Here is a 71,824-nt window from a genome sequence, read left to right as displayed (position 1 = left end):
CCCCTTCTCTCCTTCCTCCCTCCACCCCTTCTCTCCTTCCTCCCTCCACCCTCTTTTCCCCCACTCCCATCACCCTCTTTTCCCACACCCCTCTACCAACCCACACACACACACCCCTTTCCCCCACACATTCCCTCTCCGTCGTCCTCCCCAGTTCGTGCCCTCCCCACCCCTCGGCCTGTACTCACCTCGAAGCCTCGGACTCTCCGCTCTCCGGACCCCGGCGCCGCGGTCTCCGAGCTCCGCTGAAAGCCTGAGGCCTCCAGCCCCTTCCCCTTCCTGCAGCGGTGCTGAGTGCGGCCGGGCGGAGGGAGACAGACTGGCACGGGACCGGCCGGGCTCGCGGCACAGAACCTCCCCGCACGAGCCCCTGGAGCCACAGCAACTGCCTCCTGGCTCCCTGAGAGATAGAGGAAGAGAGTGAGATAGAGGGGGAGAGAGAAAGGGATTGGGGTGTGGAAGGGAGGACTGAGACAGAGAAAAAGACTCAGACTCAGCGAGAGAGAGATTGAGGAAGGGATAGGACTGAAAGCAATAAAGGGATGGAGAGACTAATAGAGATGGGAATAGAAAGAAGGAGTGAGAAAATAACAATAAGAGAGAAAATGACAGGTGAGGAAAGTGAGAAATACCAGAATGGTAAGCAGGAGAGATTGAGATGGAAAGGTATAAAGAGAGAGAGAGAGAGTGAGTGAGAAAGGGTGGGGGGTAAGAATGGGACAAGAGGGTGAGCAATTGAAGTGGTGGGAAGAAAGGGTTAATGAAAGAAGGCGAATGTGAGGACTCCAGATCAGAGTCAAAAAGTGTGGCACTGGAAAAGCACAGCAGGTCAGGCAGCATCCGAGGAGCGGGAGAGTCAACGTTTCAGGCATAAGCTTCTTCATCAGGAATGAAGGAAGGACTCCAGGTGGTGTTCAAAGAGGGGCACCGGATTCTCCCGAGATACAGAAAAATTGGGGCAAGGATGTGGGTTAGAAGAAAGCGGTGGAAAGAAGTAGAGCAGCGATTGAGAAAGGGATTTGGAGAGGAAGATAGAGACAGATCAACAGAGATAAATGGAAGTTGGAAAGACCAGGATAAGGGGATAGATTTAGCAAAGAATTAGCCAGAGATGTAGCAGGATGGCATGAAGGAAGACAGACAGAGAGATAATAATTGAGGTAGCAAGGGCTTGAATGAGAGAGTATTGAAAATGTGTGGAGATAGACATTAATGAGAAGCACGGGGAAAAAAGAACTGGCTATAGAAGGCAAATGGATTAACAAAGAGCAGAAAGTGATGCAGAACGTGCTGTGATTGAGGTATGAGTAGAGAGAAAAGGAGAATGGAGGAGTAGTGGTCATATTCCCTAGCTATTGCAGTGTGCCCAGGTCAAACGATGAGGGCCGTTCTCTCTCAAGGTAGAAAGTATCCAAGTACAACAGTTCCCAAGTACTGCACTGTCTGTGGCTCAAAGGGCGACGGCCTTACACCAAGTCCCAGATCAGAGAGTAATTACCATGCTCCCCATACCTAGTATTACAGAAGGGTGAGGCCATGATGTTTATAGTCATATATCGTTTTCATCTGAGGAGTAGGTAGGTTCTCATGAATGCATGGTTCTCAGCTCTGAATCAGATGGTGCATAATACGTCTCCATTCTTGACTGCGATCAGGAATTGAAAATCGTACAAGAACGGCACGGTGACACAGTAGTTAGCACTGCTGCCTCACAGCGCCAAAGACCCGGGTTCAATTCCCGCCTCTGGCAACTCTCTGTGTGGAGTTTGCACATTCTCCCCATGTCTGCATGGGTTTCCTCTGGGTGCTCCGGTTTCCTCCCACAATCCAAAAATGTGCAAATTAGCTGAACTGGCCATGCTAAATTGCCCGTAGTGTTAGGTGAAGGGGTAAATGTAGGGGAATGGGTCTGGGTGGGTTGCACTTCGGTGGGTCGGTGTGGACTTGTTGGGCCGAAGGGCCTGTTTCCACACTAAGTAATCTAAAACAAAGCCTTGGATTTTTACTCCCTTTCTTCTCTGTCTCAAATTGAGATTAAGGACTCAATAACCTGACCACAGTCACATGAGGCAGAGCCCATGTTGTAAGACTGTTTATAAACATTCTTTACATCACAGGGTGCTAAATGACACGATATGACATGGGAGGTTGAAACAATTCAGTCCTACAACAAAATATTATAGCAAATTGCACTGCATTGCATCAACTCAACGTCAGTAAACACCCTCCCATTTCCAGTACTTCCTTAGTCGTACAACACCCTTCTTGTTTTTATGTTTCTCAACAATAGAATGTGTTCACCTAAACTCTCCCACCCTGCATCTCCATTATTCCATCATCAAGAAATATGAAATTGCACACCATTGCAGAAATGCATGACTTGAGAACTGTTCAAACTGTGATACAAAAATTCCTGATATCCCACGAGTCAAGGAATGCCAACTCTACAATAGCTGACTGCAGATAATTGGTCTTGACGTTTTATTCTCGGAACTTTCTCCACATTTCATTCAAAACAGATTTCTTAAAAGAGAACTGAATAGGAGGGGGCAGAAGGGTCTTAAAACTACAAAATGGAGAGTTTGGTCACAATGCAAGAAGAGGCTGCATTATTTCTCAGAATTAACGATATATGCAGAAGCTTGCTTGAAAGGTCAATTTTTACCATGTACCCTTCCTACTAAATGGACAGTTGTATTTGTTATATCATACTGAAGAGAGATCCAGTCTGATTTTATATTCGAAGTTCCTTGGCTTGCATTCTCCATTTTCAAAATATTGTTAGAAATCTCCTGGGAGGAGGTTCTTTTGGAGTTCCTTAGGAACTTTTAATATTTTTGCCCATATAAAATCTATGAAATAGGAGAAGGAATAGGCCATTCAGTCTCATAAACCTGCTCTGCCATTGAATTAGATCATGATCAATTTTCTATCTAATGCCATTTTCCCACTGTTTCCCCATATCCATTGATTTCTTTAACATCTAAAAACCAATTGACCTCTGTCTTGATTACACTCAATGGCTGAACTTCCACAACCCTCTGGGCTATAAGTAAGATTGTGTTCCCTGGTTCTAGACCCCATAGCCAATGGAAATATTCTTCCTGCATTTACTTTGTCTATCTCTTTAAAAATTGTGCTAGTTTCAAAGAAATCCCCTCTCGTTATTTTAAATTACAGAGAATACAGGGCCAGTCTCCTCAATATCTCATCATAAGACACTCCCAACATCCCAGGGGACAATCTGTGACAATTTGCTACACCCCCTCCATAGCAAGTATCTCCTTCAATCAAGAGGGCCAAAATTGTTCACAATATTCCCAATGCCATCCCACCTACCAGTGTCTTATACAATTGCAGCAAAACCTCACAAAATGTCTAATGATTAAGATTACTGCTTATCTTCCGAATTGCTTGCTGCACCTGCTTGTCACCTTTCAGCTCTTTTGAGCAAGGACACCCAGGTCCCTTTCGACATCAACACTTCCCAATCACTCACCATTCCGGAAATATTCTACATCTTCATTCCTCTTTTCAAAGTGTTTATCCTCACATTTATGCATGTTATTCCTTCTGCCATTGTCCATCATTTAGCCTGTCTAAGTTCTCTGGAACCCCCTTCAGCCCCTGTAAGAATTTTGTCAGCTTCAGTACAACCATCTCTCATTCTCCTAAACTCCAGAGAATGTGAATTTGTTAAAAGCAGAGGCCCCCATTCCCTTTGCCCTTAAAAATTGAGTGTCACATCATGTGCTACTTAGCGCAACACATTTATGGTGATTTCACTCAAATTTCTTTAATCTGTTCCTGGGTGTGCTGGTGATGTAGTCAGTGCTGAAAAGACTTTTGAGTTCAGTGCCCAGCTACCCTCCCATAGGCCTGGCCCTTAAAAGTTTCATCCAATTTTTCCAGTAGAAATTGAGTGGTCCCACCTCATCTATCAGACAAAGCATTCCACGCTCTAGTGCTTAAAATGACAACTGTTGGGTGGAAGAGGAGGAGCCCAGCTCAACCTAGGCTGGAGAGAGGAGCTTGGAGGAGCAGTACAGCCCAGAGTGAGGAGGGAGACGAGATCTCGCGATGGCTGTTTTTGCTCTCTGCTCTCTGGAAACAAGGTTGGTGTATTACCGCCTGGGCCAGCCTTGTACCAAACTATTTTTCTTCTGCAGGCATGAACTGGAGTGTCTGCTGCTGTTGCCTGGGCCTACCTGTTCATTGGGCCTTGGATTGAACTGTTGCTGTGTTGCTGGCTGGGCCCTACTGCCTTGTTTTGTTTTCTTGATCAAGAGGGCACAGCGGCAGTATGAATGGCAGCCCAGACACCATGGGTCAGCCGCGGGGGTCAAGCCATTCCTGTATTGCAGTGGCTGCTACTGCTGCTTTGGCGCCCCACTGTGGCCCCATCACCATTCACGCGCACGACCAAGGGCTATGGCTAGTGCCATCAGTCCAATGACCATTGTTACAGCCTCCACGATGTACTGGAAGGCAGTGCTTTTCCTTTGGTCCAAGCGGGCCATTTAGCCCCGGAGAAGGGGCTCATTGAGGGCGGGACCTGTTTACCAGTCAACCCTCTGGAGGTCACGGCACAGGAGGTTGTGATCTCCAATATCCCGCCTTTTATTACCAGTGAGCTTCTCGTCCCCCATTTAGAACATTAGAATCCCTACAGTATGGAAATAGGCCATTTGGCCCAACAAGTCCACACCAACCCTCTGAAGAGTATCTCACCCAAACCCATTCCCCTACCCTATTACTCTACACTTCCCCTGACTAACGCACCTAACCTACACATCCCTGAACACTATGGACAATTTAGCATGGCCAATTCACCTAAGCTGCACATCTTTGGATTGTGGGAGGAAACCAGAGTCCTTGGATTAAACCAAGGCAGACACAGGGAGAATGTGCACACTCCACACAGACGGTCGCCCGAGGCTGGAACCGTGAGGCAGCAGTGCTAACTACTAAGCTATCATGCCGACCTACAGCTGCTGTTAGCAAGGCGTGGTCAGGGATTGCGCCCATCCTGCTCAGATTGAAGGATCCGAGCCTAAAACACGTCCACTCCTTCCTGCACCAGGTTTTTGTTACCTTGGCCCTGGAGGAGGTGACTGGAGGAGTTTTACTGTGCTGCACGAGGGGGTGACATAGCGCGCCTTCACATTGGCAGACGATAAGCAGTGTTAACTCTGTCAACAGGTTGGGCACATATGAAGGAACTAGCTCATCCCAAAGGATGCAGGTGCTGCTGGCGCTTCCATTCTGGAATGTTTTGTCACAAAATTCCAATAAATGTTTGGTTCATTTCATCTTGGACAAAAAGATGCACTGGATCATTTTGGAGGAGGGTGGTCAGTGTGTCTCCATACCCAGCTGGCAATTTTCCACCTTCAGCCCCTTAAGCGAGGCCTTTAGGTCGAGCCTCCTCCCAAATGCGGCACCCTGGCAACATATATTTTTTCCAGCTGGGTACACGACTTCTGTTCAGACAGGCGGCTGTTGGTTATTGATCGTAACCATCCTCAAGATACTGCCGGTCTTTTACCAGGACCAGCGCAATGTCCGGAAATTGGTCACCTCACACCGGCCTTCCCACTGTCAGGAGTTACAGCAACGGTCAAAGCGCTGTCACTCAGGAATCTGCACTGCCACCTTGGCGGGTTCGAGTGGCTGACAGAGGGCAAGTCCACAGCCGCAAGTTTGACAAGAGTCAGGGATGTGTAGGGTGGCAGAGGCTGGTTTGCCACAGGAAGTGGCAGCAGGGCAGCAGTAAATGTCCAGCTCTTGGCTGATGCTATCTGATGCCTGAAAATGGCGGTGCTCAGACCCGACATGGTGCACAAGTTGGAGGGTGCTCAGGTGTGTGATGGAATCCAGTTTGCACGTACCCCTGCTCAGACCGAATTTCACAGTGGCCCCAAGATCCTGAATTTTAATAACAGCATTGTCCTTAACAAGTTCAATAGGCCATATGGGTGTTTTCCTGGTGGTCGAAAAAAAAAGATTAATAAAGTACATAGACAAAGGTGTATTTTCACTGTCTCACTATTAAAAAATGTATATTTTCACATGATTTTCACGTGATTTGGGAAATATGTAAGCCTTATTGCTGGGCCTTCTTTGGTACAATGGTGGTGTACAGGTTACAAAAAAAAATGAAGAAAGAGAAGTCAATGATTATTTGTGCTTGTTTATTACTGTGTTTTACCAAACCTCGTTTTTCATTAAAGTCATACAGCACAGAAACAGACCCTTTGTTCCAAACAGTTTATGTGGAATATAATCCCGAATTAAACCAGTCCCACCTGCATGCTCCTGGCCCATATCCCTCCAAACCTTTCCTATTCATGTACTTGTCTGAATGTCTTTTAAATATTGTAATTGTGACCATATCCACCATTTCCTCAGGAAGTTTACTCCACGTGTGAACCACCCTCGGTGTAAAACATTTGCCCCTCATGCCTTTTTTAAATCTCTCTTCTCACTTTTAAAATGTGTCCCCTTGTCCTGAAATCTTCCATCCTAGGGAAAAGGCATCTACATTAATCCTATTTATACCCCACATGATTTTATGCACTTCTATAAGGTCATCTCTCAACCTCCAGTGAAAAAAGTCCCAGTCTAGCCAGCCTTTATTTATAGTTTTTTATAATTCAAACCTTCCATACCCAGCAACATCCTGGTAGATTTCTTCTGAAGGAGAATGTGAGGTCTGCAGATGCTGGAGATCAAAGTTGAAACTTTATTGCTGGAACAGCACAGCAGGTCAGGCAGCATCCAGGGAACAGGAGATTCGACGTTTCGGGCACAGGCCCTTCTTCAGACTCTCTGCTCATTCCTGAAGAAGGGCCTGCAATAAGATTTCTTCTGAACCCTCTCCAGCTTAATAATATCCTTTTTGTAACTGGATGACCAGAAATGGACACAGTACTCCAGAAGAGACCTCACCAGTATCATGTACAACCTCAACATGACTTCCCAATTCCTATACTCAAACGAGTGAGCAATGAAGGCAAGCGTGCCAAATGTCTTTTTAACCACTCTGTCTATGGGTGATGCAACCGACCCAAGGCCCTACCAGTAATCAAAGAAGTTCTACTCTTGTTTGTTGCACAAAAATGCAATACCTCGAATTTTTCCAGACTGAACTCCATCTGCCATTTTTCAGCCTATTGACCCATATGATCATGATCCTTAAAAAAAGCTTTCTTAACTGTTTACTGTACCACCTTTAATAGATGCTCAATACTGGGATGGAGCAATGTAATTTGGGAGAATTTTCTCTAAAAGAACACTTTGATGAATTAGGTAACACAGACTGCAGCATGCACCAAAAAATGCTGAAGAAAATTTTCCAAAGGCCACTGAGATTTGGAAGTCTCCAATAACAAGATGGTCGATGATGTGAAATTGGAGGAAGCTGTTTACAAAGCCTTGGTGAGTTGATCTAATACATCCTGTGGGAATTGTAACTTTGGCACATGAACTTTGATGGGAGTAAATGCATGGGGGGTGTGAATGGATGGTCAAGCTCTTTGATGCTGTCGCAATGTCATCGCATATAGGCAAGTTTTAAGTATTGCATCTAGACATTCATGTATATGCCAAAGGCAAAACCAGATTCCTTATGAATGAAATAAGTGCAATTCTATATTGCAACATGTGATGTTGACTCATTGCTTCACAGTTATTCTTTTTAGGCCACAAGTGGTGTCTAGATTAAAGAAAGCTTTTTTTATGTGTGTTTGTTATCATTACATAACATTGAGTCTATAGCACAGAAATGGGCCATTCTTTCCCACTGGTCTTTGCGCTTCACATGACTCTCCTCCTTTCTTGCTATATGGTTGGAGAGAAATTTCCTGGATTTTTTTTATACCCACAATTTTACCTGTTTATATTTCTGTTTTGTTTTTGCAACTCTCTCAGGAGATCACCTCACTTTGGGTGGGCCATAAAGTGCATATATAATATATACAGTGTAAGAGAAGTTGTTGTCATGAGATAGCAGTAGCTATCCCTCAATTCAAAGATGACGTCTACTCATGGTCATAAGTTTCTACCATTGGTTCTTATAAGACTGAACTGGCAAACTCTTTGTAATATGGGGCAGGGGTCATTTCACAAGGTAGTAGGATCGAGCGTGTAAGATTTACTTTCTTTACTTTCTTGTTGTTGCTCCACCTCACCAGTTACAGATTGAGACGCAAGGAACAATGCAGCTGATGGACAGATTTTTGCTATTCTGAGCAATTAACGGAAAGCTCCTCCCAGTTATTAATGTCAGTGCTGTTGATTTCAAGAAAAGTTTAAGAGTATGTTTGAAATGTTCTTATTGCTAAGCCCTGGAACATTGGTCATTTGAGAGTCGAGGAAACAGAGCTTGACAGGGAAGATGGTTATCAACCATTCAGACATATTGTACAGTGCAAATAGATTTTCTGCATGAATGTTTGTGAAGCTTCCTTGTGAAGTTCACTGGTGTTCGTTCGATGGTTCTCACATTCACTACAGAGCTTGCAATGGAGCCATTGCTGACGAATTATTTCTGGCATTTTATGTCTAGCTGGTACCCTAATTCAGGTCTCACTACAGCACTGGAGTCTCGTGACAACAACTTCTCTTACACTGTTGACATGGAGAGGTCGTTGTCTCCAAACACTTGTTACAACAGTATGTAGAAGATTATGTTAGCACAGCTGATCTGGTTTTGGATGTTCTGATTAATGTGGCATTTTGAGCGAGGGGGCTTGCCAACGTATGTGTAGTGTTCAACATATTCTAGAGTCTCTCATTTGACATTTATGGGAGACTGATCAGGTGTGGTTTGATATATGAATTTTACTTTGGAAACATTCAAGGACATACCAAGTTTCTCAAAATGCAGAATTGAAGAGATTGAGGGAGGCTTGCAAATGTGGTGCAAAAGCACTTTGTCAGCCTCAAACTGAGATATTAATCAGATGGGCCAATGGGCCAAGGAGTAGCAGATGGAGTTTTATTTAGATAAATGTAAGGTGGTGCATTTTGGAAAGGCAAATCCGGGCAGGACATATACACTTAATGGTAAGGTCCTGGAGAGTGTTGCTGAACAAAGAGACTTTGGAGTGCAGGTTCATAGTTCCTTGAAAGTGGAGTTGCAGGTAGATAGGATAGTGAAGAAGACATTTAGAATGTTTTCCTTTATTGGTCAGAGCATTGAGTATAGGAGTTGGGAGGTCACGTTGTGGCTGTACAGGACATTGGTTAGGCTATTTTTGGAATATTGGGTGCAGTTCTGGTCTCCTTCCTATCGGAAGGATGTTGTGAAACTTGAAAGGGTTCAGAATAGATTTATAAGGAAGTTGCTATGGTTGGAGAGTTTGAGCTATAGGGAGAAGCTGAATAGGCTGGGGCTGTTTTCCCTGGAGCATCAGAGGCTGAGGGGTAACCTTAGACAGATTTATGAAGTCATGAGGGGCCTGGATAGGATAAATAGACAAGGTCGTTTCCCTGGGCTGGGAGAGTCCAGAGCTAGAGGCATAGGTTTAGGGTGAAAGGGGAAAGATTTAAAAGGGACCTAAGAGACATTTTCATGCAAAGGGTGGTGCATGACTGGAATGAGCTGCCATAGGAAGTGGTGAAGACTGGTACAAAAACAATATTTAAAAGGCATCTGGATGGGTCTGTGAATAGGAAGGGTTTAGAGGGACATGAGCCAAGTGCTAGCAAATGAGACTAGATTAATTTAGGATATCTGGTCGACATGGATGAGTTGGACCGAAGAGTCTGTTTCCGTGCTGTACATCTCTATGACTCTATCAATCTATGTAGATCATGCATATTTGTGATTGATAGTTTAATTGTGATTCATGGTAACCAGTGAAAGATGATATTTAAGGCTAACACCAGAGGGCATTTGATCTCTGATGTGGTGACTAGCCACTGTCCTGTAGCTTGATTGTAAGTAATGTGGGAATTATCACACAAGCTAACTTGACCCTGCTCTGGGTTTTTAAAGTATCTGTTTCAGACCTCACAGTCAAAATATATATTCAATAGAGTCTCACAATTTACTGAATCAAATTTGTGGGCGCACGGTGGCACAGTTGTTAGCACTGCTGCCTCACAGCGCCAGAGACCCAGGTTCAATTCCCGCCTCAGGCGACTGTCTGTGTGGAGTTTGCACGTTCTCCCCGTGTCTGCGTGGGTTTTCTCCGGGTGCTCCGGTTTCCTCCCACCATCCAAAAAGATGTGCAGGGTCAGGTGAATTGGCCATACTAAATTGCCCGTAGTGTTAGGTAAGGGGTAAATGTAGGGGTATGGGTGGGTTTCGCTTCGGCGGGTCGGTGTGGACTTGTTGGGCCGAAGGGCCTGTTTCCACACTGTAATCTAATCTAATCTAATCTAATCTAAATCCTTTGGTCACTTCAGTGATAGTAATGAAGAGTTCCTGGTGTGGATCTCAATAATATTTTTCAGACTTGTCTGGCAACAAAGAAGTACAATGATGACCGAGAAGGTATTACATTTTGTGAGACATGCTGGATAACTAGAGGGTATTTTAATTATGTTGTTAATCATCTGTTTGTAGTTCTTAATACTTTATCATTTTCTCTGTACTAATTCTTGATCTCTTTCTTAATTGTTCGATGCACATTTCCAATCCCCTTTCCAGTTTAGCTACACTAATTCCCAAAGTCTTTCCTTGTCTCCTTATGCCAGTTCCCAATCCTCTTTGCAGTCTTCCCAGTGTTAATTCCTAGTCCCTCTTTAATTAATACATTAATCAATCAATAATATCTAGCCCAGTTTATTTATCTCGGATTCCTGTCACACATGACGTGATTCTTTCGAAAAAGCATCATGTAGATTCCTATTTTTGTGATGGAAGCCACTAATTGTATTGAGGTTGAATTTCTTCCCTGTCTACTTTCATACCAGCAGGTGAACAGTGCTGAGTCACTGAGGGTTGCAGTCTGTATTGTTTGGATAATAATAGTTAACATCTTTGAGTTGTTTAAAAACTTGGTTATCTTTATTGGTGTTGGATGTTTTTTGTTCACTGCTTTGTTTTGTTTCATTTGAGGTATTTCAATTCTCAGAACTTTCATGGAAGAGCCATGTATTCAAATATACTGAGATACATTGTTGTTTTAAAATAAACCTGATCAGGCATGTTGTGACACATCCCCATATGGAATTTGAACTTTTTGGCCCAGAGTTAGAAACACTTCTAATATGCCGCATGATCCTCAGTGTACAGAGATGCATGTTAATTGTGTGTTAATTTTGTTTAAATATATGCAGGTGGATGGCATTTATTGTTGTTTTTCTTGAACATATATAAAGAAACTCTCTCTAGGGTTAAGCTCATAATTTCATTCTAAATAAACATAAGACTGTGTAAAGAAGGACTTCAGAATCATTTTTCACCAGTTTGCAGTGGAAATAGCAGAAAATGGGTGCTGAAAGTTGAAGATTGGAAACTAAAAGGAAATTTCAAACAAGCAACTTTTATCCTCGTTATTGTAGGAACCGACAGAAAGCAAGTGCAAATTGTTGGAGTATGATTACCTTTTGAAGTTCTTTGCATGTCAACCATATGAACAGTGGCAAGAATGAAGAGGATTTTAGGAGGTCATGTTGTAGCTGTACAGGACATTGGTTAAGCCACATTTGGAATATTGGGTGCAATTCTGGTCTCCCTCCTATCGGAAGGATGTTGTGAAACTTGAAAGGGTTCAGAAAAGATTTACAAGGACGTTGCCACGGTTGGAGAGTTTGAGCTATAGGGAGAGGCTGAATAAGCTGGGGCTGTTTTCCTTGGAGCATCAGAGGCCGAGGGATGACCTTAGAGAGGTTTAAAAAATGATGAGCGGCCTGGATAGGGTAAATAGACAAGGTCTTTTCCCTGGGTTGAGGGAGTCCAGAACTAGAGGGTATAGTTTAGTGTGAGAGGGGAAAATTTTAAAAGGGACCTAAGGGGCAACTTTTTCACGCAAAGGGTGGTGCGTGTGTGGAATGAGCTGCCAGAGGAATTGGTGGTGGAGACTAGTACAATTACAGCACTTAAAAGGCATCTGGATGGGTATGTGAATAGGAAGAGTTTTGAAGGATATGGGCCAAGTGCTGCCAAATGGGACTAGATTAATTTATGATATCTGGTCGGCATGGATGAGTTGGAGAGTCTGTTTCCATGCTGTAACATCTCAATGACTGTATGATTTGTGGATATGGTGGCATTTATCAAAGAAAAAAATAAGATGTAACCTTGGTATTGTCAATTCTTACCAACAATAAATTAAGAAATAAAATATTTTATGAGCTGGATGGCCATCAATTAAGGAGGCAATGACCTAGTGGTATTATCTCTAAAACTCAGCTGATGTTCTGGGGACCCGGGTTCAAATCCAGCCATGCCTAGATAGGGTAAATAGACAAGGTCTTTTCCCTGGGTTGAGGGAGTCCAGAACTAGAGGGTATAGTTTAGCGTGAGAGGGGAAAATTTTAAAAGGGACCTAAGGGGCAACTTTTTCACGCAAAGGGTGGTGCGTGTGTGGAATGAGCTGCCAGAGGAATTGGTGGTGGAGGCTAGTACAATTACAGCACTTAAAAGGCATCTGGATGGGTATGTGAATAGGAAGAGTTTTGAAGGATATGGGCCAAGTGCTGCCAAATGGGACTAGATTAATTTATGATATCTGGTCGGCATGGATGAGTTGGAGAGTCTGTTTCCATGCTGTAACATCTCAATGACTGTATGATTTGTGGATATGGTGGCATTTATCAAAGAAAAAAATAAGATGTAACCTTGGTATTGTCAATTCTTACCAACAATAAATTAAGAAATAAAATATTTTATGAGCTGGATGGCCATCAATTAAGGAGGCAATGACCTAGTGGTATTATCTCTAAAACTCAGCTGATGTTCTGGGGACCCGGGTTCAAATCCAGCCATGGCAAAGGTTGGACTTTGAATTCAATAAAAATAATCTGGAATTGAGTGAAACCATGTTGGGGGAAAAAAATCTGATTAACTAATGTCCTTTAGGCAAGGAAATCTGTCATCCTTACCTGGTCCGGCCAACAGGTGACTCCAGGTTGTAATGTGGTTGATTCTTAACAACTAGGGATAGGCAATAAATTTTGGCTTAACCAGAGATTCCCAAATTCCCATGGGTTATTAAAAGAAAGTTAGATTGTTGTGAAAATTTGGATTCTCTACCAGAATTCTTGAATGAAATTTACAAACAAGACGATCTATTAAAAAGCCATGAAGCATGGTCACACATTGATAGGGGTGAGAAGACAAATAATTATTAAGTAAAAGTTCAAATTCTTTCATCTCTATAAGGAAACTCAATTTAGAGATCCCAGGTTTACTGCTTGCAATCACATTGCTTAATTGTGATTATGTGTCGTATATGGGTTTTGTTCTGAGAGAGAGACTCCTAGTTGGATCAAATGTCTGCTGGTTTGAAAACATCCCAAGAGAACCAGTTATTTCCTGCAGTCTTGATGGAAAAGGTATGATATTCCACTGTAACACAAGGAATACTCAATGACCACTGGATTTGTTGATGGTTCAGAAACTATACGTAGAGATAGTGAAATTGCAGGTAAGCAGAATTGGACTGAAAGCACTTTTAGCAGATTAGGTTTCAACAGCAGAGGACAGAAGTGAAACAGCAGAGTAAAATCCAAGAATCTTTGGAATGTGCAAAGAACAGTTTACAGATGCTTCAGATGTGGCTCAAAATATCATTATGCGATAATCTGGAAAGGCAAAGTCATCCAAAATTTCACAATAAATCCTGAGGAAGAGGCTGACAATAATAATGAATTTGAATAAATTATGTTAGTCTCAAAGGATTTAGCTGTGTAATGAATGGATTTGTTGAGGACTCGCTGACTGTGCTATGATAGAGAGTCTTAAAGTTACATAATTTTCCTCTCTTCTTGCCAAAGATTAAAATCATCTTAAAATTTGCAGGTGTGGTTGATGAACAATAGAGAAGATTAGTGAGTAGTAATGAGTCCATTGAAAATAAGCATAAAAATAAGTCAAGGGACAGATGGTGGTGAAGTGGTAATATCACTTAGACCTGTTGGCATGGATTCAAATCCCACCACAGCAGATAAGGGAATTAAAATACTGGAATTAGACGGCTCTTGTGGCATAATGTCTAAACCAGATGGCCCAGGCTCAAGTTCTACCTGCTCCAGAGGTGAGTGATAATATCTCAGAACATGAAATTTAGAAAAATATTGAGAAATAAACCAATTCCTTTCGCAAGATTTCCATTGCTTTGTGACTTAAATGAGGTAGTTGCCATGGCTCTATGGGTATTCAATAAAGGCTAGAAATATATCCATTTTACATGTTCTACACCCAGCAAATAGCTTTAGACTTTATACAATAAAACATAGTAAGGCAGAGGTCACGTGGAAATTGATAATTGCCCCCAGGACCAAATTGGAGCACCAATCAAGTTTCTATCTGAAAACAGAGGGAAAATATCCAATATTATGTTTAGAGACGTAAAAATAAGAACGTTATGGTCATGAGTAGTGCAACTGAAAGTCCTTCCAGCAATGAACTTTAAGGTAGGAACTATTTGGGAATCAATCGAGTACTGCATAAATTCTTACATGATCAAGTAAGTTCCAAGCCAGTAATCATTAAGTGTGGTTAATTCATGCAAAGAATTCACTTCTACCACTTGATCCACGGACGAAATTCCAGCTGGCATCTGTGCTGTCTCTTCATCCTCTTGCTCTAGAATGTACTATAAGAAGCTTTTTTTTGCTGCACATTGGAAACGTTGCTTGCAAGGAATCAGAATTTAATTAACTCTTGAAGTCTCAGAGAAAATCCAAACAGTTCGGAGACAGAATTTAATTCAGGACAAAAGAAAGTATCATAGCAAACAGAAAGGCCCTGGTAAAATAATAGACTGTAATAGGATGATAGTAGTTATCAATCAAGACAATCCAATTGTTAAACTTCATTCTCTTTTACAATTCATTGAGAGCCACATCTCTAAATCTAAGCAGCTTGTCAAAGGAATTGACTCTCCCTGTACCTTGCATGCTGATGTGTCTAATAATAAAGATCTTGAAGAACAGAATGCAGCAGATCAAGGAATGTGTGAATAGGTCATGACATTGTGACAGACCTATCGCATCCAAAGACCAGTTACCTGACTGGGTATTTGAATGCCATATATTTCAATTAATGGAGAAATATGACAATTGAGAACATGAAACACTGGCAAGTGTTTATATTGGTTGAATGGTCTGGATATTGGATAAGAAGTGAAGTCCATGGAAGAACAGGATGGAAGAGTGGTGAGTAAAAAAAGGGCAGTATAACTTCTAATCACGGGGGCCTAGAAATCACTCTTGTATCAGAAAATGATTACATAGTTGAATACAAAAGGTTCAGATAGTACAACAGGAGATCTTACCATAGTAGATCCAACAGACATAACAGTGGAAACAGAAGTCATAGCTTGACTAGATTACACAAGGAATTGATGGTTCCATAAATAAGAAAGGTTTAGAGGGACATGGGCCAAATGCTGGCAAATGGGACTAGATTAATTTAGGATACCTGATTGACATGGACAAGTTGGGCTGAGGGGTCTGTTCCCATGCTGTTCATCTCTATAACTCAATGACGCGCATTTTGTTTTATATTTGTCATGCATGACAATGGGTTCTGTCATCCTTTACAAACCATACAGCCCTCAAATAAAATGGAATCTCAGTCTAAATGATGCTACTGTATTCTCATATTTACAACTTAACGAGGTCTTTGCCTAGTCGTGATGCAATGTTTTTGGCTGCCAAAAACATGCCTGTGAAAATGACACGACCAGCTGAATGCAATACTGCATAGTTTCAATCACCTGCATGCCGTATTTTTGTCAGGCATTTGGGGAGCATGGCAGAATCTTTAGTCACCTACCTCCTTAAATATCAATAAAATTCTCCTTTAAGTTTCTACCTCCCCTTTATTGCCCATCACTCACATTCACAACTCTTTGAGTAAAACAGTTCAGGAGAATCCATCTGTGCACCATCCATCCTCTAATTTTGGGCCCATTGTCTCTAATTCTAGGTTTCATGGTCATCTTGGAACTTATTATTGGGTGACAAACTCAACAGGTTATGCAGATCTCTCTCTCACTATTTTCATCGTTTGTTTGAACAATCTCTGATCTGCAAGAACTCAGAGGAAGGTCACCTGATTTGAATATTGCTGCTGGATGCCCATGCCACTGGAGGTGCAACTGGAGAATCCACCTAACCCCACTGATCAGGAAGCCAAACTCACTAAATCTTTCTTCATGTGTGACTGAAGAAATGGAGCAGGAATGAAGGCTCTATGTTCCTTGCAGATGTACCAATGAAATGAATCTAGTGAATGTAGCAAGTGAGTTGGGGGCACAGTTAATATGTATGATGTCACACTTTACATTGAAATGCGACTATAGAAGGGTAAGTACAGTAGTTTGAACTTGCTGGTGTCAGCATTTTAGGATTGGATAAGGAGGGCATTTAAAATGAAAGGTGGTCCTCAACGTTTTTGTTAATTTCCCTTGGTTGTGCTGTGCCCTGTTTTTATTGTGTTTTGTAGGTCCCTGTAAAACTTCTGTTTGTCCATTTAATGACCTTAGTTGGCCTCCATGTGGGAAGGCTGTTCTCTGTTGTACCACTCAAGATTAAATATGGGTGAATTGACAAGCTCCTTGCCTTTACAGTATTCCTGATTCTACAATGCCATACCCCCACCTCGCTTCTAGCTGGGGTTTGCAGCAATTAAATTTGGAACAAAGGAAACAAAAACATCACCAAGCCATTTGGCCCATCAAGCCTGCTCCACCACTGAACTACATCATGGCTGATCATCCATTTCAATGTTGTTTCCCTACACTATCCCCATATCCCATGATTTTTAATATGTAAAAATATATTGATCGTCAAAAAGACTGAACTTCAAAACCCTCTGGGGTAGAGAATTTTAAAGAGATATCTTCAGATTGAAGAAATTCCTCCTCATCTTAGTCCTAAATGGTCTACCCCTTATTCTGAGACTGTGTCTCCTGATTCTAGATCACTCTCATCCAGGGAATCATCCTTCCTTCTCTATCTGTACCAGTCAATGAGATCACCCTTTGTTCTAGAGAACATAGACCCCAATTTCCTCAGCTTCTCAGTTCTGTTCCAGTGATCCAGTCCATTCACGTTCACACAAATATAAAACAAATAGTTTGATGAGAATAGAATCTTTATTAAAAGTCACTAACTTACAACACATACACACAGTTAAAATCATTTACATGTAACAATGATTACACGCAATCAAAGTTGGTACTGCTGTCTAAACATTTGACAAGACCTGTTGATTGGTGAACGTGTGAAACATTTGAGTCAGTCCTTCAATCAGCACTCCCCCTTCCAGGTTCAGAAAAGGACACTCACACAACAGCCAACTCAAGAAAGGGAAAAAAACATATTTATGTAGGTTGAAAAATTCAACTTGTGGTAATCATTTTAGGGCAAGAGAGAACCTGAGATGGATGTTAATCAAGCGGCATACAGATTTGGACATTCTTATGTCAATTATTTGAATTTTTCCTCTAACTTGTGCCCTTTACAATTTGCTTTCACATTCTCCCCACTCGGGTCACTCATATTACAGGAATAGCCCAGCCAGATTGGTCAGGGTTGACACGGATACTGTTGTTCTCCCAATGGTATGGCACGGTGGCTCAGTGGTTAGCACTGCTGCCTCACAGCACCAGGGATCCAGGTTCGATTCTGGCCTCGAGCAACTGGCTGTGTGGAGTTTGCACATTCTCCCCATGTCTGCGTGGGTTTCCTCCGGATGCTCCGGTTTCCTCCAACAGTCAAAAGATGTGCAGGTCAGGTGAATTGGCCATTCTAAATTGCCCACAGAGTTAGGTGCATTAGTCAGAGGGAAATGGGTCTGGGTGGGTTACTCTTCGGAAGATTGGTGTGGACTTGTTGAGCCGAAGGGCCTGTTTCCACACTGTAAGGAATCTAATCTAATAGGAAGCTATTTGTTTTGCTCAGTACAATACAAATTAAAATCAGGCATTTCTTTGTTCTGGCTCCCGTACCTCTTTTTCCCACACCGTTTCAATTTTTATGCCTCATTCCCTCTGGGATGGTGCAACTGAATCTGCCTCCATCACCTTTTTCAGCAAGGCAGTGCCCCCTCCCCATACACCCTAATTTTTTGAGAGAAAGTGAAAACTGCAGATGCTGATGAGTCAGAGTCAAAAAGTGTGGTGCTGGAAAAGCACAGCAGATTGGGCAGCATCCGAGCAGCAGGGGAGTTGATGTTTCAGGCATAAACATTCTATCATTCCTGATGAAGGGTTTATGCCTGAAACATCAACTCTCCTGCTCCTCAGATGCTGTCCGACCTGTTATGCTTTTTCAGCGCCATGCTTTTCAACCCTAATTCTTTTGCCAATCCGTCCTCTGCTTCTCAACATTTCTGCCAGTGAAAACAATTTCTCTGATTTACTTCATCATATCTACCCATAATTTTGAACTGTGATCATAGTTTTAAAGTAATATATTAAAGTGAAGATCAAATGTGCTGACATCAAGCATCATCATTGCTTTACACATAAGAAATTCCATAGTGTGCACTTTCTCTTGTGGCCTGTCCCTTGTTTTGGGGATCTTGATGACTGTATCTGAAACCCACTGTTAGGCATCCCTGAAGTCCAAATACAACAATAATATGCATTTGAAAAGCACTTCCTAGGAGTCTAATCAAACAAAAAGTTGACATTGAGCAAAAGGGGCAAACAGTATGAGAATGTATAGTCCAATTCCTTGGGCATAGAGTTTGGTTTAAATAGATAAAGAAGAGGGTGAATTCAAGAGTTGGGGTGTTTCGGGAATTCTGAAGCTCATACAACAAAAGAACAGAGGAAATCACACAGTCAGATAACTCAACTCACCATAACTCTCAGTCATCCAGGGTCACTGCTGACATTTCATACAGTGCTATTTTGATGAACTGTGTTGTCTATACATTTCATAGTTGTGATCAAATTTTTAAAATGATATATCTCCCTGGATTCAAGTACAATTTGTTTATATGCAGCTCGCACTGTAAAACTTAAAGCAGAAATCAAAAGGAAGGTATGCTTTTGTCTCCAGGACAACCCAAATTTTACAAAAATAACACAACCACTTTACACCTATATAATTACAAACAAAAAGCATGCCAGCTACTTTACAGCATTAAAAATGTCTCAACCAGACTGAAAATTATTCACTCACTGCTCCTCAATGTACAGATCAAAACCAGGAACCAGGTCAAAGTCCTCATTGTGTAGCTCAAGCACACTACATGGAGAAAATACTGTTACAGTGGTGGGTCATTTTGTAGGTTGAAATCTCACAAAAAAAGTTTAGGTAATTTGTAAAAATATGGATATTTGGCAGTAAGTTACAGACTGGATTTTGTCATGAAACCATTTGACAAGGACTTGGATTGTTTCTAAATCTCTTTGATCAGGGTCACAACTTTTAACATAGTTGGCTGCACCACACACTTTTTACCCCTGTGTTTTTAAATAATATCTACTGACAGGTTTGGTGGCTACCTGCGTGATTGATTTAACTCACAGGCCCATGAATGAGCTAGGCCAATACACATGGTGATATATTGTTCACATTGCTGAGAATGGGCATCAAAAGAGATCCCTTGCCACGTCCTCTCCTCCTGTGTATCTGGTACACAGCAAAACCTCAAAGCTTGCAACATTCATTCTGCCAAATGATTTTGAAGGACATACTTAAAGAATAAATAGGTTTGTTAACAAAAGCATAGTTTACAATAACAGAAAAAATATAAATACTCATTATTCTCATGCAGTCCTGAATTGGCAATGAGTGTGGCTGCTCTCGTAAGGGGAGGTTTCCTTGTTCAGCCCAGGAGCTCTGTTTTCAGTTCAGTGTTCCAGTAGTCCTGGGTGAATGCAGTTATTAGTCAGACTGACTGTCTCAGGGTCCATGAGTAAAACCTCTACTGTGCCATATTTTACCAACTGGTGAAGAAGTTGTAGCAAGATCTCAGTAATACTTTTCTGTCATGCTGCTCCATGGAGAGTTTGACCACAGTAGAGTTCTTGCTCTCTCCTTTACTTCTGGTGGTTTGAGAAATACTGGGATGCAATTGCTGTGGTACTTTAAATTGCAGTCATATATCTGAAACTCAAGGTATGCCAGGAACGGAAACATGATTGAAAGCAGCTTAGTGTGTTCATCACAAAGGCTAGAGCGATGACCAAGTGGCATTAATGTCACCCATTGCCTGACTTTTCTTTTCTGTCCATCTTCCTTATTCACCTCAGTACCTGCCTGGTTCTGGGAATTACAAAAAGCTTTCTCTCACTGATAAGCAAGAGAATAAATGCCTTATTGGAAGCATGGTCATTTCCTGCATTCCTTGCAGTGGTGACAGTCCCTCATTAAATCTATGGGACTGAAGATGAGTTGCTTCCTGTAGGGTTGAGATCAGAAACGACACGGAAGTCTGGCATGTGAATGACTTCACAGCATAACCTCTTCTGCCTCCAATATCTATTGCTGTCAGTCTATAATCTTGCCCTTTTAACCAATCCTCTTTGTCCTGACATTTCCCCTATTACAGCTGATTATCCAGACCCTGTCTAATGCCTCATTGGTTTATTGGCTGCTGATCTGAGCTGAGGAACCAATCCCCTCAATGCTTCCTTGTTTGGATAAGGGTCCATCCCATTAACTAGATGGATGTTTTATCCCTGTTCAAGAAAGGCTTCCTCCTCTAGCAGATTTCCTTCGGTGAAAGGAAAGATAACGGAGGAAACTGGTTGCTATTTCCCAAGAATGACATCTCCAATGGCTTTCGCAACCTGTTCATTCATACGCTGGCTTCAGTCCTTCATACCAGTGTGAAGCTTACATGGTAACCAGCTCTCAGAACATCCTCAGTGAAGATCTTGGGACAATGCCAGCTCTCTAACCTGTGTTGCCTCAGCAAATGGTGCTCACAGTTAGAGTGAAACATAGGGACATAAGAATAAATAGCGAAGTATGTTATTTACAGCAAAATAGTCTTGTAACTTAGTGTGTAAAAAAAAAGAAGCCATTTAATATAAATGCATCAAATAACTAAGATGAAGAGCAAGAAAAATTGAAGTCAACAGTATACTCAACGAAGTACACTCTGGGCGTTTCTTTGACAGAACAGGGGATACTACATTAGGGAGGGAAGGCTGAAACATACGCACCCTACCAGTGGCAAGGTTAAGGTAATCCACTTTGATAAACACAGATGTTAACTTGGTGAGGTTTCTGCCATAGGGAACGCTTTGTGCTTTTTAGATTGGCTCCAGGACATCTTAATCGTGAACAAGCTATCATGATCCAAGTTAATCAAATTGATTGATGAGACATCATTCTAGTCCCATTCCAGGCTTTTGGGAACACAGGCTCACCAGATTGTCTGAGATCTGTCAACCTGTCCCTGATTCGGAATGTTCTGGCACATCCTCGCTTCCCAGCACTAAAATTATCCAGTTTAACAGAGGAAATAGCTTGGAAAATAAAGATTTCCTCCTCCTGAAAAGAGGGTTCATAAGCCCAGAGTGCCAGTGCACTGACCACCCACCCTGATCACTCTCGAATCGACCAATTTTCACCCACCTTTCAAACTCACCAACCCCCTCGATACACTTCTCAACCTGTAACATCTTGGTTTTACATATCTGAGGTCCAATGCTGCAATTGTTTTAAAATTCACAATGCCTCAGACTTTCAATTAACTTTATTGCAGTAGTAATTTCTTTCCCCCAAAATATCTCCAACTTACGGTCTGGAAATTGAAGATAATAATCGAGTGATTTGGAACAAGTGAAATTTATTTATTCTTTCATGGATTTAGGTGGTGGGCAGATAAGGCCAGGATCTGTTGTCCATCCTTAATTGCTTTTGAACAGCCTTATGGTTTATTTGCAATGACAGAGGATTGTTAAAGGTCAACCACATTGTTCTGCCTCTGGGAATCACATTCAGGCCAGGCCAGGAAAAGATGGCAGACAGGAGGCTGGAAGAACACAGCAAACCAGGCAGCACCAGGAGGTGGAGAAGTCGATGTTTTGGGTGTAACCCTTCTTCAGGACTAGGGGTGGGTATGGGGGAGCTGCAGATAAAGAGGGTGGTGGGGGCAGAGTGGTGAAGTGGCTGTAGGTAAAGACAGGTAGAGAATGAATCCGGGTGGTGACAGGGAGGAGTGGAAGGGAGGGGTATGGGCTGGAAGGGAGAGAGGGGATGAGAAAGGAGGTTATTTGAATTTGGAGAGCTCAATATTGAGTCCTCCGGGCTGAAAGCTGCCCAGGTGGAAGATGAAGTGGTGGTCCTCCAATTTGCAGTTTGGTTCATTGTGGCAATGGAGGAGGCCAAGGATGGTCACGTTGGAAAGGACGTGAGAAGGGGAATTAAAATGGACGGTGACTGGGAGATCCGGTTGGTCCCTGCAGGCCCGGCTGAGAAGTTTGGTGAACCAATAGCAAAGTTCTTTTTCTGAAGGACAACAGTGAACCAGATGGGTTTTTGTAATAATCAATGATCATTTAATGACAACACCTTTTAACTTAAGAATCATGAATTAGTTGAATTTAACTCCCACCTGCTGCTGTGGTGGAATCTGAAGCCTGTTCCCAAAGCCTTATCCTTGGTTTCTGGATTGCTAATCCACTGACAGTAGTATTATGCTATTAGCTATCCCAACTGAGTTAGTTCAGATCGACATACCTTACACTGTATCAATAAATGCCACAAAGAACTCAATCCTTTAACCTCCTCAAATCTCACATTATTGCAAAATTATCCAGATATAATGACTTAAGTAGTTTAAAGTCCTGGGGAAAGACTTTGTGCATTAGTGCGAAATGAGTGATGGTTAACCAGCAACCTTGTTTTCCATTGTTTTTCAAAAGCACACAAAAGTCAAGGCCTCCCCCAAATGTGTGTCCATGTGAGCCAAAGCCTGGATCAGGCCTGGTGGTTACACACCAATCTATTGCCTTCCAGCAAATACATGAAAAATACCCCCAGGATGGATAGAGTGGGACTTATGTACACTCACCCCCACCCCCTCACCCTACTCCAACCCACATTTAGGAGAAACTGTTAGTGATGTAAGGGAATGGCAAAAGGACTCACTTTGGAAAAGCTACAATGGAATGTTCTTCTCTTAGGGACATTAACAACTTTCATTTTCAAATAGAGGGTGTGACTCTCACTCATGCAATGACATAGCCTCTAAATGCGCAATCTGATGTTCAAGGGTTAACAGTCAGCACTATACCTCTATCACTTCCTTTATAATTACCAAAGCTTTTATCTTTCATCCCATCAATATGCACTGTTTGATGCAATATACATAACTGGGAATTGGGAATAATTCACATTCTATCTAGCATGGGTAAATATACATGGTATAAATAAACTGCCACTGCATATTACTGGGCTATAACCCACTCACTGTGGGATATATATACACAGTATATAACCAACTTGGCTCAACATTGTCTGGAAAATTACCCACATACACTTACTTCAATTATTGGATCTATGATCTAAACCAGAACTCCAACCAGGTCTGACAATCCAATTGCCAGAGGCATAACTTTGAAGTCTTAGGGTTCAAAGTCAAGTAGCTAAGTTACTGTCTATGGAACATTTCTTTGTAAGTACCGACACTAACAACACTGTGACCTGTTAAATCTGATCAACTGAAATCTGTTCTAGTGATCTCTGGCTGGAAAGTACAGGCATGTATTTGACTAGCAATGCATTTATCAAAATTGCTTGCACAAACCAAATTTCCACCAATATTAAGAATACAAAATCCAGAAGACACACGAGCTGGGGACCAATATGAGCTCTTACAAGTAACAGGAGGCATGCCCTCTTCCGTAAGTGAATGAAAAAAAAACACTTACTGCCACTCTTGTCAAAAAGGCTGATGCTTTTCCAGAACTAGGCTGTAGCAATCCTTGATGCATTTGATGTATTACAGCATCTCTGCAGCCAGAGAGGTATGTCAGAAATAAAAAAAATCCTTTTGACAAAGGTTTTTGCAGTGAGTTGGGGGGGGATTAAAACCCAAGAGATACGATCTGGAAGGTCTGGTTTCTTGCCTCATACATGAGATCACAGCTGACTAATTCTGACTTTCTATCTCCAACCCAAGGCAACCAGTGCCAAGACATCTTATCCTTGACCTCTACTGAGTCACGTTGCAGGAGTTAAAGTGTTTGTTCCTCATAAGCCTTAATAGATACCAAAAGGTGAAAAATTAGGACAATAACTGGGATCACAGTATACGAAAACATCTATGCACTTCACTGGGAGTGGCCACAAAGCAGCCACTGAATGATGTCAAAGTGATGTAGATGCTCGAATATGAAGGTTTCAATCCTGACCCTGGACAGTGCCTCAGTCTCTATGATTCCAAGACACCTCCAACTGACTCAACAAAAGTTTTCCACTTGCATTTCTCACTTTGTGACTCTCTAATTACACCAGAAAGTGAACAGCTATTTCCTTCTGGATTATGGTCTCAGACCTGAAAGTGTTACCCTAAATGCACCATTAACTGTCCACGGTTATCTGAGGGATGCACAAACATGTGCAAATGGCATAATATTGCCTGCAATGCCACAGCTTTGGTATTCTTATCACTGGGACTTTCGTATTATGCAAGACATTGATTGTTGATCTATAACTCTAATGTTGTAATAAAAGTTTCTTTAAAAAAAAGGCTCAATGTTTTGAAGAGTATGCTACAGTAAAGTCATCTAATATAGAACCTGCAGAGGCTGCCTCTGGTCCCTCCACAGGATGTTATAGTGTGGTTGTGCCTCTTTGCCACTCAGTATTGGGTGGGTGCTGGAGATCTCTGGCTCAAGGTCTGTACTTCTCATTGTATCTGTGAATTGTCACACAGCCATGATAGGAAATGGGCCTCGGCATGGCAGCCATTGCTGTGATGATTCCTGTTGCTGGGTCGTAGCATGTAATAGTGTCAGTGGCCTCTCCCGTTTCCTTTCTGCCACCGAGGATGTAGACCTTGCCGTTACACACAGACATGCCGCAACTCTCCTGCATGGTACAGAAAGAGAAACTTGCATTATAAACAATCATGTCTGTCTCTTAATCTGATCCTCTGGTTTGACCATGACTTTATGTGCAAGGTTTGTGAAGGTTTGTAGCTCAGTTTGAGGTTTAGGGTGTAGGTTTGCTCACTGAGCTGTAGGTTTGATATCCAGACTTTTCATTACCTGGCTAGGTAACATCATCAGTGGTGACCTCCAAGTGACCTCATCAGTGGTGACCTCCGGGTGCTGGCATGTCTTTGCTTAGCCTGTCCCAGGATAGATGTGTCCCATTCATCCTGGGACAGGCTAAGCAAAGATATACCAGAGAATTCCTAGAGGCCTGGCACTCCAACCACAATGCCATAAACAAACACATAGATCTAGGTGCCATCTATCAACCCTCAGAAAACAAACAGGAAATGACATCACCACAAACCCCAGGAACCCCATCCAGGAGAAAGATATAAATAGAAAGCAGGAGACAACAGCTTTGTTTCACTTGGAGGTCGCCACTGATGATATTGCCTAGCCAGGTAATGAAACATCTGGATATCAAACCTACAGCTCAGCGAGCAAACCTACACCCTAAATGACTTTATGTATCTTTGTTCACCTTCGCGTGCCTATCCCTGTCACTCTCTTTCCCACTCTTATCCAGTCTTATTCACCGACCTGTTCACAAATATAATGAATAGGCAGTCAATTGTGACAGACTGATTTCTTGAGACCTAGCCTGGATCTTGCTTATTTGCATTCTCTATCACAGACTCTCAGGTCAATGATCAAAGGAGCTATGATTGGGTTTCTGCTCCATAATTGTGGAATTTGGGGTGGGATTTTCTGATTCAGCATGCTCAGGAAGCAGATACTGGGAAACTCTGCAAAGTCCATCCCTGATATTCTTAGTATTGAAAGAAATAGTTGAAAAATCGCAGATAGGAGTGCCTGAATTTTATTCTCCCAGCACTCACCAGGAAAACTAATGTAGGAAATTACATCCATCAATTCCCCAATTCTGTTGGTCTATAATTACCAGGTTGGCATTAGTTCGATGGACAGAACTGATACCCACTCCACCCTGTATGGAGCAGCTGTACATTTCAATTCCTGATCATTTCTTGGACAGTGAGATTGTGAGACAGTGAGACTAATGGTGGTGGATACTTTCACAATGGAGTTACTGAGATGTTCACATAGTTACCTGTCTACTGAAGGTGTTCACCACATGCATCCAATAATCCTCCACTGGATCGTAGCAGAAGATGGACTTGGTCAGCCCCCCGGCCACGTATATAAGGTTGGTCAGGGACACTGCGGTGATGCATCGTTTAGCAACAGGAATGGGTGCTCGCAACAACCAAACATTAGTGGCTGGGTCATAACATTGAACCTATCAGGGAGCAACGGGGAAGTCAATACCCACACACTCACAATAACAAGCATCGAAATACATATCGATCGACTGCAACAAAAGCAAATAAACATGTGCATGGAACAAAAATGAATATTTACGTAAAATACAGTAACAGTTATGACACCATTTACAGGTGTAGTAACAAAGTGTGTACAGGCCAAGTGTACATGAAAACAAACGTGCAATGTAATAAACATATGAGTACAATGCTTCAAATTGAAATAGGTGCCCTTTGCACAGAATAGTGATCTGGATAGGCAGCCTGGCTGATTGTCTAGTGCTAGTCTAAGGGCATTAAGGACAACCCATTGTGACCACACTATAGCCAGCCATTCTAAGACTGACTAACAATAGCCTATGCAGATGAAACCAGGGCTTGATCCTTATACCTCAGGACCACAATGTTCGTTTCTCACATTTTTTTGAATTAATTGCTGCCCATTCCTAAAGGTCCTGAAGAAGGCGGTCGTGAGCTACCTACTTGAATGTGGTTAGGTTGCTTGTTGGGGACAGGCAAAATGTGAACCTATTACTGTGGGTCTGGAGTTACATGGAGGCCAGTGTAGCTAGGACAAGCAGGTTTCCTTCTCTCAAGAATGGTCGTGAGACAGCAGGATCTTTATGTCAATTTGGTCAATTCATAATACAGCTCTTATTCCAGATTTATTTAATTAACAGAACTTATACCCCAACTACCCCGTGGGCGGCATGGTGGTACAGTCGTTAGCACTGCTACCTCACAGCGCCAGAGACCTAGATTCAATTCCCGCCTCAGGCGACTGACTGTGTGGAGTTTGCACATTCTCCCCGTGTCTGCGTGGGTTTCCTCCGGGTGCTCCAGTTTCCTCTCACAGTCCAAAGATGTGCAGGTCAGGTGAATTGGCCATGCTAAATTGCCCATAGTGTTAGGTGAAGGGGTAAATGTAGGGGTATGGATGGGTTGCGCTTCGGTGGGTCGGTGTGGACTTGTTGGGCCAAGGGGCCTGTTTCCACACTGTAAGTAATCTCATCTAATCTACTATTTGTTGGATTTGAACTTGTGTCATTAGATCAAACTACACCTTTGAATTACCAGTATGCCACCTGGTCATAGTATATCATAGCATTCATTTGTAGCTCTGTAACTGCTGGTAATTACCAGAGCTGATGGTTTTCTCCCCATTCATAGATGCAAAGCTAAAGGGGGTGTCCAGTGATTTACTGGTCAGTACAGTGAGCATCTCAGGCTCGGAAACAATAGCACCAACCTGGAAAGGCAGCTCCAGTGACTAAGACAGGCTGCTGAAGGGAGAGTGCAAGAGAAAACGGTACCAATCCAAACATTCAAATAACAGGAAAAACAAAGAGATGATCTCCAGTCTCTCAGCTGATCATATTATGATTTGCTTCGTCTTTGGCAAATGAGAGGGGAGAACTCAGCCAAACCGACACTGTCTGATCACTATCTCTCCTGTGTGAGAGTATGTGTGTGCATGAACATGAGTGTGTAGGGAAGCATAAATGTATGAGCATTTGAACTGGGCATCTTTGCATGTGTGTGTAAGTATTTACATTTGTGTGTGATTGTTATGTCAGCTGGACAGCACAGTGGCTCAGTGGTTAGCACTGCTGCCTTACAGTGCCAGGGACCTGGGTCCAATTCCAACTTTGGGTCACTATCTGTGTGAAGTTTGCACATTCTCCCCATGTCTGCGTGGGTTTCCTCCGAGTGCTCTGGTTTCCTCTCACAGTCCAAAGATATGCAGATCATATGGATTGGCCATGCTAAATTGCCTATAGTGTTCAGGGATGTGTAGCTTAGGTGCGTGAGCCATGGGTAATGCATGGTTGTAAGTTTGTGATTCGTGAATGAGGGCATGTGTGAGTCTAGACTTGAATGTGCAAATTAAAACAAACTATTCCATAAATGGTGATACATTGAACACTGAATGCTTTATTGGTATCTGCATAACTCTATAAACAGTGATTCCCGCCCCATTTGTCAGATACCTTATCAGAGCACGTATTGTCATCAGGCCCTCCTCCAATCACAAACAGCTTACTGACACAGCTGACGACAGCCGGTGAGCTGACTGCCTCTTTGAGGGATGCAACCTCGACCCAGCGGTTTGAGAAAGAGTCGTAACACTCCACGCTGCTCAACCGATTCTGACCATCGTAACCTCCCACTGCATACACCTGGAGTAGGGCACAGTACAGAAACATGCTCAAGGAAACAGAAAACATTTCAAAGGAGCTTTCACCAGGGTCCCTAAAAAAAAAGCACACAGGTGTTGGTTCTTTACCCCAACTCCTATTTCATGTAATTATCAGGAATTTTAGATTATAACCCTACAGCTCTTAGCAAACAAACTACACCTGCTGCTGGCTGCAGTCAAATAATGAGGAGATTTTTTTAACACAATAGCCAGGCACTAACTATTGTCAAACTGACAGAAGGAGCTTGTGGTTCTGTATTGCTGATAATGTTCGAGTGCAAGTGGGAAAAAGATTTGTAGGCTGCTTCTTGGGGTTGGGCTCATGGACAGGTGCAGTCAGGGAGGGAGCTTATGTTCCCTTAGTAATGGGGAGTGGGCTTGTGTTCACTTACTGTTGCAGAGTGGCTTATGTTTCCTTAGTGTTGGGGAGGGGCTTGTGTTACCTTAGAATTGGGGAGGAGTTTGTGTTATCTTACTGTTGGGGAGGGGCTTGTGTTATTTCAGTGTTGGGGAGGGGTTTATGTTCCCTGAGTGTTGGGGAAGGGTTTGTGTTACCTCAATGTTGGGGAGGGGGGTTGTGTTCCCTTAATGTTGGGGAGGGGCTTGTGTTCCCTCAATATTGGGGAGGGAGTTTGTGTTCCCTTAGTGTTGGGGAGGGGCTTGTGTTCCCTTAATGTTGGGATTGTATTCCCTTAGTGTTGGGGAGAGAGTGTGACTTGTTTCACAACTGATCAGGGGCTTCTATGTTGATACTGCTAAGGAAGGCTGTCACATCCTGTAAACATGAGAGTTTTCAATTATGTTCTTTGCACTTTTGCTCCTGGACTGTCATGGCACAGTTGACAAACGCAGTTGACATCTTGTTACAGTTTAATCTGCTGACTGGTATGCTAACCCTCTGGGAGCAGGCACAAAGCAATCTGATGATGGGAACAGATGTCAGCGTATCCTCTTTTCTCCACATTAAACCACAGCACAGGTGAGGTGCCTCGCACTGTCTAAATATCGAGGGTTGCGGGTGGGTTACCACAGCAACACACATAGAAGCCACATGTGCTGCATCATCAAATGACTACATCATTGAAGTGTCAAATGTCCTATCATTTAAATTAAAAAGAAAATACAACTACACTAATTATGGCTAAATCTCAATGATTTCTGTTTATTTTTATCCCAAAGGAGATGTGGGGGATAGGACAGAAAGCAGGATATCAGCAGATATCTCAAACTGACAAGCTGAATGGATCCTTTGGGCCACATTTTTATGCTTCCATTTATGGAAAGCTTTCAAAAGAAAAAAAAGCAATAGGAACAAAACACTTAATTTTTTTTCTAAACTTCAAGGTAAAGAATGTGAATGACCCTTACACTCGAACCATCTAACATTCCCTTCCCAGATCAGGTACAGCAGTTCTGAAAAAGAGGACACAAAATGTTGACCCTTTCTCTCTCCCTGAATGCTGTTGGACTTGCTGAGTTTCTCCAGCATTTTCTGTTTATATTTCAAATACAGCAGCGGTTCAATACAAGGTGAAATGTCTCCTACACTTCCTTATCCATGAAACACTCCATCTACGTCAGCAAGTAGGAAATACCCGAGGCTGCAGTACAAAGACAGGATCAACAGAATGTATGAGAGATGTCACTAAAAACAATGTATTGTCAACACAGTGCAGGGAGAGTCTGGAGACAATCAGACAAACAGACAATGCAGAACAAGGTAGGCATGCTTTCTTGGAATACATACAATTATTTAAGCCACGGAAACCAGTTTGAACCAATTAGAATTTCAGGCTTACACAACTTATCTCACCCAAAAGGACCCTGAGTAGTCCAGGTGATATAGCTATCTGTGATTGGGTAATGCAGTTTCCTATCAGGGAGGCTTTGGTGTACATGTTGCTAGGCGTTGAGGTTTACCTGTCAGACTTTAATTACTTCCCGCCTCTTCACTTACTGTACCTGCAATGGCCTGCTCACGTCAACCTGAACCTTCGCTGCTGCCTTTTGAACTGGGCCCAACACAGGGAAGCAGATTAAACAAACAGGGAGGAGAAGTAGAGAAGGAAGGGCTGCTTGTTTTATGGCTGGCTTCAGCATCCAGCTTCACAACAGCAAGTTTTAACCATTTGATGTCTGCTCACTCCCCACCGATGTTATTGTCCCAACAAGAATCACAAATTAGAGAGCGTTGAGAATGCAGCCCAGTCCATCACGAAAGCGAGTATTCCTTCCATTGACTCTGTCTACACTTCCCACTGCCTCGGGAGAGCAGGACGTACCCTGATGTACTTATGTAAAGTATGATTCACCAGGTTAACAAGAAAAATAATACTTTTCTCTGTATTTTGGTACATGTGACAATAATAAAGCAAATCAAATCAACAGGAGCTGGAGATGAAGGCAGGAGATTGGTTTTACTAGCAGCACAAGCTACCCCTGTTGAAGTGGTCGGTGAACAGCAGGTGACACACCTAGGCCAATGGTGATGCTGACCCTCCTTGAAGCAGCTGTGTTATAATTGAGTGTCCAGACTGGCCACCCTGAGAGTCAACCAGACAGTGCAGTAGTGAAGTTCCATACAGGCCATACCAGGTATTGGAGGAAAGATCACTTCATTGGAAGACATTCGTGAACCAGTTCAGTTTTAATGTTAAAATAGCAGCTTTCCTGCTGCCAGACCATGGAATACTGGATTTATAGCCAAGAGTGTGGTGCTGGAAAAGCGCAGCAATTCAGGCAGCATCCGAGGAGCAGGAGAATCAACGTTTCAGGCAAAAGCCCTTAATCAGGAATTCCTAATGAAGGGCTTATGCCCAAAACATCCATTCTCCTGCTCCTCGGATGCTGCCTGACCTGCTGTGCTTTTTTAGCACTACACTCTTGACTCTGATCTCCAGCATCTGCAGTCCTCACTTTCTCCTTACTGGATTTATACTTAATCTGCATGGTGAAATTTGAATTCCAGTCTGCTTCAATTGCAATTCCTAACCACAAATTTCACGCTGCCCTTTATCCAAAGAGCAATGTTTATTATTTTTCTGGTGCCAGCCATGAGTTACTGGATTATAACCAAGCTCTGGTCTGCCATGTCAGATATACATAGAAGGATCCCACAGCACTGTTTTACTGAAGAACATGGAGTCACTGTCAGTGCCCTGGCCAATAATTATCCATCAAGCAACATCATGAAAACAAGATGACCTGGTCAGACAGTCATACAGCATGGAAACTGTCACCTCGCTGTTCTGTGCTTGTCACATTTCTTACAACACGAATGACACTTGAAAAGAATCTCCGTCTCTTAGAGGCTTTGGAGTGTCCTGCATTCAAGAAGGAAGGTACAGAAATTCCACACTCTTTTCTCAGTTAACAGCCCCCATGACGCTAGTGAGGATTCCAAAGAGTCGCCTGTAGTTGGTTCATTCTGTGCTTCCTAATCAATACCTAGATAGGGAATGCCATGGGAATCATTCCCTGACATGTTCTCCTTGCCAACTTTTATAGCTGCACTATCGAGAGCATGCTGTCTGGATGTATCACTACCTGGTATGGCAACTGTGCCTTTCAAGATTGGAGACAGTTACAGAGAGTGGTGAACTCGGGCCGGGCAATCACAAAGGCCATCTGTAGAATCCATTTACCAAGCCCGCTGTCAAGGAAAGGCCTCCAGCATTCTCAAAGATCCATCCCACCCTGGCAATGTTTTTCTACAACTTCGACATCAGGGAGAAGGTACAGAAGCCTAAATATACGCACCAGCCATTTTCGCAACAGTTTCTACCCTACTGTTGTTAGAATACTGAATGGACCCACAAACTCTTAGCATTCACCTGTACTTTTGTTTTTGCCGCTGTTTACCTATTATTTACTATCGATGCTACTTAACTATATGATCTGCCTATATTGCTCGCAAGACAAAGCTTTTCACTGTGCCTCGGTACACGTGACAAGAGATTCAATTCAATTCAATTCAATTCATTTCCTGTGGATAGACTATCAACTAGCACATCATACACCTTTCAAATTTACCGCCACAGTCACAAAAGTATCAGACAGTTCTAGAATTGCCCCATATCCAGTCTTCCAAATTCTTGTTTAAACTCATTCACAAATGTGGGTGTCACTGGCTACACCTCTAATTAGCTAAAGAGCATTTAAGAGTTAAGCACATTGCTGCGGGTCATGTAGGTCAGACCAGGCAAGATTTTCTTATCTAATGGGGATTAGTGAACTAGATTTTTTTAAAATACAATGGACAGTGGCTAGATTTTATTCCAGATTTTTATTGAACTCAAATTTCACCACCTGCCCTGGTAGGATTCAAACCTCTGCCCGCGGGACTTTAACCAGATATTCTAAATTATTAGCTCAGTGACATCACCAGCATGCCACTGCCTTTCCATTCCTTTTAATTTATTGTTATGTGTACCAAGGCACAGTGAAAAGCTTTGTCTTGCAAGCAATACAGGCAGATCACAGAGTTAAGTAGCATAGATAAGTAAATAATACGTAAACAGTGGCAAAAACAAAAACACAGGTACAGGTGAATGTTAAGAGTTTGTTAGTCCATTCAGTATTCTAACAACAGGAGGGTAGAAACTCTTTCGAAACCAGCTGATGCGTGTGTTTGGGCTTCTGTACCTTCTCCCCAATGGTAGAGGTTGTAGAAAAACATTGCCAGGGTGGGATGGATCTTTGAGAATGCTGGAAGCCTTTCCTACTCAGCGGGCCTGGAAGATGGATTCTACAGATGGGAGGTTGGCCTTTGTGATTGTCCGCGCCGAGTTCACCACCCTCTATAACCGTCTCCGATCTTGAATGGTACAGTTGCCATACCAGGTAGTGATGCATCCAAATAGAAAGCTCTCGATGGCGCACCTATAAAAGTGGCAAGGATATTCACCTTCTTGCCAAATTTTCTCAGCTGCCTGAGGAAGAAGAGACGTTGTTGGGCCTTTGCAACCAGTATGTCCATACAATGAGGCCAAGAAAGCTTGTTGTGGATGACCACTTCCAGGGGCTTGACACTTTCCACTCGTTCTACCTCTGTGCTGTTAATGTGTTGGGGAGTTCTTTGCTTTTGCTGCATTGAGAGCTAGGTTGTTCTCAGTGCACTATTTTTCCAGGTCTTCCACCACCTGTCTGTAGTCTGTTTCATTGCCACCTGAGATTTGACCGACTATGATGGTGTTATCAGCGGACTTTTAAATGGCATTAATCTGATATTTGGCGACATGGTCATGGGTGTACAGTGAGTACAGTAGGGGGCTGAGTACACACCTTTGGAGGGCTCCAGTGTTGCGTGTTAGTGAGGATGACATATTGTCCCCATTCTTCACTGATTGTGGTCTGTGGGTCCAGTTGCAGAGAGTAGGGCTTAGTCCAAGATCACTAAGTTTAATAATCAGTCTCAAGGGGATAATAGTGTTGAAGGCTGCAGTCAATGAGTAGGATTCTTACGTAGCTGTTCTTGGTGTCAAGGTGTTCTAGGGAGGAGCGAAGGGCAAGTGATATGGCATCTGACATGGATCTGTTGGTCGCATAGGCAAATTGGATTGGGTCAAGAGTAGTGGGGAGGCTGGAGTTGATTAATGCCATGACCAGCCTTTCAAAACACTTCACGACCACCGAAGTTAGGGCCACTGGGCGGTAGTCATTGAGACATGCTGCATGAGCCTTCTTAGGCACAGGGGTGATGTTGGCCCTCTTGAAACAGGCAGGGACAGTGGCCTGCTGCAGGAGAGGTTGACGATGTCTGAGAAGACCTTTGCCAGTTGATTCACGCATGCTCTGAGTGCACAGCCTGGTACTTCGTCTGGTCCCATCGCTTGCCTTGGATTCACATGAAGAAAAACTGATCTGATCTCTGATGCAGAGACTATTGGGATAGGTTCATCAGGATTTGAATAGATGTTACCTCTCCGCCGAATTCTTCTCAAAGCGACTCTAGAAGGTGTTGAGACGATCTGGGAGGGATGTGTCATCATCTTGGGCTGGAATTTGGAGTGATACACAAACACTTGGCCAAAAAGTGAGCTTTTTTGGAATGAAAGGGAAGTGGAAGTATTTGGTGAGGGAATGCAGAAGGGGAGGGCTCTCAATGTGGTCTCCTCTACATTGGGGAGATAGGACATCTACTTACGGAACGTTTCAGGGACATATGCACCAAACAACCCCACCAACCTGTGGCCGACCACTTGAACTCCCCCTCCCACTTCACAAAGGACATGCAGGTCTTGGGCCTTGTCCACTGCCAAAACCTAACCACCCGACACCTAGAGGAAGAACACCTCATCTTATGCCTTGGGACTCCTCCAACCAAAAGCGATCAATGTTGATGTCACCAATTTCCTCATTTCTCTCCCCTAACCTTATCCCAGATGCTACCCTCCACTCGGCGCTGCCCTCTTGAACTGTCCTACCTGTACATCTTCCTTCCACCTATCCGCTCCACCCTTTGCTCTGAGCTATCACCATCACCCCAACCATCACCTATCTATCGCATTCCCAGCCCACATTCCTAATGAAGAGTTTATGCTCGAAACGTAGACTCTCCTGTTCCTCGGATGCTGCCAGACTGGCTGTGCTTTTCCAGCACGTCACATTTTGACTCTGATCTCCAGCATCTGCAGTCCTCACTTTCTCCGACTGATGGCCATCCCATATTTGGAGGAGAGGGGCCCTATAAGAGGCCAGAGCTGGAGAAATAGCAAGCTTGGGGGAAACGAGGATCGTTACACTGTTGGAGGTTACAACAATAGTGAGGGGACAAGGCACAAACTGAAATCCAACAGTGGAATCAGTTGCTGTATTCTACACTCTTTGCTCGGTCATCAAAGGAGCTACTTCAGAGTTGTTTTTAAAAGAAGCAAGTTCAATCATTCATCACAACATTAACTTCTTTGAATCAGCACATCTTTTGAATTAACTCTTAAATTGCTTTTCATCAAGATACTCAGCAGGTTTGAAAAGCTTTTGTCCTTTTTAATTTGGTATTTAGCTTTGTCAAAGTCTGAACTTCAGGTTAATTTTACGTTTCCTGTTACCTTGCCAAGAAGGACAGCCATCTTGTGGCGCCATCTGCCTTTGTTTAAACAGGCCACTCGCATCCAGATGTTCAGCTGGGAGTTGTACATCCACACATCACGGCTGTTGATTCTGCCACCTGTTCAACACAAAGAGAGAAGCTAAAAACCAGGCTTGAGGTTCATCTGGTCATGGAACGTGTACTGCTTTTAATTTGTTTTCGGGCCTGTATTCTATGTCTAAGACCTCAGACCTGAAATTAATGACAGGCCTTTGCCCGATTTTTAACATGTACATTCAGTTGAAATCTGGATTGCTGTTCATTACCCATGGAAAAGGTGAAGAAGCTGCTAAGAAACAATTCAAGAATTCTGTCCGGTTGCAAGTCGAGGAGATTTAAAGTGGATTGCATTTTTGAGCTGTATTGCCAGTAAGATGTACAGACTTCTTGGGAAAGGCCACCACCAAACGCCAGCAAACCAACAAAAAAGTTTTAGAACCCTTCTGCAATCCATGGAAAATCTTCAGGCTGTTTGTCCCAGGCCTTGGTTTGACTTGAATGTGGAGCAGAATCTAGTGCAATCCATCACTGGAGGCAGCAAGAGCCATTAAGTAGCTGGAATGATGGTATAAACAAACCCACGTCACCTTCCCACTTCCACCAGAATGAGGTTCCAAGCAGGAAAACCCAGGGGTGACCTTCCTATGCCTCTGCCAATTGAGCCTTTTAAGTGGCCACCCAAAGACTATGAATGAATCTGAGCCTAATGCTGCTGGCAGCTTCTCAGCTTGAGAGGTGGATCGTGCCCTCAGATAAAGGCAGTTAGGCCCAATTCATAGGGACTGGACATTAGGCAGGGGTATGCCTACTGTGCAGCACTTCTGCCTTGCCATAGTAGTGAAGTTGCTCTCAATAAATTGACAAGGGACATCCAATGTGACTGCAACCATGGTAATCAATCCCACCCCATCCCTCCTCACTTGTGTGCAGTTTTTTTGCACTGTTGACCATACTATCCTCCTCAAATGCCACTCCTCTTCTCATCTAACTGAGTGGGAATGCTGTTACCCAATTCCATTTTTATCTATTTAGCTGTAGTCAGAAGATCATCTGCAATAGTTTCCTTTGCATCATGACCTCTGGTGTTTCCTTAGGATGTCTCCTATCCGCCTCTTATTTATTACGCTAAATATGCTAGCCCTCACCCGTTGGTGACAGCATCCAAAAACACTTCAGGCTCCACACACACATAATGGTAGCCATCCGCCGTATCTCACTAACACCTCTCTGAACCCATCCATTGTCTCTGTCTTGTTGTGTTGTATCTTTTGCCATCCAGTGCTGGATCAGCAGATTTCCACCAACAAATATCATAAAGTCCAAAGCCGTTGCCACAACCTCTGTTTCCTAGCCGCTGATCTCATCCCTCTCCCTGGCAACTGTCTCAGGCTGAACTAGACTGTTTGCAAACTCAATGTCTAATTTGACCCCAAGATGAGCTTCAAACTACATATCCATTTTATTTCTATCTTCACAGCTTCAAACGATTCCACCCAGCCCTCAGTTCATCAGTGACAGCAGATGCCCCCATCCATACTTGTGTTGCCTTGGGGCATGACTATTTCAATGTGCTGACTGACCATCCATCCTCCATTTGTGTATGAGCATCCAAATTTCTGTTGCCTGTACCCTTGTTCGCCATTGCTGTTGTGGTGAGAGACGTACATTGGCTCCTGATTAAATAAAGCCTTGATTTGAAAATCAGAACAGAAGAATGTGCACTTAGGAGTATGATGTGGAGGTGCTGGTGTTGAACTGGGGTGAAAAAGTTAAAAATCACACAACACCAGGTTATAGTCCAATAGTTTTATCTGGAAGTACTAGCTTTTGGAGCACTGTTCCTTCATCAAGTAGCTAGTTAGGCAGGATCATATGACACAGACTTTATAGCAAAAGATCATAGTGTCATGCCACTGAAATGATAATATTAACAAACCTAGATTGCTGTTAAGTCTTTCATCTTTCAGAAGGGGTTGTAGGTTTCGGTTCATTAATATGCAAATTCCAGAGCTTCTTTTAAGTCACATTCTCAAGATAACTTAAGGTTTTATTAAAAAAGTGACATCTCAGCTCAGACGATGCATTAAAGATGTGAGGTTAGACTCTGTCTGTATCCCAATCTTGGGTCAGACTGGTTCTGGTAATGATCCTGCTTCCACAGTTACCTGATGAAAGATCAGTGCTCCAAAAGCTGGTGCTTCCAAATAAACCTGTTGGACTATAACTTGGTGTTTTGTCATATTTCACTTAGGAGTAGAAATAGGCCATTTGAGTCTTACAGTCTTACATAAGATGGAGGCAGATCCTGTTGGGATCCTCTACATGCCACCCCTCCCAAAAAAATTTTTATCCTTATTTTCAAACCCCTCATTGCCTGGCCATTGCCTACAGCCCCAACGCTCTCTGACATTCAGATCCAGATACAGAGTCATGCAACACGGAAACAGGTCCTTCAGCCCAACTCACCCATGTTGACCAGGTTTCCTTAACTGGACTCATTCCATTTGCCTGTGTTTGGCCCACATTCCTGTAAACCTTTCCTATCCACTTACCTGTGAAAATGTCTTTTAAATGTTTGAATATACTCACCCCTACCGCTTCCTCTGGCAGCTTGCTCCATACACGCACCACCCTCTGTGTGAAAAGGTTGCCCCTCAGATCTCTTTTAAATCTGCCCCTCTCACCTTAATCCTATACCCTCTAGTTTTGGACTTCCCTACCCTGGGGAAACAATCTTGACTATTCCCCTTATCTCTGCCCCTCATGATTTTATGAACGTCTTCAAGGTCAGCTTCTTACGCTGTAAGTTAAAAAAAAACTCCAGCCTCTCATTATAACTAAAACCTTCTAGTCTCCCTAATATCCTAGTACTGTAAATCTTTTTTTTGAAACCATCATCTACCATGTCTGCCTGTGCCTTCACCTCCCACTGGCCTAAACTGTGGAATTCCTTCCCCACAGACTCTCTATCTTTTTTTTCCACCTTCAAAACCTAGCTCTTTGACCACTATGGTCACCTAGTCTAATATTTCCTTGTGTCCTTCAGCAGCAGATTAATTTTGAAATAACACAGTTGTGATGCATCTTGAGTTGTTTTAGCCACGTGAAAAGCACTACATGAATGCAATTTGCTGTTGGTCTGAAAACAGGAAGGAGGAAAAGGTCACTTAAACTGGACAAAAATAAAAACAATGACTGGGAAGCGATCAGTAGGGTGAACTGCTTATGTCCTTTTTAACGCAAGTTCAAAGAACAACACTTCATTTTCCACTTGGGGATTCTGTTTACTCTCTGCTCATTCCTGAAGAAGGGCCTGTGCCCGAAACGTCGAATCTCCTGTTCCCTGGATGCTGCCTGACCTGCTGTGCTGTTCCAGCAATAAAGTTTCAACTTTGATCTCCAGCATCTGCAGACCTCACTTTCTCCTGCTTATGTCCTTTGTCAATCCCAGAAGAGGCCCCAAGGCAAATTCAACAGTTTATAACTTCAAAGTTCTCAAAAACTGTTATGCAAAACAGACTGAGATTTTCTAATTGTTGACAACCACCAAAAAGACTTCCTCCAAAATTTGAACTCCAGGATCATTGATCAGTTGTGATCTCATAACTGCCACCTGGCAGTGATCCAAGTTTGCTTGTGATTATAAAGGCTAGATACAGAGAAACTATTTAGTCTGATTGCAACAGGAAGAAATACCATATTTTCTGGATCATAAGAGGCAATGGGATTTTGAAAGGAAATGTTTTGGGAATAACCCTTGGATGATAAGATGCACCGCAATATTAGGTGACTTTTTTCAAGAAAAATAATGCATGTTATCATCACTGAATACGTTAAGTTTGAAATTTGAGCTGGGTCATTTAGAGAAATAAAGAAGCATTTTCTCACTTAGAAGGTAGTCAGAATCTGGAACTTCCTAACCAAAGAGCCTTGGGTGCTGTGAAATTGCAACTTCCAGACTGAGATCAATAGATTTTTGTTGGATATGGGAATGAAGTGAAAGGAGGCAGCAGGAGACAATGGAGTTGAGATCAGATCAGACGCTAAGTGCATGCTGGAACTGACATGACGGACTGAATGGCCTAGTTCTGTTCTTATGATACTTCCTCATATGCCCGCTAGGCATCCAGCAAACCTGGCACATCTTTCATTTGAACATTTTTTTGGGGTGGTTTGAAAGTTTGGAAATGGCAGTTTGTGGCATTATTGCCAGATTAATGGATTCATTCAAAATCAGATTACGCAAGACTTTGGTGACAGAGGCTGGAGACAACAGCTATTTAATGATAACAAAGATTTAAACTCAAAATGTGCTCCACAAGTTCCGTTATGGTACATCTCATAAGATCAAAACTCAAAACACTATTTACTACTGACCAAGCTAGTCCCAGAGTGTGAAAGGTCAGTGTCGATCCACTGTCCCAGTCAGTCCCACAGTGTGAAAGGACAATGTCTGACCCACTCCCCCAGGCAGTCCCGGAGTGTGAAAGGACACAGTCTGACCCACTTAATCTCTGTGTCCATGGGTTCTCTTACCTGACACAAGGATATCATTCCTCAGGGCACAAACAGCATACTCAGATTTGGTGAATTCTGGGAGTTTGGCAAGCGACTTCCACTCTCCGGTCATTGGGTCATAGCATTCAGTGTAAGGGAGATTGAAGCCTCCCACTCGTTCACAGCCTCCCACTACCACAATTACTTCGGAGTAACCTGTGGACCTGGGGTTGGTGGGGTAAGGGGAGGTGAAAACAGAAAGGCATTGTGGGTATTGGCATTGGATAGCAAAATACTACAAAATACTGACTCGTCAAATGTGGCTATGCATCTGCTGTCCTGTATCTAAGGGTTTTTGATGCATCTTGGAACCAATAGTGAGCCAGGTGTCATGTCCTTTGGCAAAGTTACTATGGCAACAGATAGAACTGAGGAACATGATCTCGAACCTTGTTATAATCTCAACTACAAGTCGAAGTTGTTCTATACCAGAAGGCTCATCAACCTTCAGGGATAATAAATTGACCAAACTTGCTACTCATTTCATTGAAATGATATGGAGGAGCCAGTGTTGGACTGAGGTGGACAAATCTGAAAGTCACGCAACACCAGGTTATAGTCCAACAGGTAGCTACTTGATGAAGGAACAGTTGTCGGAAAGCTAGTGCTTCCAAATAAACCTGTTTGACTATAATCTGGTGTTGTGTGATTTTTAACTATTGCCTTGAGAGACAGTACTGTCCTGTCAAACTTATGTGACTTATGTGGACTGAATGAGTCAGGGTTCAAGATGTGGGCTTTCCCATTCAGAGATCCTGTAAACAATCCTAGCCCAATTCTGAGCCAAGGCCTATGAGGCTTTTGCCAAATTGCAACCAGCCAATAAGGGTTGCCTGACTAGCGTGGATGTTATTATTCATAACTAGGACTGACATGGTCTAACTACATGGGTCTCTGTGCTGCCACCTGCCATCCACTGCCACCAGTACGTTCAGGTGTCATTCCTCACCTAACAAGTGGCAATCCGAGTATTTCTGTCATGGTTAGGTCTCCGATCAGCTTAGCAAAATGCAGGACAGAGTGACTTTTCAAAGAAGGCTTTTGCTTCCCCCACTCACCTACGAGGTCTCGTCCGTGGTGACATCATCTCATTGCCAAGGACGTGGTACCTCCGAGCCTCATGCAGCAGTTGGTAACACTCAGGAGAGCTCTGGATTAGCTGGTTCCCCTCCACCGTCTGTACAAAATAATTGGGGTGCAGTAGGGGAAGCCTAACATGAGTCAGCAGCTCTTTCAACATGGGCCTCCTGCGGTCAATGTCATGATATACCCAACGTATCACAGACTCGTACACAGTCTCCTCCTTGCTGACGACCAGATCATCACTGGAGACATAGTCGATGAGCTCATCCTTCTCCAGTCCCAGGAACTCCTCATGCAGGGCAACCTCGGAGAACATCTGCAGGCCGAAGCATCTGCACTTGGAGTGCAGCACCTTCAAGGAGTGTGTGTCTGCAAACTTCTGGATCCCTAGGCAATTGCAGGGGTCAAGCTGCTCCTCCAGGAACTTGGCGCAGGCATCGCGGATGGCGTTGATCTGGAAGAGGCTAGAGGTCTCAAACAGGTATTGCACGTTGTCCGTGGTGATCCTCACCTTTCCCGTGTAGACATACTGCAGGAACTGGTCCATGGCATCAGCAAAGATGCCGTTGATCTCCACCAACATCTCCCGGCTCTCACGGTGGTCATTGCAGAACATAGCCCTGAAGTAGCTGCTGCAGGAAGACAGGATGGCGCGGTGGCAAGGAAACTCACGGCCCTCCACACAGATGACCACATCAGTGAAGAGACGACTGGCCCTGAACTCATTCAGCAATTCGAGGATGCTCTCAGCATGAGATGGGCCTGAGGAGAAATCAAAAATGTCTTGATTCACCACCGGCTTCTGGTCCACTTCAAGGACTTTGCGTTTGCTGAGAGGTGAGTCACGGAAATGGTTATCATCCCTGTTAATGCGTCGTCCCAGAATCAGCACCATGGCTACGCCTGACCACTCACTGCAATGAGATAATACTGTATTAGTCTGAGTAGGAGAAGGCAAATTCAATTAAAACTTTAATGTTAATATTTACACTTTACACAATAAGGATATTATTCCTTCACTTCTTGTGCCCTGTATACACGGGTAATATGATCAGGAATATAGAGGGAATAAGACCAGTACAAAGGACAATGTTATTAAGACTAATTGAATAATATAATACATTTGTATACCTTACACTACACAAAGAACAACAATTATTCCAAGATAGGAAGATTATTAAAATGACGAGAAGGATAGTAATTTTCCAAGTGCAATACCTTACACCTGCCTTGATGGTAACGGCTATCAATCTCACCTCACCTCTGCAATTCAGTTCTTTTGTCCATGTTTGAACCAAAGCTGTAATAGCCCTGCAGAACCCAAACTGGGCATCACTGACCAAGTTATTACTGTTTGATAGTTCTGTTGATGAAACCTTCCATCCCATTACAATGATTGAGAGTAGGCTGATGGGGCAATTAGGTGGATGCATTTGTCCTGCGTTTTGGACACACTTGGGCAATTTTCCACATTGTCAGGTAGCTGCCAGTGTTGCAACTGCACTGGAACAGCTTGGCTACAGGAGTGGCAAATTCTGAAGCATGTCTTCAATATTAATTTGGGAGAGACTGATCTGCCATTGGGTACTCTCTATTGGATAGTGGAAATGGCCTGATTTCCGATTAGTTAAGTTGCAGGATGGACTGATTCCCTATTGGGTATAGTTTGGGAGGGACTGATTCCTGATTGAGTGCACTGTGGGAGGGATTGATTCTTGATTGGGCACAATGTGGGAGGGATTGATTTCCCTTGAGGTTCAGTATGAGTGATATCGATTGCCCATTGGGTACAGTGCTGGACTGATTCTCCACTGGAACATCACAGCGCATTCCTCGCTGTAATGAGTGTATTTTCCTCCTTATACCTTTGATAGCAGCTGTACAAGTGAACTGAGCAGATTGCTGCTGCTGCTTGCCCTCTTGAATCTGTATCTGACCACCACAACCAGGGAACCACAACAGGGTTCCCATTCATTGTTAATGTATTCTGCAAACAATGACTCACAGATTTATGGTGAAGAGTGTGGTGCTGGAAAAGCACAGCCAGTCAAGCAGCAGGAGAATCGACCCTCCTTCTCCTTTGATGCTGCCTGACCGGCTGTGCTTTTCCAGCACCACATTCTTCGACTTTGATCTCCAGCATCTGCAATCCTCACTTTCTCCTTATGGGGCAGCATTGTCCAACATCCTGACTTAGTTTTTATGTCAGGCTCTCATTCCAGTATCAGGAACACTTGGGAGTCCTGACCCCGCATTGTAGCAGCATTGGGGACCCATTACAGTTTCCAAAACAGAAGTCATTAGTTTCACTGGAATAGGTCTGCCTTCAAGTAGAGGCTTTGCATAAGCATCAGAAAAGAGACAGACACACAGAACTAATTTAAAAGTCAATCAGTAGCCTTCGTTGGGCTTGCTGTCACCTTTTAAATGGATGTGGAGGGGGAAACAGTGGTTCAAGCAGCCATTCCTGTGTGGCTTCACCTATTTCTGATGCGTACTTTGTATTATGCGCATTGAATCCATGCCATGATTCAATTATCAATTTAGTTCTACCCAGGACAGTCTTAGCTGTTCAACAATATCAACCAAGCTGTTTTTATTGATTGAAACAGTCTTCATTTATGCTTTTTTACATTGTGAAACTGTATGATTATTTAATGGATTACTCACTTTCTTGTGGGATGTTACCTACAAGTATTACTTTATTTAAAAGGAATGTATGCATTTGTACTGGAGGTGGGGTTTATTCTGTTGCAATCAGTCCCCAGAAAAAGGAAAATAACTAGGGTGTTTCGAAACAGGAAATAAACTTCCAAACAATGTACCATAATAAATGAAGAACCAGTAGAATACTTGTTTACACTTACGTAAATTAATTACTAGGATGTGACTTATAGCCCAGGATCTACAATGGTGTGGTGTATAGTTTGGCAGTCTTTTGTTGTTTCAGTTAAAATTATGGTGATATGTACAAAAGTATGTAATTTAGTTGCCCTAATTTTTTCTAGTGACATGCAGTTGCTTGACATTATAACCACAACATCAATCAAACCAGGAACAGATCAGATGATATATACACAAATATAACTACACACAGAATGATTCACACAAAACTATACACAAACATAACTACACACAGAACTACACACACAACTGTATACAAAACTACACAAGGAACAAGCCACACAAACACACACAGATACATACACAAAAATATACACTTAGAGAACTCACTAAACTACATGTAAACTTAACTACATACTGAACTACACACAACTATACAAACATAACTACACCTAAGCCTGTACACCATCTATAAGGCACAAGTCAGAAATGTGATGGAATACTCCCCATTTGCCTGAATAAATGCAGCTCCAACAACATTCAAGAAGCTTGACACCATCCAGGACAAAGCAGCCCACTTGACTGGCACCACATGCACCCTTTTAATATTCACATCCTTCTCCACTGGCAAGCAGTGGCAGCAATGTTTACTATCTACAAGATGCACTGCAAAAATTCACCAAGGTTTCTTCAACAAAACATTCCAAATCCACAAATACCACCATAGATAAGAGCAAGACCAGCAGATACATTGGAACACCACCGCTTGCAAGTGCCCCCCACCCCCTCCAAACTACTCACTATTCTGATTTGGAAACATATCACCATTCCTAAGGTTGTGGGCTCAAAATATCAGAACTCCTTCCCTAATGTGGTTGTGAGTGTTGCTACACATATGGACTGTAGCAGTTCAAGATGGCAGCTCAACATCACCTTCTCCAGGGCAACTAGGGATGGGCAATAAATGCTGGGGGTCTGGTCAGCTATGGCCACATTCTATGACCTAACAAAAATACCTGCATACAGAACCACATACAGAATGACACACAAACATAACTCTACACAGACCTATGTACATTAAAAACCCACACATAAGTGTAACACCAATAAGATCACACACACAATACACGCACATATTTACAGGCTACACACAGTCCATGCAAACATAACTACATACATAGAACTATCATGACCATGACACAAACAGAACTGCATTTAAATATAATTCCACAGACCCCTTTATGGATTATACATAGTAACAAGTTTATGACAAGATCAGTCCAATATTTCATGGATATGTGATTCCAAGGCTGGTGTGTGTGTGTGCTCTTGTTGGTGTTTCGTTTATGTTTGGGTTTTTATGTACATAGTTCTGTGTAGAGTTATGTTTGTGTTCATGTCAGGCACGGATTCCTAAAATGTTGAGCACCATATTTACATTCACTGTACATTTAGCACACCCCCAAGATTTGTCAATCTCGCCGACATTGAGAATTAAGTCAGCCAAGAGAACGATGGGGAAACCTAAACAGTACAACTCCCTGACTTTCAGAAATAGTCACCCCATTGCAACTCAGTGTCTGGTTCTCGGTGAGGGGCAAAAATAGGATCGAATTTCCTTTTATTTTATGTCCTTCAGCACTGACACCCGCACAACAAAATGATCCTCACAACAAAACCTAAGCCGGTTTTGAGAGGTTCGCCAAGGATCTGCAGTGTTCCTGGGACATATGAACTCAAGGCTCAGCTGATACCAGGCTGCAACAAGGCATCAGCTGTTTGGGAGAACTCTCGTCAGCAAAAGATATGCAAACACAAAAAAACCATCACATCCGCCTGGAAACTCACAGTCAGCTGGTAAACAAGCGACAATGTAAGTTGCAGCAGAGACGACGCGCCCTCTCTTGATCACAGCCGGAATGCCACCGGCAGCATTCGCTTTGTTATTGTTTTTAAAAACGATCGCGTTCATAAGCCTACTGATACTTTCAAAATAAAAAATGAGACGGATTATTGTGTGAAGAACTGTGCTCCTGGGTGTTAGCCCTTCCCGCATGGTTAAATCCACCCCGGGGTTTGTGTTATTCTATTTAAAGTGTTCTTCCACACAATGTAAACAAACGCACCCGATCACATGGAAGCAACAATAAACATTCGGCGTTAGCACCATCTTTACTGTCTTTCCTGCCAGAATGTAGACAGATAAACAATATGCTCCGCTCTCAACCCTCACTTCCAGTGACACATCCAAGCAGTTACCAGGACAGTCACTTTCCAGGTTTTAAGAACCAGAGGTTATTCTGTCTCTTTCTCACCGGGAATCAATCCAAATAGGATTAACATTCCAACTTCGAAGATCCGGCAAACTGTTAAACAATTCACTTCTGTTCCTCTTTTTTTGTGAGAATCCAGTTTTTATGCATTACAGAGAAAGAGAGAGAGAGAAAATCCATCTTTATCTCTGCAATCACCAAACTATCCTCTCCCTTTTATGACTCAAAACACCCGATTTGCAACATGTAATGTAACAGTTCACTCACTTGTAGATATCAGGCGTAAATCTGTAAATAATATTCTTTCCTTACCGAGTTCAAAGAAACGATGTTCTGTCCCCAGCAGAGTCTGATAAATTTCCTCTTGAATTTCCTGGTGCTTAGCTATTGATTTAACGGAAATGTAAATCCTCTTTGCTCACAGATTTTTCCACTCTGTATGGTTTTGTTTTCCCCTCTTGCTCTCTGTTTGGTGTTGGCACAATTTACTGCCGTTTCCAATGTCACAGCTACTCATAAGTCAAAACCCCTCTCCCATTCCCTCCTCTCACTCTCACTCTGAACAAAGGGCACCAACATCAGCACCTTCAGATTGCATCAGCAAGCTCAGGCTGGGAGTTGTAGTTTTCCACACTGAGTACCGCCCCCGACTTTTCCGTGTCCGGCTGAAGCTGGACAAAAAAGACTACAATTCCCAGGGAGCCTGTGGGCTGGCAGGTAAACCTGTTTCCCTGCAGCTGTTACGCAGAGTTGTCAGTATTGTCTGGACTCAAACACGAGGAAATGGAATCACTTCTGCAAATTAAGCTGTCGCCGATTGCAAAACAAAAAAATAATGAAAAACAGCGATTCTTTCAGATTTCCAAAACGAAAAGGATGTGGCCCGTAGCGTTCGAAGTTAAAAGTAGCCAGGGAAATGAAGGCTGGAAACTGGTGTTCCACAAGGGCCTGTTGCTTACAATTTGCCTTAACGATTTGGATTTAGAAATTATAAGCACTATGTCTAAATTTGCGGATGACACCAAATTAGGGGAGAATAGTTATTACAAAGGAGGTTTGTGACACCGGGAAACTTGCGCATTGTGCAAATAGTTGGCAAATGAAGTTCAACACATAAATGCGAGATACTACATTTTGCTGGGAAGAACAGAGAGACCTCTTACAATGTGCAGGTTGAAATGGATAGAGGAACAGAGGGATCTCTGACAAAGGCTGTACCATAAGTTAACAAGACCATACAAAAAGCAAACCAAGCACAAGACTTTATCTGCAGAGGAATAGATTTGAAAGTTAGGGAATTTATCCCAAGCATAAATTGACCCTGGTGAGAACATACACAGGCAGCATGTGACACTGGCTGATTGATTAAAATGGGATGGACGCACTGAAGAGGATTCAGACAAGCCATACAAGGGTGACACTGGAAATGTGTGGGTGTGCAAATAAGGAAAGGATTCACAGGTTGGGTCACTTCGAAAAATAACTGCCGTTAGGTGACCCAGAGGTCCTTAAAATAATGAAAGGTTTGCCCAGAGTGGATGCAGAGAGAATGTTTCCTCTTATTGGGTACACAATAACAATACACAATAACAACAAATCCAGTAGGGAGTTTGCACAAAACTTAATTTCCCCAAACAGTGGCAAGAAAATGAACTTTGTGACCATTTGTTAGTGGTTGAAATGATCTGCATTTATGCATTTATGGGCAAGCTGGACAAGCAAATAAGAGGGGGAGAGAATGGAGGGATAGAAGTGTTGATTGAACTGGAGATGGATGGGCTAAATGGCCTATTTCTGTTATATGACCTTTTAGACTATGCTGGTCCCTGGCGCTCCGAGCAGCAACATTGTGGCATTCGGTAGCTGCCTATTCAGTAACTGCTTGGCAAGACCTGGCCCTGTCTTTCCCAGTCCTTACCTCTGAATGTCATCCCTCATCGTGTGCAAAAGGCCACTCCCATTGGATTTCTACAGGGGATTGCTGCAATCAACCAGCTCTACTGTTCATGAGGTCCTCTTGAAAGCAACACAGAAGTTGAAAATGGGACTACAATTGCAAATTAATATCTTGAAAAAGAGTGCAGAATGTAGTATTTTTCAGCTTAATTGTCCTGTGGCGGAAGACAGGCAGTATGGGAAATAAAGACTGCCCACTCTTCCTTCAAAGTGGGATGACACAAGAAACTCAGAATTTAATGAGTTTAACTTTGAATGTTGTAAGTATGTGGAAAAATCATGTAAGAGTTAATGGGAGGCTGGGGTATATGACCTAAAACAATGCAGGATAGGTGCACGGAAAACAATCCTGGGTTTTGGTCAGATATACACTAGAATAGAAGAATCTATACTTTTGAAGGTGTATGCAGGATCACTACACTGCAGAACCACTGTAAAAGTGATGTAAGGTGCAGCTGACAAAGTGGTCTTGGTAAAGCTATTGTCTCTAGCAGGGACTGGTCAGTATTTGAACCTGAAACAGGTTTACAATGGAAGTAGTAACCCTTTCTGACATAAGGAAAGACACAGGAGAAGAATTTGCCACAGAACGTACCAAGATGTTTTATGTATAAATTAGGCAAGTTTACTTTGGACATTTATCAAACTCTGCCTAACCAAACCATTAATAGATGTATGAGCGCTAAATTATTTTGTAGCATTTGGACGATAAGCAATTATATATCCAATGTGTCTTTGTCATTGTTTAGAGACTGCAAAACTTAATAAATACTATGTATTTAGTTTTTTTTAATGCAATGAAAACTCATGTTTTCACTTTCAGTTCAATCTTGGAGAAAGTTGGATGCTGTGTAATAGTTTTCATCACAGTTATATAAACATTGCATTGACTCATCAAAAGGTCATGCTGCGTAATGCATTGTGTTAAAATGTTTTGGAAAGAATATCTTCATTTTCTGTAGATTGATTCTATCTTTGTACCATCAGTTTGTTCAATTTCACCATAGCTTTCGTGGGGCAATTGGATACTAAGGTACATCAACATTTTCCAATCCATCACTATTTTAAAAATACATTGCCATTCTTTACACTTATCCATGTAATCCTGCAACTGCCATGTATTTGCCCACTCATTCAGCTTGTGGGAATACCAACTGAGTGGTGTAATGAGTCAGATGCAAAGGCCAAATACTGCAGATGTTGGAGTTCTGAATTACAACAAAGTGCTAGAGAAACTCAGAAGGTCTGGTACATCTGTGGAAAGAGATACTTAGTTAATATTTTGAATCCAAAATAAGCAGATCTCAAGAAGAGTCATATTGGACTTAAAATATTAACTCTGTTTCTGGTTCCACCGAAGTGTTATATCTGACTGGAAATGTTAACATTGGGCTAAATTTTATGAGAAATTAGCTAAGTCATTTTAAATGCATTTCATGAAGGATTTATCAGCCAAGTGACCCTGGTGGGTTTTCCCATACTATTTCTCAAAATTCACTTCATTAACAATGTGCCATGCCAATGCGGTTCCCCTCTTGTCCGTTGCTAGCCCAATTCTGCCAGCTGTTGTAAATGAAGATATTCACCATTACCAGACATCCAGGGATTCCTGACTCCATATTTAAAAGGCCATTGTGCACTTGGTCAACCTTTGGCAGTCTGGAGCTGCCCAGTTCATGGCATTGGCTTTGTTTCTGCTCTGAAAGGCAATTCAAGATAGAGGCATTGTGAGCCTGTTAGTTAAGTCTGAGAGGTCAAAGCGCAAAAGGGCAGTGCAAATGAGGGGAAGGAAAAGATGCAGTAAGATGTATGAGTGAGTGAACAGACCTAAGTCCCTTATCCAGTCTGTGAAATAGTCTCCTGGCCCCACATGCAAAGTGTCCTTGCAGCAGTGTTGCAATGAAAAATGCCAATGTACTCCAAACTCCTGCATTAGAGTGCAGATTGGTATCGTAAATAGATCAGAGATGTACCAGAGGTGGTGGTGACTAGTGTCCAGTGTGGAAGTCCTCAGGAGCGGCGGTGAGTGTTCCAGGCCCTCTTGTTGGAACTGGTGGAGATCTTAACTCAATGCTTGTCTGAGGCAAAGCATATAAATCATTTCAGAGAAACCATCTTACATTGTAGGCAGCACAGAATCTGTCATATTTCGTCATCAGGTGAATGCTTACTGTTGTACTTTTGTAACACAAATTTATATTTAGTGGCTTCATACCCTAGCCTAGTAAAGTGCAAATTTGATTGGTAAAGTGCAAATTTATCTCTCTCTCTCTCGTCAATGTTCTCCTCTTCTCTAGTTGCTGGTCTCCCTCTATGACAGAGTTTCACTGACATCAGTTGGTTTCTATTGCTTTGCTCTTCCACATATGTATTATGTACGAACCGGCATAGTGATTGTTTGCAAGTTATTTGATTTTCAGTCAAACCTGCTCCCTCACCCAACACAAGCTGCCACGTCGGTCATCTACCAGTCATTTCCAACAACAACACTGGAACAATTCAACAACAACAGACAGGGATGTTGCACAATAGCCTTGGAGCCTTTTTTGGCTAAAAGTCAAAAGTATGAGGTGTGATCACTGCAGGGGGAAGCAATAATAAATCATTATGTAAATAATTCTATTTTAACAAAGGCCCACAACAGGTAAGAAGAATGCTGCAAGAATGAATTCAAATCAAACCTGAAGCAGCAAGTACTTAGAATCATAGAGTCACAGAGATGTGCAGCATGGAAACAGATCCTTAGGTCCAACTCGTCCATATCGGCCAGATATCCGAACCTACTCGAGTCCCATTTGCCAGCACCTGGCCCATATCCCTTTAAACCCTTCCTAATCATGTACCCATGCAGATGCCTTTTGAATGTTGTAATTGTACCAGCCTGCACCACTTCCTCTGGCAGCTCACTCCATACACACACCTCCCTCTGTGTGAAAAAGTTGCCCCCTAGGTCCCTTTTAAGTTTTTCCCTTCTCACACTAAACCTATGCCCTCTAGTTCTGGACTTGCCCACCCTGGGGAAAAGACTTTGTCTATTTACCCTATCCAAGCTCCTCATGATTTTGTATAAACCTAGTGACTTTTGAGAAGATTTGTAGCTCACATTGATGATAAGTATGTATAAACCTCTATAAGATAGAAAATATTGCAAGCTGCAGGCCATAGTGCAACAGCCAAACAGAAGGAGAGAGGTTCTCTTTCCTCAGGGTTCAGCAAGCCATCCAGAAAGGTAGAAGGGTCAGCCATAGTGGTTGATTCCACCAATGTAGCCCTAAAGAATTAGATGCAGTGTCTGGAGAAGTTAATTGGCTGCGCATAAGTAATTATGTGGGCAGCACATAAGTGGTTAGCACTGCTGCCTCAGAGTGCCAGGGACCTGGGTTCAATACCACCCTCTTGTGATTCTGTGGAGTTTGCACATTCTCCACGTGCCTGCTTGGGATTCTTCCAGGTGCTCCAGTTTCTTCCCACAGTCCAAAGATGTGCAAGTTAGGTGGATTGGCCGCGGTATAGTGTCCAGGGATGTGCATGTTAGGTGGGTTAGCCATGGGGATTGCAGGGAGGGGGATGGGTGTGGGTGGGCTGCTCTTTGAACAGTTGGTGTTGATTTGATGGACCGAGTGGCCTGCTTCCGCACTCCAGGGATTCTATGATTAAGGTCAGCAAATGCAACCTGACATGCCATAACTTACCAAACTGCATTCTCCCCAGTCCACCCCAGTCAGTCACTGTTCATTTCACCTCACCATCTCAGATTACCTCAGATTGCAACGGGATCTTGATCAGATGGCCCAATGGGCTGAGAAGTGGCAGATGGAGTTTAATTCAGATACATTCGTATTGCTCCACCTCATCCCTACACACAGAGCACTGCTGAAAAACTCACGTTCACAGTTTTCCCGCACAGTCATTTAACCAACTCCAGCAGTTACAAATTAAAGATCTGTAGATGCTGGAAATCCAAAACAAAAACTAAAAGGCTGGTGAAATCTGGCAAGTTCTGGCAGCATCTAGAGTCGTACAGCATGGAAACAGACCATTTGGTCCAACCAGTTCACACTGACCATAATCTCAAACTAAACCAGTCCCATCTGCTGGCGCTTAGCCCAAATTCCTCCAAAGATTTCCTATTCGTGTACTTATCCAAATGTTTTTTAAACATTGTAACTGTACCCACAGCCACCACTTCCTCTGGAAGTTCAGTCCAGATATGAACCGCTTTCTGTGTAAAAAGACTCCCTTCATGTCTTTTTAAAATCTTTCTCCTCTCACCTTAAAAATATGCCCCCCGAGTCTTGTAATCCTTCACCTTATGGAAAAGACACCTGCTATTCACCTGATCTATACCTCTCATGATTTTATAAACTTCTGTAAGATCACACCTCAATCTCCTATGCTCAAGTACAAAATGTCCCAGCCTCTTTTTATCTCTCAAGCCCTCCATTCCTGGTAACATCTTGGTAAATCTTTTCTGAACCTTCTCCAGTTTAATAATATCCTTCCTATAACAGGGCGACCAGAACTGGACACAGTATTCTGGAAGAGGTCTCATCAATATCCTGTACAACCTCAATATAACGTCCCAGCTCCTGTACTTAAAGGTCTGAGCAATGAAGACATGTGTTAAATGCCTTCTTAACCAACCTGTCTATATGTGATGCAAAGAATTATGTACCTGAATCCCTCGGTCTTTGTGTTCTACAACACCACCCAAGGCCCTATTTTTAATTGTATAAGTCCTCGCATTATCCAAATTAAACTCCATCTGCCATTCTTCAGTTCATTGGCCCAATAGATCTAGATCTCTTTGTAATGTTAGATAACCTTCTTCATTTCCCACTATACCACCAATTTTGGTGTCATTGCAAACTTACTAATCATGCCTTCTATATTCTCATCTAAACCTGTGGAGTAAAGGTACAGTTCATATTTCGGATCGGGTAACACTTCTTCGGAACTGAAGAACCATAAATCTCACTCACTGATGAAACCCCCATCCCTTTTACAGGACAAAATGACCTATAATCTCCCAACCAATCAGGCTCATCATGGTTGCATGAGTGCAGACAACCACTCTCTCCCCTGCCCACCCTCAGAGGAGACAATGTTGGAAATTATTGGAGCCATTATTGAGGATGTGGCTAACTAAGTGATTCACGGATAATGTTATAATCTTCCCAAATGCACCTTCTCAAAGCCCATTTCATCCTCATCCTACAAACTGTTATCATTTACAATTTACAGGTTGTGAAACTACATATCTCTTGGTTTCCTCCATTCTTTCATCTAGCCCTGCCCTTGCATGCTCATGCTTTGTGGTACCGATGAAATGCCAGTGGTTGGATTGATGCTTGAGATACCAGCTCATATAATGATAGTGCATACAATTTGGAGGATATTGCATGTGGTAGATTTTCTGGCATAAGCAGGGCTACACTCAGGCCAAGCAGGAAAGTATAACATCATACATAAGTTCTATTATAGAAGACTCAGCTGAGGTGGGGCAGGGACCAATTTAAAAAAAAGGCTGGTGGGCCTGGTTGGTGCAATGACTAGCCTGCCACACTCACTCTTGTCATTGGCAAGGGCTATGGAGGATTGTGGCTCCCATTCAACACAGGACCTCACACTGAGCTTGGAGCCCATCATCTTCTACATGGAAGTGGTGGCTAGGTCTGGGAGAAGACTTGCAGGCCTAAACAGTCGATGTGGTCTCAGCTTCCATTGCAGCATAAAGAGAAGCCACTCCACATCTCAGTGCTGTGGTGGGAACCCAGTACATTGAAATCTCATGGTGGTGCTGGATGCCATTGCTGCAAAGAGACTTGCAGGCTCACACAACAGCCCAGCAGTCTGTGCTCCAGCTGGTTATGAGGAATATTGAGCTGCCATCTCAGGGGCCACCATGGAGCATGAACCTGTTCTCCTCACTCAGATTAACAGTGTTCATGCTCTTACTTTGGGCACTCTGCCAGCAGTCTTGCTGGTGCCTTTCAGTCATTCAGCACAGACTGCTGTTGCTGTTAATTCAAAGCTGGGCCTGCACAATGGCCCTCACTGAAAGGCAGCAATCCTGCACTAAACTGGTTGCAGCCACTGGGTGGCACTGTGTACAGCACTAGAACTGGCAAAATATCTCTGAACAGATGCTTAGAGTGATGGATTGAATATTGTTCTGATTTTTTTTGGATGTTTTGGTGGCTAAAGTTTGGTTACATTTTTGCTTCCAACAAGGTGTTTTATCTGACAATTCAGAAATTAAGTGCAGATATTCCGATATTGAAGAGTTCAACAGACATTTATTACAACCAAGTATGATATGTAAATATTACATTCTTCCAGCATCTTCAATTCTGAGCTAATATTAAGTTAGCAGTTTACAAAAGATGAACAATGCTTCCACTGAAGTGGCATGCCTCAAATGACCTGTGGTAAGATGGAATATGAGATTTTTGTAATCTCAGGTTGCATGCCACAATGTTGCCATGATATCATGGGGATGTCTCTGAAAGGTATGTGGGGATATACTGACTATGATACATAACAAAGCATCCACTATTTTTCCCAATGGTAATAATTTATTCCAAACAGGGTTTTACATTGACACATCTTGTCAATGTGATAACCATACAAATGGGTAAAACAGAGTACAAGACGAAAATTTCAAGCTTTAATATAATGTTTTGAAGTTTTGATAATTTGTCCTGATCTGGTGACCATATCATGTCTAGTGAGGTGCACATTGCTGTCTATTGCATTTGTTTAGTAACATGGTTGTCTTGTTGCTGCCACTTAACCTCATTGCAAAATTATGATTGGAATATTCTTCCCCACTCTTTTCATATGATTGATATGACAGATAGAGGTCTGGGTTTGTTTCTGTTCACTTGCAATATAACACCATGATCAGTAATGATTTCATATGATCTGGGATAGTTACATAATTTAGAAACTTTGCCAGCATCCAGCAATTTGTGTTTGGATTTCTATTTCACACACTCTGTCCCATGTGCAATTTTGTAGTTTCCAACTGCATATTGCTTGTGTATCTCTTTCTTTCATTTTGGAAAAGTATGTTCTGTGTCTTGGAATAATCAGATAATTGGTTGCTGGACAAGGTTATTTGCATTTACCTCCTGAGCATACATTTGCTGGAAATATTAACTTATTCTCCATTGGTGTTGGATGAAAAGGCAGCGATGCAAAGCACAAAACTTGGTCTGTTACAGAGTCATACAGTCATAGAGATGTACAGCACGGAAACAGACCCTTCAGTCCAACTCATCCATACCGACCAGATATCCTAACCTAACCTAGTCCCATTCGCCAGCACTTGACCCATATCCCTCTAAACCTTTCCGATTCATTTACACATCCAGATGCCTTTTAAATGTTGTAATTGCACCAACCTCCACCACTTCCTCTGGCAGTTCATTCCATACATGCACCACCATTTGCTTGAAAAAGTTGCCTCTTAAGTCCACTTTAAATCACTTTAAACCTATGCCCTCTAGTTCTGGACTCTTCCAATCCAGAGAAAAAAATCTTGTCTATTTACCCTATCCATGCCCCTCACGAGGTCACCTCTCAACCTCCGAAGCTCCAGGGAAAACAGCCCCAGCCTATTTATCTTCCTCCAAAAGCTCAAGCCCTCCAACCCTGGAACATCCTTATAAATCTTTTCTGAACCCTTTCAAGTTTCACAACATCCTTCCTATAGGAGGAGACCGGAATTGCACATAATATTCCAAAAGTGGCCTGACCAATGTCCTGTACAGCCGGAACATGACCCCACAACTTCTACACTCAATGCTCTGATCAATAAAGGAAAGCGTACTAAATACCTTCTTCACTTCCTATCTATCTGAGACTCCACTTTCAAGGAACTATGAACCTGCATTCCATGGACTCCTTGTTCAGCCACATTCCCCAGTGTGTGTGTGTAAGTGTGTAAGTCCTGCCCTGATTTGCCTTTCCAAAATGCAGCACCTCACATTAACCTAAATTAACCTCCATCTGCCACTTCTCGACCCATTCGCCTATCTGGTCAAGATCCCATTGTAATCTGAGGTAGCCTTCTTTGCTGTCCACTACACCTCCAATTTTGGTGTAATCTGCAACTTACTAACTATACCTCCAATGTTCACATCCACATCATTTATATAAATGACAAAAAGCAGTGGGCCCAGCATCGATCCATGTGGCACACCACTGGTCACAGGCATCCAGTCTGAAAAGCAACCTTCCATCACCACCCTCTGTCTTCTACCTTTGAGCCAGTTCTGTATGCAAATTGCTAGTTCTCCATGTATTCCATGGGATCTAGCCTTGCTAACCAGAGTACCATTGAGTTTTTTTTATATAGAACATTCTTTTAGGCTATTTGAACCCATAAACAGTATGATGACGATGTAATGCCCTACTTGGTGCACGTCTTGAAATGGTGTGTCAGTGTACTTGGTCCATTGTCCGACGTTGTCTCAACTGGAATACTGAATAAATTGAAAATAGCACTCACCGTGCCAATAACAGTTGTACTCATTATGTTGCTAAGTCATCAAACAATGGAAACTTTAGTGAAGGAATTTATCATATGATTGTCATCTTCTCCTTGCACTGCAAATAGGGCTGTTGCATCTTTTATCCGAAGAGTGGAGGGAACATTGTGTGAATGTAGAGGCTCCCTCTGTTGCTGGATTAACACATTTGACATTTCTCGTATGCATTCACAAGTTGTTGAAAATCCTAATTTATTCCTGGCTAGTCCACAGACTCACATGCTAGCCTTCTGCCGGTTTCAAATACCCTTGTATCCCTGGTGGAGCATGGACATGACATCTTAGTGTAATGGAGTTACAACTTGTTTCCCCTTGAAAAAGACTTGTGGTACACACATTCATCTCCAAAAATGAGTGAATCTGAGGTACTTCTTTGATACTGTCAGGCCATTCCTGGATAACAAGCTTTTGCGACTCTTTGCAGTAGCCCACCTTCAGCAGTTGTTGATTGCCTCACACTGGCCCTTGCCAATGTGTAACAGATCATGATTAAGAATGTTTTCAGCTTCAAGATCTCAAACATCAAAATGTAGATCAACAGGAATGATTAGATAATTGGTTGCTGGATAAGATTACTTGAATTTACCTCCTGAGCATTCTTATGCTGGGGAATAGGGAAAATCTACTTAGCCATAATAATACTGATACCTGGCCTCTAGCTCATTTCAAAGTCACATACTTACTTGTGACAAATAGATGAAGCAAAGGTGGGAGTTAGCAGTTTGCGATGTATCATCTCTAATGGATTCAATGGTGAATGTCTTAACAAATGATTGTGAAGTTGTAAGATGCCAAATACATGAGGTGGTGTTTTGCAAGTTGGCTTGGGCAGATGACAGTGTTTGCCAAACAAAGGCAATACGTTTTGTGTCTTTCAAGAGATAAGATCCTAGGCCTCTTTGTGGTGTATCCACTTGGTGAATTGCCAAAAAATCCTTCCTAAAGGCTGTAGCTGGTGTAGAGGTGATGACTAATCTTTAGCAGTTCCTCTTTGGAAAGACAAAATCGCCTATAGACTCTAAGGATTATTGTCTTTAAGGAAATGAGTTCTAGATGGAACTCATGAGTGCACCATCCATAAGGCACAATGCAGGAGTACAATGAAATACTCCCTACTTGCCTGAATAGGTACAGCTCCAACGAGAGTCCAGAAGCTTGATGCCATTCAAGACAAAGCAGCAGCACGATGCACTGTAGAAATTCACCAAAGATCCTCAGACAGCACTTTCCAAATCCACTATGATTTCCATTTAGAAGGACAAGAGCAACAATTTCCCCACTAAGTCACTCAGCATCCTGACTTGTGAATATTTCAGCAATGCTGGGTCAAAATTTTGGAACTCCCTCCCTAAAAGCATTGTGGAACTACTATAGCATGTGGTCTGTAGCAGTTCAAGAAAGCACCATTACCTTCTCAACAGCAACTAGGGTCATAAAATAGATGCAGGCCCAGGCAGCGACACACATGTCTCATAAATGAATAGAAAAAATCCAACCCCTGAACTGGTCATTGAGAACCTCCCAGATCTCTTCTGGGTGTTTCTGATCGTCCATGGAAAAACTGCATTTGTTAATTCTGCGAAACCCCTCCTTGCCAATAGCAAGCAAGATTTGTAAAGCTCTTTTCTCAGGATGATCTATGGTTTGAATTGTAAAGTAGACTGAATATGTTGTTTAAACAGTATAATTCAGTAAGGGTGTTATTGGAAGCCTAGTTCGTAATGAGGTTTCTGCTATCCATGATTGCACCTTAAAAACGTTGAACTATACCACCTTAAGCTTTGTGTCTGTGACTTCATGTCCATGTAATTTAAAATAATTCCTTTTGTCAGAACGCATACTTCACAGCTATTGTTGTGAACCGTGTTACTTATGTAACAACTGTCAGGAACTGCGCATACTAGTCTCTGACCATTGTATTGCATTGCGTAGACTTGTGTTCTAGCACTTGTGTTCTAGCGGTGTATCCTTTGATTTATTTTTCTTAATGGAGGCAATCCTACAAATGTATTTTGTCTTGAAATAACTTACATTCTAATCAAAAATGCTTTCTCCCTGTTTTCTTGGTGATTAGTAGCGATTGTTGTTGGTGGCATGGTGGCTCAGTTAGCACTGCGGCCTCACAACGCCACGGACCTGGGTTCGATTTCTGCCTCAGGCGAATGTCTGCTTGGAGTTTACACATTCTCCCCGTATCTCGTGGGTTTCCTCCCACAATCCAAAGATGTGCAGGTTAGATGAATTGGCTGTGCTCAATTGCCCACAGTGGTAGGTACATTGATCAGGGGTAAATACTGGGTCAGGGAATGGGTCTGGGCGGGTTACTCTTCGGAGGGTCGGTGTGGACTTGTTGGACTGAACGGCCTGTTTCCATACTGCAGGGAATCTAATCTATGGATCTTCACAGCTGTCTGATGCTGCTGGAGGCTGAGGAGCTCTACCTTTCTCCAAACTCTCTGTTGTCAAAGCTATTGGTCTTCAATTAGTTTTCCACTGAGATAACAAAGTCAGATGGCCACTGCTGCTCCCATGGTGTGTGTTTCACATGCTATGATGTTGTGTCTGGTTAAGGTATGCTGACATACTTATTGTAAAACATAACACAACAAAGTTGAAATGGAATGCTTGCTATGGGAATGTGTAGAAGCAGGTGTAGACCATTTGGCCCTTTGAGCCTGTTTCACCACTCAACAAGTCAATCCCAACATCAATTTCCTGCACTACCCCCATATCCCTGTAATGGTTTGAAATCATTTACAGAATCCCTACAGTGCAAGAAGAGTCCATTCAGCCCATCAGGTCTGCACCAACCTTTCAAAGACCAGCCCGCCCATACCGAGCCACCTACCCTATCCTATCCCTGTAACCCCACACCTCCCATGGCTAATCCTCCTAACATGCACATCCCTGGACACAACGGGCATTTTAGCATGGCCAATCCACCTCACCTGCACATCTTTGGACTGTGGGACGAAACCACAACACCCAGCCAAAACCCATGCACACATGGGGAAAATGTGCAAGCTCTACACAGACAGTACACCAAGGCTGGGATCCCTGGCACTGTGAGGCAACAGTGCTCCCTACTGAGCTACCATGCCACTGTATTGAAGTTTTTATTTCAGATTGAAGCCTGTGACACATTCCGAGGTAACTGCCATTTTATATAAGATACCTGGCTGCTTCATTAAAGTCCAGTCCGTATCCTACCACCCCCCTGCCCCACCCCACCGCTGTCTCTGTTCATTTAGAAAAAACAGACAGTTTCTGTGTTAATGAAAAAAAATTACAGTGGATGCTGAAGATCTGAAATAATAACAGAGCATGTTAGAGAACATGGGCCTCCATGTTATATATTTTATTCATAAATGATTTAAATTAAAGAAGAGCTAACTGGCTTGGGGTCGGAAGTTAATAGGTTAAAACCGCAATCACTTTCTTCCCAACTCTAGCATGTTCTCCCCCTGTATCCTGCAGGCATTCGGAGTTAAGCATGGCATCATAAGTTTTAATTTTTCTGGTTATCAATTCTCCACAGCCCCTGATCATGTACCAGCCTGTAACACACTCCCAGGTATCACTTACTACATTACAAACTCAACAGACTCTTGTGTTAGATTTCGGCTTCTATGAATACTCAGTAAGGTTCAGGCTGATAAATCTCCCTCAGGCACCAAGTATGTAAATCACCTAACCATGAGTTAGATCTCATCTAGTAACTTATTCCCAAGTGTCTGTTATTTCACATATAATTAATGCAAATTATGTGATTAAAATCAGGTTTGCAACACAGTTCAAGAATTCATTGTTCTCTATCTGATCTTGTGAACTTTAATATGCTTTCAGCTGAAGGGAAATGGATACAAGATGACAAACACAGAGAATGCTGGAGAAACTGGGTACAGGCCACTTGGCAAATGACATCATGGCTAGGTGAGTAGGAAATGAAAGAGGCAACTACCTTTAAAAGGCCACTACTCACTTTTAAAGAGGTGTGAGTTTTTTTTGTTGAGCTAAGGAAATCCTTTTCTAGATAATGCAGGATTGGAGGAACATGAGAAATTTTGCAGTTTCTCAGAACACATTCAAGGTTTTAGTGCAGGGTTCCAGAAGGCAAGCGTGTTTCTGCCTCAGAAGGAATGATTACCCTGGTTTGAAGTCAGAGAAAATGTGAATGGTCCTTCTAAGATCCAGAGGTGCCAAAAAATGTTGAGATGAGTTCTTGTCGTATCAGATGGCATTCTAAATGAACTGTCCTTGGGTTTGAAAGACAGTGGGCTGAATCATACACTACTTTGGTATGGTGCCAAACACAGAAATTGATGGAAAAGCTCAGCAGACCTGGCAGCATCTGTGGAGAGAAATCAGAGTTAACGTTTTGGATCTAGTGACCATTCTTCAGAAACAATTATAGCTAGGAAAGGTATATATGCTGAAGAAGGGGTGGGGGAAGGGAAAGGACTAAACAATAGGTGAAGATGAAGCCCAGAGGGAGAGAGCGAGAACAAGAGTTGGACAAGGAATAGGTAAAGGCCAGCTTGAGAGAATCAGTTTTTTATTTGTTAAATGCCAGTTGTGCCAAACTTTTTGGAGGGTTTTGGAGCGATTTCTCCGTGTATCTTACTAAACACACCTCATTAACTACCTTCCCTGCCTCTATGGTGTCCTTATGTCCGATTCTAGTCCCATCTTACCAAGCGTCATTCCTGGAACAACTCACCACTCAACCAATAGATATGGAGCAACATAGGATAGGTTAGAATCCTTACAGTGTGGAAACTGGCCATTCAGCCCACACTGACCCTCTGAAGATCATCCCACCCACACCCATCCCTATCCCTGCATTACCCACAGCTAACCCACCTAGCCTGCATATCCCTGGACACTATACCACGGCCAATCCACCTAATCTGCACATCTTTTCACTGTGGGAGGAAATTGGAGCATCCAGAGGAGACCCATGCAAACACGGGGAGAATGTGCAAAGTCCACGCTGACAGTTGCCCAAGGCTGGAATTGAACCTTGGTCCCTGGTGCTATGAGGCAGCAGTGCTAGCCACTGAGCCACCGTGGCACCCCAGCCCTAACATGCAGACATGAGCTGATGTTTGCCAGTTACCACTCTGTCTTCCATGTTGATATTTCTCGACATTTGGATTGTTTAGCACATTTGGTGAGTTAGCATGCCAAATATTAATAAGGTACGATGAGCCATTCATAGAGTGTTCAACAAACTATAATCTCCTTTAATCAGCAATCCGCTACTGCTGATTGAGAAACTATCTGGGTGCTTGACAAATGCATAAAACACGCAGCAGGTTTCTCCCAACATTGAAACTGATCAGGAATGGCCAGTGCTAATTGCCAAACTCTACCAAGCAACAGAGACCGTTTACTATAGGGGACGCTATATGATGTGAGAATCACAGGAATGACCCTGCATGGGTAAGAGGCTTGGTCAATGTAAGGTATAATGTATGGGTAGGAGTGACCATCCTGAAGAAGCATTTGGACTATATGAAAGCCACGAACACATAAACTGTGTGGGAGTAAAATGTGGCCAGCTCCTCGGATCAGTCGGAATGGGTGCTCCTCCAGCAAGCATTGGAGAGACCTCTGAATGTGAGATGGGCACAGTGGGTCTTGCCACATTGATGCCTTTGCCGCTGGAAGAAGAGAATGAATTTCTCCCGAGATGCTCTGGACGCAAGATGCAAGCTAATGAATATTATAGGCCGTTCGAATCTGGCACAGAATTGGAAAGATCTGACCTGGTGTTAAAATGGCCCAAGAGGAGCTATAAGAAAAAAGACTGGCCTTTATCTTCAGACCTGGGCAGGAGGAATGTGGTGATTGATCAGCCAGGTGCACCTCATAGAATGTGAGTTCCCTGAATTGGGTTCTTAACCTGGTCCAATCAGGGAGCCCTGGCTGACAGATATAAACAGGTGTGCCCTTTGATGTGAAGGGCACTGCTTGTCACTGGCCACTCCTATCTTCCCGGTGGTGGAAATTGAATAAAGATTCGTGCACTTTGTGTCTTTCACTGTGTCTCACACCTGCACACACACATCATGGGTGCATAAGCACTACCGCGGTTAAGCGGAAGTGTGGGGGTTAATAGAAAAAAAAAAGAAAAAGAAAAAAAACAAAAAGAAAAAAAACAGGTGTGACAGAGGTTCTGTTCAATCTGAGAGCTGGCTGTGAGGGAATTGAATCCATGTCAACAACCGTCCAAATGTAAATAAAGGGGGATTTGGTGACGGGATACTGGCCTCTGTGGAGGTATTTCAAACATTAAGATAGGTTCATTGGGACCGCATGTCCAACTCTGCCACAAATATTTGCCATAACCCGCATTGCTCACACACCTATAGAATTCTACCTATTGTTTTACTATTGGGGTTTGTTCATATGAAATAAATTGTCAGTGAAGGACTCTCAGGGGGTATCTTTGCAAAGCAAAATACATCTTTTCACTGAAGAATAACTACTGTTTATTTATAACTGAGCTCCCTCAGCCACTGCTGTGTACTGACTTTGCTTTCACTGGTGAATCTTGGGGAGGCCAGGATAGATGGGAAGACTATTTTAAACTCAAAAGTGTGATGAAAATTTGCTCTAATTGAGGAATTAATATGTGGTAATTGACAATCTGCCTGTCCCAAGGTAGTCACAGACAGGTGGCCTATTGCACAAGAGCGGTGTGCACGGTGGGCGGCACGGTGGCACAGTGGTTAGCACTGCTGCCTCACAGCGCCAGAGACCCGGGTTCAATTCCCGCCTCAGGCGACTGACTGTGTGGAGTTTGCATGTTCTCCCCGTGTGTGCGTGGGTTTCCTCCGGATGCTCCGGTTTCCTCCCACACTCCAAAGATGTGCAGGTCAGGTGAATTGGCCATGCTAAATTGTCCATAGTGTTAGGTAAGGGGTAAATGTAGGGGTATGGGTGGGTTACGCTTCGGCGGGGCGGTGTGGACTTGTTGGGCCGAAGGGCCTGTTTCCATACTGTAAGTAATCTAATCTAATCTAAAATGCAGAAATTATGCGTTCAAACTGGTTTCCACGTGTTTTGTCAATTACAAAGGTTTAATTTCCCTCACCCCTTGCCAAGCTTATGCACTGCTCCGGATTAAAATTCAACCCAATGACTCTTAAACAGCCAAGTGTTGCCTGATAGGAACCTGAGTCAAGGTAATGTTCCAGGAAAAGGAATTTACAAATATTGTGAATGCCCACAGCAGCAGTGAAAGTAGAACATTGTGGTACAGTATTGATGTTTAGCTCTTGGATGTTATTTGGTCACCTGGTATGAATTGTGTCACTCTAGCCAGCATTCGGTCAAATGAATTGAATTAGCTTTTTAGACAATAGACAATAGGTGCAGGAGTAGGCCATTCTGCCCTTTGAGCCTGCACCAACATTCAATATGATCATGGCTGATCATCCTTAATCAGTATCCTGTTCCAGCCTTATCTCCATAACCCTTGATTCCACTTTTTGAGAGCTCTATCCATCTCTTTCTTAAATGAATCCAGAGACTGGGCCTCCACTGCCCTCTGGGGAAGTTTCTCTTCATCTCTGTCCTAAATGGTCTACCCCATATTTTTAAGCTGTGTCCTCTGGTTCAGTTTTTAAACCACAACATGTACATAAATGACTTTGAGAATGATGAAAGCATTCTCTGTAACCAGCTAAATAGAACTAAATGAGTTGAGGAGACAAAAATGGATTTATCTTCCATTACCCACAACATAAAGTTGTGCAGGTGCATGTAGTATGTGAGATTAAATTATGTTTCAGGATGTTTATACTGATGATTGTGAAACTGTAAGAATATAATTAACAGTAAGATCGCTGGTCAGGATTAAGATTAGATTAGATTAGATTAGATTACCTACAGTATGGAAACAGGCCCTTCAGCCCAACAAGTCCACACCGACCCTCTGAAGAGCATTCCACCCAGACCCATTCCCCTACATTTACCCCTTCACCTGACTCTACAGGCAATTTAGCATGGCCAATTCACCTAACCTGCTCATCTTTAGACTGTGGGAGGAAACCGGAGCACCCATAAGAAACCCATGCAGACACGGGGAGAATGTGCAAACTCCACACAGACAGTTGCCCGAGGCGGGAATTGAACCCAGGTGTCTGGCGCTGTGAGGCAGCAGTGCTAATCACTGTGCAACCATGCCGCCCAAAGTGGGAATTATTGAAGAAAAGTGCTAAAAATCAATTAGGAAGGATGGTGTCTTTGTAAATGACAGACTAGATAAGATCCAGCTTTTATTGTTAGTTTCCACCAAAGCTCTTTGGGTGAGAAAAAGAAAAATCAGGTAATGTCTACAGATCACTATACGGCAATTGTGGTGAAGACTGGTGTATCAGAAATAACCACATTCCTGGCCAAGCTATTCCTGTACAGCTCCAACACTGGCAATTTGAAATTTGCTCAGGTATGACTATCCGCAAAACGTAGGACAAATCCAACCCAGTCAATTGTTGTCCCATCAGTCTACTCTGTGGATCTGTGGTTGAAAGCTCATGTTCAGGTCAAATGCAACAGCAAGCTTGTGTTCATGTTCTTACCACCCCAGACAATTGGCAAATTGTCAGAAATAAACAAAGCTCATGAGACCTAACAGGTTTATTGCTTTCACTTGGAGAACTTGAGGACTGCAGGTGCTGGAAAGTCTGAGTCAAAAAGTGTGGTGCTGGAAAAGCACAGCAGGTCAGGCAGCATCTAAGGAGCAGCAGAATTGACGTTTCGGGCATAAGTTTTGTTTTCACTTGTTCACCTTCTTAACACATCTTTAAGTATTGTCCTTTCCACTAAACCAAGCTAAATGCCAGTTGTATCCCATTCATATTGGCCAACCCAATACTCATATCCATTTCTCCCACAATTCAATTAACAATTTGGACAAGATGAAAAATACTTTGACTATCCTTCTTCATTATTACATGCGCATCTCCTTCACTTCTTTCCCTGAAGAGAACATTTTCTCTCAGTAATTTTTATCAGGTTTCCCAAAATAATCCTGAAAAGGATTGCTAATCTGATATCTGATCCTCCTCCAGTCATTGGGAGCTTTTCACTTAAGTCCTTTGTAGGTGTGGCAGTTATGGGTAGGATTTTAATTCAGCACCATTGAGCTGGTTTCGAGTCAGGAGGAGCCTTGACTGGAAACAATACTTTAGGCCAGTGCAATATGTCAACCCCATTGTCTACATCTGAGTCACTTCTATCAGTCATCCATATATTGGTCAGCAATAGAGGGAGTGCTTCAAAAACCATTAATGCAGTTTGACACACACTACTAATTCCATGAATTTTTAGAAACAATCAGAATTAACTATCCCATGAAACTTCAAAGACATTGCATCCTCCTGTTTCTTTCTAAGAGCAATTTGATTGGAGGAAGACAATTTGCACTTGATAGTCCTCATCACTGCTTTTGGGGAAAATCAATGCCAATATACTTGAGCTATAATAAAGAACCCATGGATGCTGGAAATCTGAAACGAAAAGAAAAATTACTGGAGAAACTCAGCAGGTCTGGCAGCACATGTGGAAAGAAAGCAGAGTCAATGTTTCAGGTCCAGTGACCCTTCTTCAGGACATATACGAGGGCTGATGTTAGTATAGGCTGATGTTAATGTTAAGAACTTGGACATGGTCAGTCAGCTTCTTGGGGTTGGTCAGACTGCTCTCCTCATAAGAGATGAGGAACTGAATGTTGGGCAGACCACTACCCTGTTGTTTTTCCCTTTAAGTGAGAGACAGGGAGGTATTAAGTGAGATGAAAATGAGTGGAATAGCTCTTCCGTTCAGTGCAGGTGGAGAGGTATCCGGAACAAGTGACAAGGCAGTACAGAGGGCATGCAGAGGTCCTGGTGCCCAGGGTTGGGCTGGGTGACAGTGAGCGAGGAAAGATGTTCAGGCAATAGTCAGAGTGGTTGAGTACAAGCCTTGGTGGGGGGTTCGGGACAGGAGCAGATACAGAGTGAGTGTGAGGTATTGGAGAGAAGAGTGTGGCACCTTCCAGATGGCTGAGATTGCTATAATCCAGGTGGCACCTCAGACAAAGCTGCTATGTCCCAGTGTTGTGGCCTCCACGGCTGGTGGGGGATGGGGGGGAGAGGACATTCCGTGAACCCATCCAGCTGTGCCTCCAGTTCTCTGCCCACAGAAACAGTGCACTGATTGCTCCCTAGCTACCATGTCTTGGGTAAATGTCAGGAACAGTGCAGACTGACAGGACTTGTTAGTGTGCACCGTGGCTATTAAAGATGGCGCAGTCACATGGAACGGCAATGAATTCTGAGATATCTGCTGAGTACTGAGTTGTTCTGGGAATGCCACATGGTAAGTTGGTGCCTGAATAGACAAGAGGAGCTGAATAGGGGAGAACCAGATAGCTAATGCAGTGAGCTTGGTCAGAAACTGCAAGGCCTCCTGGTGCGAATTCCATTAAAAATACTCGCCACAATTTGAACTTAGCCAAAAATCATAATATACAGCCCCCCTATTCATGCCCATTACAAACCTCAGTCATTTTGATCTCCTTGATTTAACTCTTGTCTATCTTTGTTTAACGGCCATCACTGAAACATCTGTTCATGCTATTGAGGTCATCGGCTACCAACAAGAAGTCTTCTATCTCCATCTTTTACAATCATTAGGGGTTTGGTTAGCTCAGTTAGCTGGATGTCTGGTTTGCAATGCAGTGTGATGCCAACAGTGTGGGTTCAGTTCCCACACTGGCTGAGGTTACAGTGAAGATCTGGCCTTCTCAATGTCTCTCCTCACCTGAGACATGGTGACCCTCAGGTTAAACCATCACTAGTCATCACACTGTCTCTAATGACAAAATAGCACTATAATCTGGTGCGACTATTGCAACTTAATCTTTACACAATCTTTTGGAGTTCACAGCCCCATTCTGTCACAAGCTAAGCCCAGCTCACTAGTCACCCCAGTTCATTGATTTCATATTGTTCATCCCGATTTGTAATTCCCTCTCAAATATCATTTATATACCTCTACAACCTCCTCCATCTCCTGCCCTCCATTCATCAGTGCTGGTTTACTACCAATTAGCTCCCATGTTGTCCCATTATGGGGGGGGGAGGCAGAGCAGAGCTGTCAACCACTATTTTTCCATGACTGAGGACCTATTTCTCTAAATCCCTACACTGTCTCTATCTCCTGGCTTTATGAAACCAAATGCAACATCAGCTATCCTTGATTACCTCTCACAATTATTTCCAAATTTTCTCTATGCACAGGTCCTCATTTCAAAGTGACTATGTGATGTTTCAGACATCGTGCACATTACTATTCTTGACGCCGATTTCGTCCTGGAACTCAGATAAATTTTGACTGAATCTAGCTGCTTTAATTCTATACTCCCAGGAGCCATATAATTGTTCAACACACGCTTTACATTCTGACACTCTCTATTGTCGTAACGCGCAGATGGAGCCATTTGGCCAACTGAATAGCTACTAGATCTCTATGAAGAAAACTAATCAGTTCTATTCCCCTGCTCCATTCCATAGCTCTGCATGTTTATTTCCCTCAGGTCCTTCTTTCCGCAAATTTCTGCTTGAAATCATTGGTTGTGCTTCCAACGCCCTTGTGGGCAGTGAGGTCCGGGTCATTACCACTTGCTGTTAAACTTTCCTGCTCATGTACCCCTTTGCTCAAAATTAGAAATCAGTGTCCCCTATGCTGTACTCCTGATAGTCAGTTGAAAAAGAAACACAAACAAATCTTAATATGGAAATGATTTATTCACAGAGTGAAAGATATATTCACAGAGGTACATAGCTCCTGACTCCACTCTACTCACATATTAGCTGTATATATTCAAGTAACCATCCAAACAATGCCCTCATCTGAATGTATAATTGATACAATTATTGCCCTCCTTTACAGACTTTGGAGAGAAAGTATTTAATTGGAATCATGGTGTTTTACTGGTGATGGTTAATAAATTTGAAAAATATATCACCAGTAAAGTGTAGGAGTACTTCTGGAAATTAAAAATACAGCTGAAACCTCAACAATCCATACATCACCATTATTTAATCAGGACTGCTCAGTATTGTGCTCTGTGCTTCCTGTTCCACAGCATTAGAAATATTTCCAATATCAAATTTATTGGTGGTGATACCATCTTCAAGTATAACAGTGATCAGGATGGTTGGCAACTCATTGAGTGATGTTCTCTGTTGTCCACTGCGCAGTCCTTGCTCTGTTAAGCATGAATTGAAGATATTATGGGGGTTGAAATGTTTTAAGTTATTAACACAAAAGGGGATCCCAAACAAGAGCTAATATTGCACTTTGAAACTTTTCTGCTGGTTTCAACTGGTCATGGTATAAAACATGTTGCTGATTTGCTAAGAGACCATCGTGTGTTACTGGCAAAGACCAGTTCCACCAAAAATGAGCACATAAACAAGAATAGAGCAAGAGATTGACTGTGGTAGGCGATTCGCTAGTCTGAGGTACAGAAAGACATTTCTGTGGCCAGCAGCGAAAAATCAGAATGGTGTGTTGCTTCCCTGGTGCCAGGATCAAGGATGTTCCATAGAGGGGCAGAATGTTCTCAAGGGGAAGAGGGACCAGCAGGATGTCATTGTCCACATTGGAACCAACGACTTAGGAAGGGAAAAGGTTGAGATTCTGAAGGGAGATTACAGAGAGTTAGGCAGGAATTTAAAAAGGAGTCCTTGAGAGTAGTAATATCTGGATTATTCTCGGTTCTACGAGCTAGTGAGGGCAGAGATAGGAGAATAGAGCAGATGAATGCATGGCTGAGGAGCTGGTGTATGAGAGAAGGATTCACAATTTTGGATCATTGGAATTGGCCGAGGGACTCAGGGAGATAGTGAGGAAAGCAATCAGTCTGAGACCGGTACAGTTGAGCACAGAAGCGAGTCAAACAGTCAGGGCAGGCAGCGACAAAGCAGAGAACAAGGTAGGACTGATAAATTAAATTGCATTTGTTTTAATGCAAGAGGCCTTGCAGGTGAACTCAGGGCATGGTTAGGAACATGGGACTGGGATATCATAGCAATTACAGAAACATGGCTCAGGGATGGACAGGACTGGCAACTTAATGTTCCAGGATACAAATGCTACAGGAAGTTTACAAAGGGAGGCAAGAGAGGAGGGGGAGTGGCATTTTTGATAAGGGATAGGATTGCAGCTGTACTGAAGGAGGATATACCCAGAAATACATACAGGAAAGTTATTTGGGTGAAACTGAGAAATAAGAATGGGATGATCACCTTGTTGGGATTGGATTATAGACCCCCTAATAGTCAGAGGGAAATTGAGAAAAATATTTGTAAGGAGATCTCAGTTATCTGTAAGAATAATAGGGTGGTTATGGTAGGAGATTTTAACTTTCCAAACATAGACTCACACTGCCATAGTGTTAAGGATTTAGATGGGGAGGAATTTGTTAAGTGTGTACAAGAAAATTTTCTGATTCAGTACGTGGATGTACCTACTGGAGAAGGTGCAAAACTTGACCTACTCTTGGGAAATAAAGCAGGGTAGGTGACTGAGGTGTCAGTGGGCAAGCACTTTGGGGCCAGCAACCATAATTCTATTAGTGTTAAAATAGTGATGGAAAAGGATAGACCAGATCTAAATGTTGAAGTTCTAAATTGGAGAAAGGCCAATTTTGATGGCATTAGACAAAAACTTTCAAAAGCTAATTGGGGGCAAATGTTTGCAGGTAAAGGGACGGCTGTAAAATGGGAAGCCTTTAGAAATCAGATAACGAGAATCCAGAGACAGCATATTCCTGTCAGGGTGAAAGGGAAGGCTGGTAGGTATAGGGAATGCTGAATGACTAAAGAAATTGAGGATTTTAGTTAAGAAAAAGAAGGAAGCATATGTCAGATATGGACAGGATAGATCGAATTAATCCTTAGAATATAAAGGCAGTAGGAGTATACTTAAGAGGAAAATCAGGAGGGCAAAAAGGGGACATGAAATAGCTTTGGCAAATAGAGTTAAGGAGAATCTAAAGGGTTTTTACAAATACATTAAGGACAAAAGGGTAACTAGGGAGAGATTAGGGCCCCTCAAAGATCAGCAAGGCGGCCTTTGTGTGGAGCCGCAGGAGATGGAGGAGATACTAAATGAGTATTTTGCATCAGTATTTACTGTGGAAAAGGACATGGGAGATATAGAATGTAAGGAAATAGATGGTGACATCTTGGAAAATGTCCATATTACAGAGGAGGAAGTACTGGATGTCTTGAAACGTATAAAGGTGGATAAATCCCCAGGACCTGATCAGGTGTACCCTAGAATTCTGTGGGAAGCTAGGGATGTGATTGCTGGGCCTCTTACTGAAATATTTGTATCATCAATAGTCACAGGTGAGATGCTGGAAGACTGGAGGTTGGCAAACGTGGTGCCACTGTTTCAGAAAGGTGATAGGGACAAGCCAGGGAACTATAGACCAGTGAGCCTGACATCGGTGGTGGGCAAGTTGTTGGAGGGAATCCTGAGGGACAGGATGTACATGTATTTGGAAAGGCAAGGACTGATTAGAGATAGTCAACATGGCTTTGTGTGTGGGAAATCATATCTCACAAACTTGATTGAGCTTTTTGAAGAAGTAACAAA

The 71,824-nt window shown here is 42.8% G+C and overlaps 2 protein-coding genes across 18 annotated transcripts in view; both read right to left on the bottom strand.

Annotated features, from left to right (window-relative positions):
* Positions 1-676, bottom strand: part of yeats2 (YEATS domain containing 2) — a 136,956-nt gene extending 136,280 nt beyond the window's left edge. For 4 of the 15 annotated variants that reach the window (XM_043701848.1, XM_043701849.1, XM_043701851.1 and 1 more), the window contains exon 1: positions 189-671. The gene's annotated coding sequence lies outside the window, so the exon portion shown is untranslated. Of the gene's footprint in view, positions 1-188 lie in introns of all 15 variants that reach the window. The other 11 variants (XM_043701857.1, XM_043701859.1, XM_043701858.1 and 8 more) reach the window with 6 other exon arrangements.
* Positions 677-22,431: 21,755 nt separating this feature from the next.
* Positions 22,432-47,247, bottom strand: klhl24a (kelch-like family member 24a). Of its 3 annotated transcripts, none has more exons than XM_043701843.1 (7): positions 46,914-47,245; positions 41,505-42,443; positions 40,426-40,610; positions 35,849-35,967; positions 28,591-28,779; positions 26,389-26,577; positions 22,432-25,191 (listed from the first exon to the last, which is right to left on the bottom strand). In XM_043701843.1, exons 2-7 carry the CDS (start codon positions 42,422-42,424, stop codon positions 24,994-24,996), a joined length of 1,800 nt encoding a protein of 599 aa, XP_043557778.1. In that variant the 5' UTR covers positions 42,425-42,443; positions 46,914-47,245; the 3' UTR covers positions 22,432-24,993. The 3 variants fall into 3 exon arrangements, with proteins under 3 accessions (XP_043557778.1, XP_043557777.1, XP_043557779.1); XM_043701842.1 differs by having other exon boundaries at positions 46,959-47,245; XM_043701844.1 differs by lacking the exons at positions 22,432-25,191; positions 26,389-26,577 and having other exon boundaries at positions 28,349-28,779; positions 46,959-47,247.
* Positions 47,248-71,824: the final 24,577 nt, after the last annotated feature.

This window comes from Chiloscyllium plagiosum, chromosome 13 (assembly GCF_004010195.1).
Source record: "Chiloscyllium plagiosum isolate BGI_BamShark_2017 chromosome 13, ASM401019v2, whole genome shotgun sequence".
NCBI lineage: Eukaryota > Metazoa > Chordata > Chondrichthyes > Orectolobiformes > Hemiscylliidae > Chiloscyllium > Chiloscyllium plagiosum.
This window is presented reverse-complemented; position numbering and strand designations above follow the sequence as displayed.

Excerpts from the sequence above, each read along its gene's own strand:
- klhl24a (XM_043701843.1), bottom strand. The coding sequence starts at position 42,424 with ATGGTGCTGATTCTGGGACGACGCATTAACAGGGATGATAACCATTTC. Across the intron at positions 35,968-40,425 it reads GAATGATATCCTTGTGTCAG|GTGGCAGAATCAACAGCCGT; the intron begins GTAAGAGAACCC and ends TGTGTTGAACAG. Across the intron at positions 25,192-26,388 it reads TGAACACCTTCAGTAGACAG|GAGAGTTGCGGCATGTCTGT; the intron begins GTAACTATGTGA and ends TGTACCATGCAG.